The sequence below is a fragment of the Xyrauchen texanus genome, chromosome 1 (assembly GCF_025860055.1).
Source record: "Xyrauchen texanus isolate HMW12.3.18 chromosome 1, RBS_HiC_50CHRs, whole genome shotgun sequence".
Classification (NCBI taxonomy): Eukaryota; Metazoa; Chordata; class Actinopteri; order Cypriniformes; family Catostomidae; genus Xyrauchen; species Xyrauchen texanus.
Genome location: NC_068276.1, coordinates 17,301,665 through 17,373,753, shown reverse-complemented (window position 1 = coordinate 17,373,753; position 72,089 = coordinate 17,301,665). Strand labels below are relative to the sequence as shown.

General features: G+C 39.9%; 3 protein-coding genes across 4 annotated transcripts; 2 read left to right on the top strand and 1 right to left on the bottom strand.

Moving 5' to 3' along the window:
* The first annotated feature begins 35,754 nt into the window (after positions 1-35,754).
* LOC127643752 (zinc finger protein 638-like) lies at positions 35,755-54,246 on the top strand. Its single transcript, XM_052126654.1, has 26 exons — positions 35,755-35,869; positions 38,727-40,412; positions 41,305-41,366; positions 41,481-41,519; positions 43,749-44,143; positions 44,262-44,500; positions 44,636-44,788; positions 44,950-45,048; positions 45,140-45,195; positions 45,305-45,501; positions 45,582-45,613; positions 46,027-46,161; positions 46,282-46,413; positions 46,655-46,696; positions 46,852-46,974; positions 47,183-47,299; positions 47,415-47,440; positions 47,540-47,757; positions 47,893-49,199; positions 49,322-49,381; positions 49,478-50,404; positions 50,576-50,876; positions 51,009-51,323; positions 51,502-51,624; positions 51,909-52,030; positions 53,023-54,246. Exons 2-26 carry the CDS (start codon positions 39,099-39,101, stop codon positions 53,101-53,103), a joined length of 6,615 nt encoding a protein of 2,204 aa, XP_051982614.1. The 5' UTR covers positions 35,755-35,869; positions 38,727-39,098; the 3' UTR covers positions 53,104-54,246.
* A 2,085-nt stretch (positions 54,247-56,331) lies between these two features.
* On the bottom strand, positions 56,332-58,028 carry LOC127643933 (uncharacterized). The gene is made up of 4 exons (XM_052126921.1): positions 57,861-58,028; positions 57,390-57,490; positions 57,124-57,297; positions 56,332-56,971 (listed from the first exon to the last, which is right to left on the bottom strand). Exons 1-4 carry the CDS (start codon positions 57,937-57,939, stop codon positions 56,519-56,521), a joined length of 807 nt encoding a protein of 268 aa, XP_051982881.1. The 5' UTR covers positions 57,940-58,028; the 3' UTR covers positions 56,332-56,518.
* Positions 58,029-59,540: 1,512 nt separating this feature from the next.
* Positions 59,541-65,904, top strand: si:ch211-212k18.13 (ubiquitin carboxyl-terminal hydrolase 47). 2 transcript variants are annotated; one of them, XR_007970595.1, is made up of 11 exons: positions 59,541-59,662; positions 59,944-60,051; positions 60,208-60,338; positions 60,460-60,530; positions 60,710-60,835; positions 60,966-61,061; positions 62,605-62,733; positions 63,000-63,128; positions 63,327-63,378; positions 64,184-64,218; positions 64,335-64,431. XR_007970595.1 is itself a non-coding variant. In XM_052126773.1 (11 exons), exons 1-11 carry the CDS (start codon positions 59,613-59,615, stop codon positions 64,937-64,939), a joined length of 1,503 nt encoding a protein of 500 aa, XP_051982733.1. In that variant the 5' UTR covers positions 59,541-59,612; the 3' UTR covers positions 64,940-65,904. The 2 variants fall into 2 exon arrangements, 1 of the variants encoding a protein (XP_051982733.1); XM_052126773.1 differs by having other exon boundaries at positions 63,327-63,349; positions 64,335-65,904.
* Positions 65,905-72,089: the final 6,185 nt, after the last annotated feature.

Genomic DNA, 72,089 nt, shown 5'->3' with positions numbered 1-72,089 from the left:
GTTAAACACACAACTAACATGGCAAGAAACAGTCCAATGTAGAACCATTTAGGCATTTTAGGGTAGGAATCCACAATGAACCATCCAAATATCAGGATTATGAGCCAGACCATGCCAACAAATGGCAGTTTTATTTTAAGGGATTTAATGTATTTTAGGTAGACCAATGGATGGACTACAGCCAGGTAACGCTCCACACAGAAAATGGTATGAAAGAGTGGTCGACCCACTATGAATGTACTGCTCATGTAACTAGAGATAAGAGTAAGAACTTTCTTATTAAGCATTGCACCCAGCACAAAAATAATGATGCAAGAGTTACCAATGACCTCCGCAACACATTGGTTAAAAATTACAAAGTCTGAGGATGCAGCACCTGTAGTTCTTTTTGCCAGCCATAGAATCCAGCAGTTCAGAGGCAGCATAAGGATGGTGTTCAATAGTACAATGGATGCAGTGAGAAAATTTGATGGATAGGAGTCCATGCATTCATAAAACACATAATCAGAACAGTTGCTTTTAGATTGGGAGGTGCAGCTGGAAAAAAAGCCAATAGTGCTGTTCACTGCCATATTTAGTGAGACTGTTTTCTGAAGTATTCTGCATGGAATAAAGGTAAAACTAATCTTTACATATAGTTTATGTATGAGGAATGATTGCATACTTATTGTGTTTTTAGTCAGTCAAAAATAGACACACAACAAAACACTGTACATTTGCTTGGTACATAAACAAAACAAAAAACATAAAATTTTATTGAAGACATTTAAATTTTCAAATGAGAAAAAAAAAATCGACCAATACTCACACATGAATAGTTGCACACGTATCCGAACAGCCTGAAGTGTGTTGAGAGGATTTTGTCTCTATACCGCATATGTCGTTGTGACAGCCACTCCCTTTATTCATAGTGAGAGGAGTGATCCTGAATGGTAATTGTATTAGACAATGTGTGATTTTCAGGCTATCACAAATAAACATTTCACATATAGAATAGCAACAAACAAATAGTTGGGCAGTAAAAAAAGAAATTGGGTGGTTTGAATTAATTGGCCTATATCTATATGCAGATTTATGTTTATCATTACCTATTTCTGTGATTACAGTATTGGCAATATTTGCAACTTATGTGTTACGATCCCTGGTTTTCTGCCCCGTGTTTTCCGTGTCACCCGTCACGATGTTTCCCGGTCCTCATCATTGTGTCATTGTTCGCACCTGTTTGTCGTTTGTTATCATCATGTCTCTGTGCATTTAAACCCCGCTGTTCCTCCATTCCCTTGTCATTCGTTGTTCTAACTGTTTTGATGTTTTGCCCATGTACCGATGTCTACTCTGTCTCCTGTCCCAGCCGTGTTCATCCTGCCGTGTTTTCCTAGTTCATGTGCCCCTTGAATGTTATGGATGTTTCTCTTGTGTGTAATGTTTCGCTGTTCATGTTTATGCCGTGTTTCCCCAGTCCGTGTCCCTTCGAGGTTTTCCTGTTTTAGTTTCAGTTCTCCCATCGTGGATGTTTCTTTTGTTCCTGTTTGCATGTTTTCACTCTGTTCTCAAATAAACCCGCATTTAGATCCCACTCCCTGTCTGCCCGCATCTGCATTATAACAGAACGAACGACCACAATGGATCTAGCGGTTCAACAGGCGAACTTTAAACTCCTCTGCCTCAAACAAGAGGAGCGTCCGGTTGAAGACCATATCCGCGATTTCCTCGAGCTGGCGAGTGTCGCGGACTTCCCAGACTCCTCCCTGGTGGTCTTTTTCCAGGGCAACCTGACCAGTTCGCTCAAGGAGCAGTTACCACCGGCGACGCGCAGCTGGACGCTCCGCGATTTCGTGGAGGAGACTCTGCTGGCATGCGGCTCGCCGTTCACTATGGGCATTGTTGAGGAGGACCCTGCCTCTCCACCCACAGTGGTGACCCTCCAGTCGTCCATGGCTCATCCTTTCACACCTGCCAGCAAGCCAACCCCCGCGCCTGCCTTGGTCAACGAGCCAGTGCTGCCAACTTCGTCCACCCGGAGAAGGAGGAGAAGAAAGGCTTCCGCTCCCCAGCCAACGCCAGCCACGGTCAGCGAGCCTGAGCCCACGCCAGCCACGGTCAGCGAGCCTGAGCCCACGCCAGCCACGGTGTGAATGCCTGGCCCTAACTTCAGGCATTCGCTGGTGACAGAGAGCTCCTGCATGTCCCCAACCCTCTTGATAGAAGTGAGCGCCACCAGGAGGGCCGTCTTCAGAGACAAAGTGCTGAGATCAGCCTGCTCCAGGGTCTCAAAGGGGGCTCTCTGTAAGGCAAGTAGGACCACAGAGAGTGAGCATACACCACCCTGGAGGTTTATGTATGCCACGGTCGGTATGTTGTCCATTCGGACCAGCATGTGCTTGCCCTGAAACAACGGCCGAAGCCTCCGCAGGGCGGTTGATGTGCCATTGCAGGCGGGGCCCTGTCAAGAGACCCGATACTGTCCGCCCGTTGCAGACGATGCCCCAGCCCAGCTTTGTTTACTTCAAAGCAGGAAAAAAATCAAATGCATTTGTTGCTTTGTTGGAGCTATAGCAATGGCTATAATTTATATTAACATGAATATTGATAGTAATAAAAGTATGTCATTATGTATAAAAATGTGTTATGATGTTTAAATAATGTTTATTTTGCACTCCCTTGTTTTGGTTGCTTTACTTGTAAAACATTAAAGTTTTTATTTTACACATTTCAATTTCATAACATAATTCCATCAAATTGAATTTATTAATTGAATAACTAAAAAACTACATTTATTGAATTTAGTTAAATATTACACAATTAATTTAGCTGGAATTTTATGTAAATAAAACTTGTATCTTAAAAATAGGATAAAATATTTGTGGAGTGTATCGATGTTACTGTTTGATTTAAATATATGCTATTCGTGTGGTTTTCAATAACAAACATGGAGTAAAAAATCATAAATAACATGCTTCATTTCTTGTATAATGGCCAAACACACGCAGCTCATTTGCATTTAAAGAGACAGGAAAACTGCGTGTTTTTGATTTCACCCAAATAGAGGCATTTACAACATGGTATAACGTCTCGGGTTACATATGTAACCCTTGTTCCCTGAAAAAAGCGGAACGAGATGCTGCGCTGCTAAGCGCTACGGGGAACAACCCTAGTTGTGACCGAGCTGAATAATGTGTGCAACATGTCAATGAACATTGACCGGAATTTATAGCCTCGGCTGATGTAATCATTAGATACACCTGCGGCCAGGCTATAAATGGATATGTCACCAGGTGTCGTCAGATATTCTTTTTGAAGAGCAGTCCTGGGACGTCCAAGTGCGGCAAAGCAGCGCAGCATCTCGTTCTGCTTTTTTCAGGGAACAAGGGTTACACATGTAACCCGAGACGTTCCCTTTACAAAAAGCTTCACTATGATGGTGCGCTGCTAAGCGCTACGGGGAACGCAATACCCACGCCGCCGCACTAGGGGCTGTCCGGACCCCTACGGTTGTGCAGTGTACTCACAAAAACGCGAGAGGTCTCAGACATGAGCTTGAGATGTCGACTCAAGGGCATAAGAGCCTGGAGTAGCATAAACATCTAAACCATAAAATTTGGATAAATGTGTGCGGAGAGGACCAGCCTGCCACATCACAAACTTGTTCAGGCATGGGCTGAGATGTCGACTCAAGGACATAAGAGCCCGGAGTAGCAAAGCAACTAACCCATAAAGTTCGATGAATGTGTGCGAAGAGAACCGTATCGCAACACAAACTTGTCATAAAAACTGATAAATGTGAGCGTAGAGGACCAGCCTGCCGCATCACAAACTTGTTCAGGCATGAGCTGAGATGTCGACTCAAGGACATAAGAGTTCGGAATAGCAAAGCATCTAACCCATAAAGTTCGATGAATGTGTGCAAAGAGAACCCCATCGCAACACAAACTTGTCATAAAAACCGATGAATGTGAGCAGAGAGGACCAGCCTGCCGCATCACACACTTGTTCAGGCATGAGCTGAGATGTTGACTCAAGGGCATAAGAGCCCGGAGTGCAGAACATCCAAACTAAAAAAAGTCCAATGAATGTGTGCGGAGAGGACAACCTGCTGCATCACAAACTTGCTGCAGAGGGAGACCTCTAGCCAAGGTTTTAGAGGAGAGCCTTCTGGTATAGACCCTGGCAGTGGTGAGGCAAGTGCCCGCTGACAGTTCTTTCTACAGAAAATCCAGAACTGAAGCAAACTGGTTCTGTAATAAGAACTTTAGTAGAAGGAAACGCATGCAGGCGCATTTGTGCTATGTATGCGTTACTACAATCAGAGGGGGGGGGGACTAGGCGACTCGGGGAGAAGTAGAGGAGACATTGCGCTATCAACAGAGGCGAAGAGGTCCTCTTCTGCCCTGTAAAATCTACCCAGATCAGTTCCAAGTGGAGGGAGCCCTAGCACTTGCAATGGTCTCGATAACCTCAAGAGAAAACCCTGTGAACCTCATTTGGTACCCTTAGGGGCCAGACATGAAAGGTTTCACAATTCGGGCCAAGGAAGAGAAGGTCCTCACTGTTCGGAATCGCCCAAGGCGAGCCGTCGAGGAGAGGAATTAACTCCGAGAAACATATCCGTTCGGCCAGCGCAGCGCCATTAATAGGAGGCAAGACCCTTGCTGGTGAACATTGCCAAGACTCCCGGGAGCAGAGAAACCGGGGAAATAAACGCATACAGACGCATTCTGGGTCATGTATGTGTCTTAACGTCCAGACCCAAGGGGGCTGGGTGATTTCAGGGTGAAGTAGAGGAGACATTGCGCTATTCATAGAGGCGAAGAGGTCCTTTTCTGCCCTAAGATCTCACCCAAACTTGTTCCAAGTGAAAAAATCCCGGCATTTAAAAAAGGTCTCGATAACCTCAGGAGAGAGCCCTGTGTCCCTCAGTTGGTACCCTTAGGGGCCAAAGCATGAAAGATTCCACAATTCGGGGCAGGGATGAAATATTACCCTGTGCCTGAGATAGAAGATCCTTCCTGTTCGGAATCGCCAAAGGCGAGCCGTCGAGGGAAGAGATTAGCTCCGAGAACCAAGCCCTGTTCGGCCAGCGCGGTGCTATCAGTAAGAGGCAAAAACCCTTGCTGGCGAACTCTGGGCAACTACTACCTTAGGGTGGAGTTCTTAACTCCCCCGTTGTTATTTTCTGTCTGGACCGTAAATCTGCTCCCATATACGGGCATCCAGTGTGACAGGAGCTTGCCCTGGGCCCTAAGGAGAATCTGACCTGTCAGAAATAAAGCTGACAAGAACGTGGGTCTCCTTGATGATTTATGTAAGACGCTACCGCTGTATTGTCCACCCGCACCAAGACATAGCAGCCTCAGGAGGAGGTATTTCAGGGACAGAAATACAGCCATCAACCTGAGACATTGACTGTGACAACCGAGCTGACGACCCTCCTATCCCCTTAAGCTGGACTACCACTTAAGGCCGCTACCCTGCCCATCAGGGAGGCATCTGTCGTTAGCCTGCGACAACAAGACGCACCTAGAGTGGGACCCAAGGCAGAAAACCTGGGTCTGAACCACATAGAAAGGGAACGAAGCCTGAGGCGCATAACCCTTTTTAGCCTAGGGGTTTTGGCCCTTGGAAGAAATCCCCTGGCTTTTGGCCACAACAAAAACGGTCTCATGAGCAGAAGGTCCAGAGGGATCACCGTGGACGCGGTCACCCTGAGACCTGGAAATCGTTGATACTGATAACAGTGCAACCTTGACCTAGCCTGACTTTGCTCAGGGTGATCTGAATGGACTCAATCCTAGCGGGAGACAGTTGTGCCCGCATTGTGATTGAACTCCATACGATGCCCCGATAGACAGTGTTCTGAGTGGGAGAGAGGAAGCTTTACTTGGCGTTGAGCCTCAACCCCAGAGAAACAGATGAGCTAAGACGATGTCCCTGTGCTGAACTGCCAGTTCCTGGAACTGCGCTAGGATCAGCCAGTCGTCTACATAATTCAGAATGCAGATGCCCCGGAGTCACCAGGAGCCAGCGCTACATCATGCATTGTGAATGTGCGGGTAAAAAGGGCTAGGCCGAGTGAAAGAACCTGACCCTGGAAGACTTCGCCCCCGGAAGTGAACCTCAGGAACTTTCCATATTGTGGCAGAACATCTAAATGAAGTATAGAAGTGCGTCATAAGATCGATGGTGACCAACCAAATGAGTTGTAGGGCTTGAGACACGACCGTCTTGACAGGCTTCATCTTGGACTTGAACACCCACGGGCAGATCAAGCTTTAAGATCTAAGCCAGACGCCACCCCTCACCCTCCATGGGAAATGGGAAGTATTTAGTGTAATAACCTAACTCTCTCTCTGGAAGGGGAACACATACCATGGCCCCATTAACCAGGAGATTGAGTTTGTTTGTTTTTTACATAAAAAAGAAATCCGGTTTACGGTAGTGAGAACACGCCGTTGAAACACGGAAAAGCGGCGAGTGAATTAAATCCTGACGCCCTTATAAGACCCACAGAAAAGAATATATCTGGCAGAAGTTTCCACGCTGCCAGGATCTCTGAGATGGGTATTACATTTTAACACTTCCTGTTGAGGGGTTGTCGAGTGTTTCGCGTCCTGAATAAAATGCAGGAACAGCGAAAACACCCAATTTTGATGGAAGCCTCTGCAACCCGAAACACCAAGAGGTGGCGGGAATGGAGGGGCTTCAAGGGGGTACCGGGAGGGGTGAAGTGAAACACGCGCCCCCTCCCGAGGGGAGCTACCCCCTAATCTAGGCGCAAGACCGTCAGGGTTTTCTCTTACTAGAAATTATAGTCCTGAGGTCTTGCTTCGGTGGCTGGCGAGGGTGGCGAGACTGTCCCCAATCCCTGGGAGGAGGAGCACGACTCGCCACGCTTTCCTTTTGAAGAGGCATCACCGAATACCCCCGTGCCTCAGCACCCACGATAGTCGAATATAATGACGTCGAGGGTATGTGAACACGGGAAGAAAATATATATATTTTTTTTTAATTTTAGGGGTTCCTCCATGAGCGAAAAAGCTCTTCATGGAGGTTATCAATGACGGGAAGGGACTCATGAGGTGTTCCCTTTCTTAGACTGGAAGATAAAATCTATCCCCTAATTTGGAGGGTTTGGGGTCTCTTTTTCGCGTGGCCAGTCCAATCTGGCAACCGCACGAGTAACAACATCGAGCAATTCCTCCGTCGATTTTTTATCGTGGACGGAAAGCTCGGAGGCGGGAAGAGAATCGCGATCCGCCTCATGATCCGAAGAAGAGTCGGAACGCGCTTCGAGATCATGTGAAGGACCAGCTGGGTTTGGGGAGAGAGTGAGAGAAAGGGATCCGTCTCTTGCTCCTCAGCCAAAACCATGGAAGAGCCCCACGAACAATCTTCTTCTTTTTTTTTCGTGAGTGCTGACTCCCGGAAGCAAGCGAGGCGAGCTTGAAGCACTTTGCCTGTTAAAGCAAATCGCAGTGCTCGCACCCGCCCTGCTGCAACGCGGGGGCAGCGTGCTCTTCCCCCAAACAAACAGAGCAAAAACGTATGCAGTGTTTATGGCTTTCAGTCATTCTCTCTTTTTTTCTTTTCTTTTTTAGAAATATATATATACTGTATAATATTTTCTAAACAGAAGAGAAAAGAGAAAGGTTCACTGGACACTGCCTAACTGATTCTAACTCCTAACAGAGGAAAAAAAGTTTTGACAGGGTTTGTAAAACACACAGAAACAGAATCGCTCTGAAAAAAGAGTTTCTGACGACACCTGGTGACGTATCCATTTATAGCCTGGCCGCAGGTGCATCTAATTATTACATCAGCCGAGGCTATAAATTCCGGTCAATGTTCATTGACGTGTTGCACACATTATTCAGCTCGGTCACAACTAGGGTTGTTCCCCGTTGCGCTTAGCAGCACAGCGTCATAGTGAAGCTTTTTGTAAAGGGAACAAATGATCCGTGGGGTATTTTGAGCTGAAACTTCACAGACACATCCTGGGGACCCCTGAGACTTATTTTACATCTTGTAAAAAGGTGTAAATAAAAAAACAGCTAGAAGGGAGACGGTGCTGATGAAACTAGGGGAGCATTTAAGATGATTTTATTGGATGAAGAGGCCATCACTCAAAGAGATAAGGGGGAACAGAAACTAAATATAAAAAAAGCATGATTCTGAAGTGTAAATTCAGATGCTCCATGGAACACCTAAAATTTGTTACTCTGTAATAAAAGTTTATTTTTGGAATCTTTGCACCACCGAGAAATCTTTGACTCAACTGTGCTTCGATGGCTGTTTTAGGGAATCTGCCATAACATAAACCATTAATACAGTAAATGGTTCATGGATAACTCAAAATACAGGACATGGTTGACCAGCTTGTATAATTGTACCTTTTATGAAGATTGCTAAATAAGTTTGTTAATCCACCTTACATTAAGATTTACAGATATTGTTACTTCGTTCATGAATTACCAATATAATGAAAATAATTTTATTGGAAATAAAGAATATAGATATACTTTTGATAAGTGAGAGAAATTTAAAGTTACAAGTATTCATTATTGCTGTGGATGAGCATGAAGACATGAAAAGTGTTTGGCTGAGGCATTCCAACTTCGATATGTAGGTTACCACTCTAGTGGCATTCTTTTTTCACCAACTTGACAAGCAAAGTGAAATGAGTCAAGAAGACATTAGAGTAATGAATACAAACACAACACTTTACATCCCTCTAATAATCAATTTTTATCACATAAAGGTTGTTTTGAAATTGTTTCATCAATTTTCACAGATATATATATATATATATATATATATATATATATATATATATATATATATATATTTCTTATGCACAAAACTCCACTTGAAGGGATATTGTTCATATTTTTTTAATACATTGCAACTTGCCAACCTTGGACAAGTACAAAGCAGGTTGTATTGCACTACTTGGTCTCAGAAACCACATGCTAATGCCTCCCAACAGACAGTATGTGTCATATGGAAGGTATGTCTTGATTATTGAAACTACCAACAGTGGGAAATAGGACACAAGTAACTGGACTAGAATGCTTGTTATGACCCAAAACACCCTCTTTTTGTGACTGTGGATCCCTTCCTTCTCTTTTTCACCTGGACTGGGTTTCAACAAAGCCTTCAGCACTCCCAGACTACATGCAGTAATGCACAACAGACAGACTGTGAGAAAGACACCATAGACCTCAATTGTGTTTACTGGATACCTGGAAATGACATATCCTCCAAAAGCCCAGGTTACCAGCCAGGCCACTGCAACACATATGCATCTATGCCTCGAAGTGTTGAACTTGTGAAATCCCACAGGATGGACCACAGCAATGTACCGCTCCACACAAATGAAGCAGTTCATCATGGGTCGTCCAATCAAGTATTTTGCAAGCATGAACACAGCAATATGCATGATGCCACAACTGTTAAAACCCATTGCCAAACTACACAGTAAAAACCCAAAGAATGAGACAATTTCCATTACAGATAAGTTCATTGTTAAGATGTCAGAAGCTGCAATGCCTTTTCCATTAACCAACTCTCTAAAGCACAGGCAAAGGGTCCAAATATGTAGAGGTACAAAGAGTGTCAAGTCCAGAATTAAAGAGCTCAGCGTTACGATAATCCCGGGGTAGGAGTCAGTGCACTCATAAAGAATACAAAGATGAGATGTTTGGTTGACAGAGACAGTGGAATTCATGTTTCTCTCCAAGCTGTTCAAAGATATCTAAAAACATAAAGAGGAATGATACTATAAATGACAATTTCACATTTTGGAACAAAAAAAACATTTATTTTTTAAGATAAAAGCAACAGACTGAAACATAAAAATATAAAGCTTTAAGGAAATGTAGGGATTGCAATAATGATGAAGATGATAAATGACTTTGGACCTTGTCAATGACTACATTAGAGTATACACAACATGATAACGCATAATAGTTGCTCACTAACCTGGTGCTGCTTTAAACATTTACAAAAGTCTTGAGAAATATCTGCCGTGCCTCATCCCAGCAAAATTTGCTCCAATCTCCGGCAATATGTTTCTGTGGCACCTATGAAGTCTGATGCAGTTTTATACCTGAACGTATTCAAATGCATACTTGCATCGCTTTGACATCAGGTGGCCAGTCCATCACAGGGAAAACACCAATTCACCTAAAGCCAGAACCACAGTAGGCTATTTTTCCTGTGATTTTCAGATGTAATCTTAATTTACATAATCACCGTCTGCAGGAGTTGGTTGTTAATCATTTGACCATTGGGAATCCCTGCTGAGTTCATGGCTTCCAAAAATATAAAAGCACATGAGGCTTGCTTTGAAAATTTAGTTCTGTTGCTGAGGCGGGCTCTTGTGTTCTCATCAAGTGACCAATGAGCTTCTTCTTTTACTGGATTAATAATGCTTCATCAAACGTTCTTAATCTTAAACATCTCAAAGTCATCTACTTAATGTCTTATTTACATTCAAGAGGAAACGTCTTATAGACTTATTGCAGATGAGCATACAACCTAAAATATACATCTTCCAGATGCAAGCACACACATTAAATAGATGTCTGGGTGATGCATGCTTTCAGGGTACAAGGCTACATTTGGAAGATGAATTTTTTAGGATGTTTGCTCATCTGCAGTATGTCTATGAGACATTTCCTCTCAGATGTCAATGAGACATTCAGCAGATATTTTTGAAACTTTTATGATTTAAAATGTTTGTACATCTGATCTTTTTAAGATATTTAGAAGATGTTAATTAGATTGTGATGCTTTCCAGATGAAAAGATCTAAAACAGACATCTCGGGGATGTAAGTGTACTATCTGGGTACAGCTCCAACATGTTTCTTATTTCTCAATTTTCTCTGCAGAATCTATGATGCACTACATCTATATTTATATAATAAAGAAATGTAAAGACATATTTCAATAAGTGTCTTTTGTCACATTGCAATATCAGATGTTTTTCACTCTGTAACAAGGTTCGTTGTTCATTGTCGGGCAGCTAAAATAGGACGCAGGAGCTGTCCAGTCAGATTCAGAAAACAGCAACAAAGTTTTACATACAACAAAGAATGGCTTTTCAGCATACACAAATAAAGTTCCGCTTTTCAGCAATAATTCGACGCATTCTCTCACGTGCCCTTTTCACTCTCTCTGTGGACCGAGCCATTATATTTACTAGCAATTAATCTCAGGTGAAACTCCTTCCTCTCTCCCCAGCTCAACCACGCCCTTGTCTCCACACACTCATTCAAGTAAAACAATTTTTTTAATTGTTTTTTTGTTTTTACTTGAGAAGTAAAATTGCAATAATGTATTACTAGGCCTTGTTTTCTGAGAATGTTTCTTGAACACCTTGTTTGAAGATATGTTTGTCTTGTTCCATTATTTCACTTGCTTTGAGGATTTATTTCACTTGTTGTATTCCCCTTTTGCAGACAAACTAGCATGTATCCATCTTGAAAATTTTGTTTCGGAACCTCCGTAGTAGCGATCATTTATAGATATCTATGGTGTTGATGTCAAAGTGTACAGGTTGTAGAGTTGCCAAAAGCTATCCAGAGTATTTTAAAATGTTCAGGGGATGTCATAACAACTGGAAGCAGACCGGGAAGATTTTAAAACAAGAGTACTTCATTCATAAATGCACAAGATCCTGTGCTCATTAAACTCAAAGGGACAACAAAAAGTCATTTAAAAACCTCTGTATGACACCTCTGACCATCTTCTCGTGTCATTCACCCATTATTTTTTTTTATAATTTTGTATTTATTTATAAAAAATTATTCTCCCCACTTTGGAATGCCCAATTCCCAATGTGCTCTAGGTCCTTGTGGTGGCATAATGACTTGCCTCAATCCGGGTGGCGGAGGCCGAATCTTAGTTCCCCGTGTCTGAGACAGTCAATTTGCCGTTACGGTATCCATGCACAACTCATCACGTGTCCCACCGAGAGTGAGAACCACATTATAGCTACCACGATGAGGTTACCCCATGTGACTCTACCCTCCCTAGCAACCAGGCCAATTTGGTTGCTTAGGAGACCTGGCTGGAGTCACTCAGCATGCCCTAGATTCGAACTCGTGATTCTAGGGGTGGTAGTCAGCGTATTTACTAGCTGAGATACCCAGGCCCCCCACCCATTTTGTTATCGTTAAGGTAAGCAGATTTTTGTGTGTTGAACTGGGATGGGGGGAGGGGTGTAGCTCTATTTATACACATATACATGTTTGTAATATATATATATATATATATATATATATATATATATATATATATATATATATATATTAATCAATTGACAGCCCTAATATATATATATATATATATATATATATATATATATATATATATATATATATATATATATATATATATATGTATATATATATATATATATATAAGGGCTGTCAATTGATTAAAATGTTTAATCTAATTAATTACATGGTGTCCCAATTAATTAATCACGATTAATCACATTTAATTGCATATACAAATATTTGCTGAGAAAGCCCCTCATATAACAATAATTCAATATATGATGAAATAATTATGCATAGTTATCTTTAAATATTTAAAAATGATATATATATATATATATATATATATATATATATATATATATATATATATATATATATATATATATAATTGTTAAATATTTATATATATAAAATATATTCAGATAATTAAAATGCATTACATTCTTGTGGATGAAGAGTTAATTATTAAGCCAATACAAAAAGCGGCTTTAGAATACAATGTATTGTTTACTACCATATTATTGATCATAAGCCAATCATTGGCATACAGTTCACAGTAATCCATTTCACAAGTGAATTTGTCAATCAGTTCAAGATTTATTATGAGGGCTTGTTTAAGGACCCGTCAATGTTCACCTGCATCAGACATGCTTGTGTCACGTCTCGGGTGTGTTATGTCATAAACATAACTTTTTTAGGTCACTGTGTCGAGTTAAATATAGTTTAATACTTAGAGCACATCTTGAGATCCCTTAGTTCGGATTTGCGCTCCATCAAGTGTTTTGAATGCAAGAACGTAACGCATGTTTCTGTTGTTGCTGCTGAAGGTTGTTTTCTGCACTGTATAAACTGCGTGTTGCCACACAGTTGAAGTTTGACTTACTGCTCTCTGGAGTAAACAGGTGGTACTACAAGCTTGCATTTCTCGGGAATTTTCCTTATTACGGTCTGGGGGCATGCGATTAATTGCGTAATTTTTTTGAACGTTTTATTTTTTTATCAAATTAATCACACTGAATTAACGCGTTAAATCGACAGCCCTAATATATATATATATATATATATATATATATATAGCCATTTTGACCTAATATTGACCTTAAGACATGCCAGTCTATTGCATATTGTGGCAACTCAAAAACAAACACAAAGACAATGTTAAGCTTCATTTAATGAACCAAATATCTTTCAGCTGTGTTTGATATAATGGAAAGTGATTTTCTAGTTCCAAATTAGCAATTTAGCATGATTATTCAAGGATAAGTTGTTGGAGTGATGGAAATAGGGCAAGTCTAGATTTGATTAAAAAAAAAATTACTTTAAATCAGTAATGTCCTGACTATACTTTGCAATCAGTTGCATGCCAATTTGGTGAATTAAAATACAGATTTCCTTCCGAAACAGCAAAATCGGTACATTATTACAAACTTTTGGCCAACATTATACAGTACATCCAGAAAGTATTCACAGCGCGTCACTTTTTCCACATTTCGATATGTTACAGCCTTATTCCAAAATGTATTAAATTAATTATTTTCCTCAATTCTACAAACAATACCTCATAATGACAATGTGAAAGAAGTTTGTTTGAAATCTTTGCAAATTTATTAAAAATAAAAAACAAAAATCACATTTGCACACTTTGCTCAATACTTTGTTGAAGCACCTTTGTCACCAATTACAGCCTCAAGTCTTTTTGAGTATGATGCTACAAGCTTGGCACACCTATTTTTGGGCAGTTTCTCCCATTCTTCTTTGCAGGACCTCTCAAGCTCCATCAGGTTGGATGGGGAGCGTCGGTGCACAGCCATTTTCAGATCTCTCCAGAGATGTTCAATTGGGTTCAAGTCTGGGCTCTGGCTGGGCCACTCAAGGACATTCACAGAGTTGTCCTGTAGCCACTCCTTTCTTATCTTGGCTGTGTGCTTAAGGTCGATGTCCTGTTGGAAGATGAACCTTCAACCCAGTATGAGGTCCAGAGCGCTCTGGAGCAGGTTTTCATCAAGGATGTCTCTGTACATTTCTGCATTCATCTTTCCCTCGATCCTGACTAGTCTCCCAGTTCCTGCCGCTGAAAAATATCCCTGCTGCCGCTGCTGCCACCACCATGCTTCACTGTAGGGATGGTATTGGCCAGGTGATGCGCAGTGCCTGGTTTCCTCCAGACATGATGCTTGCCATTCAGGAAAATAATTCATCAGACCAGAGAATTTTGTTTCTCAGAGTCTTTCAGGTGACTTTTTGGCAAACTCAAGGTGGGCTGTCATGTGCCTTTTACTGAGGACTGGCTTCCGCCTGGCCACTCTTCCACACAGGCCTGATTGGTGCAGAGATAGTTGTTCTTCTAGAAGGTTCTCCTCTCTCCACAGAGAAACGCTGGAGCTCTGTCAGAGTGACCATCGGGTTCTTGGTCACCTCCCTGACTAAGGCCCTTCTCCCCCGATCGCTCAGTTTGGCCGGGCGGCCAGCTCAGGGAAGAGTCCTGGTGGTTCCAAATTTCTTCCATTTACAGATGATGGAGGCCACTGTGCTCATTGGGACCTTCAATGCTGCAGAAGTTTTTCTGTACCCTTCCCCAGATCTGTGCCTCAATACAATCCTGTCTCGGAGGTCTACAGACGACTTGGACTTTATGGCTTGGTTTGTGCTCTGACATGCACTGTTAACTGTGGGACCTTATATAGACAGGTGTGTGCCTTTCCAAATCATGTCCAATCAACTGAATTTACCACAGATGGACTCCAGTCAAGTTGTAGAAACATCTCAAGGATGATCAGTGGAAACAGGATACACCTGAGCTCAATTTTGAGTGGCAAAGGCTGTGAATACTTCTGTAGGCCTACATGTGATTTTTTTTATTTTTTTTATTTTTTTTATTTTTAATACATTTGCAAAGATTTCAATCAAACTTCTTTCATTTATTTGATAATTTGCTTCACACTGCTGTCCAGTTGGTGGCGGTAAATGCACCTTTTAGCTGGTTTGCCAACCGCCATAAAACTCCGAAAGAAGAAGAAGAAGAAACTTCTTTCACATTGTCATTATGGGGTATTGTTTGTAGAATTTTGAGGAAAATAATGAATTTAATCCATTTTGGAATAAGGCTGTAACAAAACAAAATGTGGAAAAAGTGAAGCGCTTCCGGATGCACTGTATATATATCTTTTTTTGTTCTTTTTCCATATAATTTTTGGTATGCATGAGGTGATTTTACTGTGGTAGAATACTGATAGACTGTACAAATGGCTTGGTGAGCTGGAAACTCACACGACTCCAATAACATGCTATGCAAACAGTGAACATAATAGTCTTTCTGCAGTGGAATGACTCCATTATGAGCTTTAGTATGCTGATTTGCTTTAAATTTCAAAACAACCTGCTAGTTCTTGCTGACATGGTGGACATAGATATAGATTGCTGCTTCTGTTTATGTTCTTATACTGTGAACAGACAAGCCATTCCTAGAGTATGTTCCTAACCCGAACACCAACTATATGCGCTTCAGAGATTAAAAAAAGAATTGAAAGTCCTTGTGAAAATTGTAGTGAAAGTACACTAAACTTCTCTTGATTTTTATTTTGCATATTTTCTTATTTTATAACTTTTAATTTTACTTCTGCTTCAATAATAATAACAAAAATCACAATAATAATAATAAACTACTAATCAACCCTAATTTTCATACTATTAGGGTCATTCATTTATTGTAATACAGTCATTGCTGAATGTAAAACCAGGGCAGACAAAGAATATCTTAATGATTTTATCAAATAAATCCATTATGGAAGAGTCAAAAAAGGAGTCAATATGCTTTATTTTTTGTGCCCCGTAACAACAAATGTTTGAATTTTGTCACTGCCAACAAATGGTTGATTGCCTTTGGCTTCAGAATTAAATATAAAAAGCATGAGATGAACTGCTACATCACAACACTCCAGGATCTCATGTTGCTCTATGAACTGTAATTTGAATAGAGGGGATACATTACCAATACCTTATTATTTTTACCATGGGAAAATAGCCCTGTTATATAAATAACATAATGTGTTGACAGGGCCTCATTTACATATGAAAATGTCCAGTGTGTGTGATGATGTGTACAAATCATACAAATTTTAACAATTTATGCAAAGAAAGTGTAGGATGAGTTTTTTGAAAAATCAAGCCATGTTTCTTGATAAAGCTTATTTAAAAACAACAGAAGTTGACAACATGCAAAATTGAGAGGTGCACTAAGAACAAGAGAAAACAAAGTGGAAAATAGACTAGAGTAAATAGATCAAAGATAAAAAAGACCATTAAAATTGTGGTTCTTATCCAGGGGACCAATGCCCACTAGGGGGCCTCAGTAAACTTCAAAAGTTGTCATGAGATTACTTATATTTTTAAATAAAATACATTGAAATAATCGAACCTAATTAAAATACTAAAAGCAGCTTAATATCAAGATACAACATGTAAACTAATATTATTCCTAATACTATTCCTTTTAACTTTAGTGTAGAGGTGTGCATGTCCAAGACATTGGGGGTCCATTGAGTCAAAAAGGTTGAGAACAACTGCATTAAAGGAATCAAAATATCTTTAATACCACACAATTGCATACCAAAATGGAAAAATTACTTTAGCCTTAAACAAAAGCAAAACTGAAAGTATGGAAGGGGGGTCTGACACACAAGACACATAGGATGCTGCATCTCTTGAGCCCCCAAAGTCTGCTGAATTCATCCAGGATTGTGCATTCCGGGTCTGTTTAAAATAATACATTCAGCCTTCTGCAATACTGGCTGCACATTCAAAATACAAAAATGAATGAACTGGATAATACAACTCCAAGACTTGTACTATGATCTGTCGTGTATGAAAATGTCAAAATAATCTAAAGTATGATGGATTTTCTCTAAGGTAATGAGGCCTTTCCTGTGTTTTATTCTGATATAAATATAGTTAGCCTCAGATGCACAGGTAAATGTCTAAACCTGCTGGGCATTACTGCCTGCCACACCTCTTCAGGTGCCTTCAGTTGTGCAGCTAAAGGGGTCATAATCTGGGAGCCACCTGGATGTTTCACCCCTTTAATCCCAGAACACCTCCTGATGGTGGGGCAGTGGTCAAGGACGTTTCCCTGCCACCCCCTGTAGCTGGGCAACAGATCCTCTCAATTGTCTCTCATTCTTGCTCTCCAGTCAAGACGTTCCTCCTTTTCTGTCAAGACATACCATACAACCAGGGTTCAATATACTTTTCAAACACCCCCAGTGGGCTAAACTGGAACTAGAGTTGAACACATGTGCACCATTGTGCGAAGTACTGCACGAGCGCAAAACATGAGCAAACATTTATGGATGAAACATTTTAGTGCTTAGATTTCAGTAATATACACTCACCGAGCACTTTATTTGGAACGCCTTTACAACTACTTATTCATGCGATTATTTAATCAGTCATGGCAGTGTGGCAGCAGTGCAATACATAAGTCATGCAAATACAGGTCAGAAGCTTCAGTTAATATTCACATCAACCATCAGAATGGGAAAAAATGTGATCTCAGTGATTTCGTGGCATGATTGCTGGTGCCAGACGGGTGTGAGTATTTCTGTATCTGCTGATCTCCTGGGATTTTCACGCACAACAGTATCTAGAGCAGAGCCGGCCCAAGGCATAAGCAAACTAAGCGGCTGCTTAGGGCCCCGGTGGCCACCAGGGGGCCCCCAAGAGCACATATTGTTTTTTTTTTTTTTTTTTTGTTTTTTTTGACTATACTGTCAATGGACAATGGTAATTATACAAAAACACAATATTAAATGCAATATTATGTTAACGGGCTGCAGGATACAAGCACATTCAGACAGCAAAACAGCAATGTCACAAAAAAGGACATATCCTCTGGTGCAAAGAAAAGGAAAAAGAAGAAAACAGAGGCAGAGAAAAAACAACGATAAAGGTATGTTAAGTAGCTAGGCTAAGTTATGAGCTAAGTTAACATAGCCTATGTAGCATATCTTCTTTTTTAGGAAAGTTTGATTAATCATCCGTAAATAGCCTTGACATCTTAATATATTATTAGTACAACATATTACTTTTAGTTTTAGATTAAAGTTTTTGTCTTCTGTGTAAAAATAACTTTCCTGGGTATATATTTTTGTAATAAAAATAAGCTTCTGTTCCATAAACTTTGTACTGATAACAACTTAACATTATTTACATTAGTCTACCATTTTGGGGTCTTTGCTATTATATTCCAATATCATTATGCCTCAGTTAGCTAATTATAGATTAAGAGTTGTTGTTTTAGGAGTACAGATGGCTTGCTGCTGTGTATAATAATTTGTGTTGAGAAAATAACATATTTTGTCAAATATTCTGTCAAATATGTACTCTTATGAAACTTCCCTAGGAGCACTGTTGAAATATTTTGGACGTGGGGCCCAACCAACACCACCTGCCCCAAGTTCCAGTGCTACAGCTAATGATGATTTTTCAACAATCCCAGATCATTATATTTATATGGATAAACCATGCCTTTGTTTTTGACAGACAGTTGCATTACCTTCTAATATGACATCTAACATGGCTAGCTTTTATTGTTATTTTCATCTTTCATCAGGTCCATCCTCTGCATGCGAGGAGCACTTCCCAGCACGTGCATCCACTGATGTGGTCATCTATCCTGTCTGACTCAGAAAGGACTGATCTGGTAAGCAGAGGGCCACTGCCTATAAAGGAAAACTTCACATTCCCTGAAAAACCTGATGGCCGAAGCTTCCACTACACCCACAGAATGTTCATTAATAGGGAAAATATGTAAGTGGAGCTGCTCACTTATTCAAAAAGAAATGATACTGTCTACAGCTTCTGCTGCAAATTGTTCTCTAGGAAGTACACAAAACTGGTAACAGAGGATCAACAGGATTGGGTAAATATAGGTGTGCTACTGTTACATTTAAACTGTAGAAGGGTAAAATCATGCCAGGCAGACATTGGTATGTTGTAAGCAACACAGCTACAACTAATAAAATTGAGTCTTACCGTTCTGAGGGGTGTGTTAGATTTTATAGTGTGCGAATAATCAAGCATTGACAATATTCAATCATATTGGCGGCACCGAGGGGCCCCCAAATCAAATTCTGCTTAGGGCCCCATAAAGGCTTGGGCCAGCCCTGATCTAGAGTTAACTCAGGATGGTGCCAAAAACAAAAAACATCCAGTGAGTGGCAGTTCACTCATTTAAATAATTGCCAACCAGGGGAGGGAGAAGTGCGCATTAGTGTCTGCTGCAAACATGCCACAAATTCTCCACTCATTCATTTTTACATGCAAAAGAGCTTTGCAGCAAACTTATAATTGTCACCAAAGGTTTTCTGCAGGTTCACCACCACTGTTGAAAAGCTGCAAATGTTCGCTTGTGGTGAGCATGAAATCCGACCCAATTGACCAATGAACCAATCAATATCCCCATAAAAGCCAAAATAAACTGGATGTCTATGGTGTGATTGCTCAGCTATGTTAGAGTGCCACCTACATTTCAGATTTATTGTGATGGAAGGTGATAGAAAAACTCATACTTGCTGCCATCTAGTGAAATTTTTGCAGGAAGCAAACAGAACCTGAATTACAGGTTCAAAATTATAATTTAAGACAAAAACAATTTGCAATTAGTCTACTGTATAAGTGTTTAAGGTATGCTTTTAAATTTGGGTGTGATAATTGCAAGCGCAGCCAAAAGTTTTATAGGTGAAAAGGATATTGAAGATCTTTGAAAGGAAGCCTAAATGTCTCACATGGTTTTGCTTAGCAGGTGAGTTTTTGTTGTTTCAATGCTGGATTTTTTGCCAGGTGCTGGATTTTTTGTTTTTTCGAGGAAGTAGAACTCTGCCTTATCTAACCTGGCAGGACATTTTTATGAAATAAACTTACTCACCTCAGAGGTCTACTTAACATATTTATTGAAATGCCAACATGAGAGTGTGCCAACACATGGGGTCAGCAGTTAACTATGAGAGCGAGACAAACAGAGAGAGAGAGAGAGAGAGAGAGAGAGAGAGAGAGAGAGAGAGAGAGAGAAGAAGAAGAATGGGGGCAGGAGATGTAAAAGGAAGCATAGGATATAGAGGGAAGAATGTCTCTAAATTGCCCTTTGCTTCTAAAGAAGGGGAGGAAGAAATATGTCTTTCTCTCTTTCTCCTGGTGTCCAACTGACCCCTCTTTCTCTAGTTCTCTACCCTCCCAACAGATGTCCGGCATGTGACACTTTGGCCCAGCTACATCAGCTGAGTGGCAGAGGCTGTGTGCCTTGGGCACCTTTTGCAATCCAAGCTTGAGCTTCAGTCACTGTCCCCAAAGACACATGGAAAAGATTACAATATGGATTCAAGATTTTTTGTTTTGATGATTTCATTTCTAATCGAGTGTTTGCAATATTTGAAATCAATGCCAACTTGAGTCTGAAGGCAAAGCCAACTTGAATCTTTCAAAATTAGTTGGCGAAGAAAGAAAAGATTTTACAATGTATGTCAAATGAAGAACCTTCCACCTGGAGGTTTTGGGCAAATTATTACATTTTTTATACATTTTGTGACTAATTTCTCTGAAAGCTTATGTATTACCCCCTCACCAGATAATTTTATCAACCCATGAACAATACCCTGTTTACAAATCCAGGTAAGGATCAGCCCATTCCAATCCCATTGTTGATTTCTCATCAATGACCCATTCAACTTTTCTCAAGTCAACACATTTTTTATTCTTCTAAAAGCATTTTTTTCATGAATCTTTGTCTCTGCATTTCTGGAGTTGGTATACCTGTGCATGTGTGGAATTCAAAGTCTCTTTTGGGACTTACAGCAGGTGTAAGTGCTACAGAAGCATATTAAGCCTTCATTTAGCTTTTATGGGGCCAAAAGACATGATAAAGAGAAATAAGAACATACATTCCCAAAATGGCACATCACAAGCAACAATGTCCATAAACAAGCCAACAATCTGGCTGTCCTTCACCGACTAGATGCTCCAAATAGGAAAAAACTATATTTTATTTTGAATCTAGATATGTTTTGATTAACTTTACATTAGCAGCTGACCAGGTTTAATGTTTAAGCATTATTTAATGGTGAACAAAATTACCCTCTTTGGGGCATTGTGGTATAAATAATTTGGAATTTAGGATTTGATTATCCTCATCTGTTTGAATATCATCTGTGTTTGTATTTGTCTCTTTGTTTCGTTGTTTAATTTACTAGCAAGTTTGATTAGGAGATTTGTGTGCAGATTAAATGTGCTGGATGTGTCTCACTCTTGTGCATGTTTTTTTTTTGTGGCTATGTCTTATCCTAATGTTGATTGTTGATGATGAATAATTAGATTTTACAGCATCATGCATATTAGAGTCCATATATTTATTGACTTGTATTATTTACCTAGTTATAGAATCTGAATTAACTTAAATTTGAATATGATATGTTTTTTTACAATGCCAACAAAAGGTCATTACAAAAAAAATTTTTACTGTTATATTCGATCAGGAAATTTTCTCACAGCATTTATAGTCTGGTCTGGCATATCGGGTTTCATTCCTTTTGTGTGAGCATTCCATCGTAACAATAGTCTTTTTTTTATAATCCACGTTGAATTAATCTATAATAGTCCACAGAATGTAGCAATTGCATAAAACTAAAAGGTCATGGGGTGGATTTTCTAGTGCCTGCAGGGATCAATATCTGCTGTGTCTGCAGTTTGGTATGCAAAGGAATGTCATTATCATGTCTAAAACACTCTGTTTTGGTCTTGACCTCGGTAACTCTAACATAGGCTATTAGTTTAGACAAGCCTGGCATCACACCCACACTTCACTTAATTTATGTTTATTGCTAAAATGCTGGAAATTAGTTCCCGGTCTATCACTCACTTTGAAGTTGTGTCGAAGAAGCGACACTGGGTGTCTCTCTTGAGTGCAGAATATGCCTCTGATCTATGAAAAAAGGCCAGTGGGAATTAGGAAGACAGTATTTGCATACCCCACCCCAGACATACAGGTATAAAAGCGGGCAAATACATCGAGTTCATTCAGAAATCTTTGTGTTGCAGTCAGCTGTGAGTTACACACCTGTTCCTGTTTTCCTCTGACGCTCGCCTGTTGGATTCGACGGCGCATTACAGCGGCTTTCTCCTTCTCTGCATGGCAGTGCAGTTTGCCCCTGGGTGCTTCGACAGCGTAAGAAACTTAAAGAGTTATAAAAGAGTGATTTTCTCTAAAAGAGTTATTTCCTCTAAAAGAGCAAATACGCAGCTGGCGTTGAACGTCTTTTTCAGGACACGTCTTTATAAAGATGCCCTTCCGCCCCTGCGTAGTTCCTGGATGCGGTAGAGTGCTTGCCCGGGCCGCCGCCAGCGTGGGGCTGGGCTGGAACCCTCCATCCTCCCCACAGCCATCGCGGTTGGATGACTGGTTCCTAGGGGCTCCGCGCCGCTCACAGCCAACCCCCCCCACCCAGTCCCGTTTTTCCCGGAGGTGCATTATGAGCTGACGTCTGCATGGAGGGAATCGCTCACTACACGTCACAAAGCCATTCGCTCATCCGCTCTCGCTACCCTCGACGGCGGAGCGGCCCACAGGTACACAGCGTTTCCTCAGGTGGATAGGGCTGTTGCGCTTCACCTATGCCCAGAAAACCCTACCACCTGGCAGGGTCACCCTGTACTCCCCTCCAAGGCCTGTAGGACAACATATTCACTGATGGCCAAAGCCTACAGTGCCGCCGGACACGCCGCTTCTGCCTTGCATGCCATGGCCCTCCTGCAAGTCCACCAGGCCAAGGCACTTAAAGATCTGCACGGGGGTAGCCCTGATCCCGACGTGTTGCAGGAGCAGCGCTCAGCGACCGACCTTGCCCATAGAGCCATGAAGGTCACAGCGCAGTCACTCAGGCAGGCGATGGCCACTCTCGTGGTCCAGGACGTCATCTGTGGCTGAACTTGGTCGAGATGCGTGAGGCCGACAAAGTGCGCTTCCTCAATGCCCCTGTCTCCCAGTTTGGCCTCTTCGGTGACACCGTCGATGACTTCACCCAGCAGTTCTCTGCAGTGAGGAAACAGACTATTTCACATATTCTGCCCCGCCGCAAGTTCCAAGAAGCCGGCATTCGCATACTCAGGTAGACCTGTTTGCCTCCCAAGAGACCTCCCATTGCCTGCTCTGGTATGACTGAACAGAGGATCCCCTCAGGGCAGATGTGCTGGTACACAGCTGGCCCTCGGGGCTGCGCAAGTACGCATTTCCCCCAGTGAGCCTTCTTGCACAGGTGCTGTGCAAGGTCAGGGAGGACGAAGAGCAAGTCACCCTAGTGGCTCCTTACTGACACACCCGGGCCTGGTTCTTGCAAATTCCTCTGAGGAAGGACCTTCTTTGTCACGGACGAGGCATGCTCTGGCACCCGCATCCAGACCTCTGGAACCTCCACGTCTGGCCCCTGGATGGGATGCGGAAGATCTAGCTGGTCTACCACCTGCTGTCATAGACACGATCAGCCAAGCCAGAGCCCCCTCTACCAGGCAACTTTACGCCCTGAAGTGACGCTTGTTCACGAATTGGTGTTCTTCCCGGGCTGAAGACCCACAGAGGTACACAGTTAGGTCAGTGCTCCTATTCCTGCAGGAGAGGTTGGAGGGGAGGCTGTCCTATCGCGGTCCCTATGTTGCTGCTATCGCGGCCCGCCACGAGGCAGTAGACGGCAAGTCTTTGGGTAAGCACGACTTGATCATCAGGTTCCTATGAGGCGCCCGGAGGTTAAATCCTTCCCGGCCAAGCCTGTTCCCCTCCTGGGATCTCTCAGTGGTCCTCACAGGCCTTCAGAGACCCCCCTTCGAGCCACTAGAATCAGTTGGACTCAGGGCCCTCTCTCTAAATACGGCCCTGCTGATCGCGCTCGCCTCCATCAAGAGGGTTGGGGACCTGCAAGCGTTCTCTGTTAGCGACGCCTGCCTGGAGTTCGGTCCGGCAGACACCCATGTGATCCTAAGACCGCGACCTGGCTATGTGCCCAAGTTTCCTACTATGCCATTCAGAGACCAGGTGGTGAACCTGCAAAAGCTGCCCCGGGAGGAGCACCTTCGTTGCTGTGTCCGGTGCATGCTTTGCGTACCTACTTGGACCGCACGCAGAGCTTTAAAAGTGTTTCCCGACAGCTCCTTGGGACTAAAAAATGGGTTGTATTTTCATGGATTTGAGTGTTCTGCATCATTCGATACAACCGGTCCCTAATAACGTCATGCTGGAGCTGCTGGCCATCAATTACTCTCACTTGGTCAAAGGTGTGCCAAAGGGTTATCTCACACGACTGCTCTAGAGGGAAATCCCTCTCTGGGAACTCCCTAAGGACGGGAATGCCGGAGGATTCCCCTTGTCATTCTGATGCTGAGCAGTCATGGACGGCCCAGCTCTGCCTCCCCAGCCATCGAGTCACACGAAACACACCTAGATTTTGGTTTTCAGGACTCATCCACACATAGTGCTTTTAATAATCTCTTAAACCCCAGCAAATTGGTTCCCAGAATCAGTGGATGGATGAGGTGGTAATTAACCACTGCCTCCACTCTATGCTTTACTCCCCAAAATGTAATAATGAAATTGAAATTGAATAATGGTAGCCACTACCGGATATTTGTAAACATCTCCATGCACACATCTCACCATCACCTTGTGGTCTGTACCCAAGCCCCATCATGAACCAATCCTCACACAAAACTAAATTTGACAGAATATTTTTATTCTAAAATAATAGTATGCTGAAATATATCCACAATCAAAATAAATAAGTAAAAAAAATAAAAAACAGCTGATTCCTGTTTTAGCTGAAGACCTACCCTGGTGATTTGTCTTCTATGCTATTACCATCTCTACAAATGAACATTTTTGTAATGGTTCCTTTTGTAAGCATGGATTATAAGTAGGTTTTAGAGAAAGAAGATTTGGCAGGAGAAGGAGAGGAGTGCAAATGTGTGGTAGAAGACCAATGAGTTAGACCAGTGGTTCTCAACCTTTTTTGAACAAATGCCCCCCTGACCTCTTCATGATCCTCAATATGAAACAGAAGTTTCATATTGTATTTAAACTACAAGTAAAAGTCTCAAGTTGAGTAATATTGTGCAAAAACACATGGATTGTTTGAAAGGTATTGCAAATGTATTTAGAAATTCAAACAAATTCAGGCTCACACACAAATTTTTTTAAGATGTACCAATCACGTGATCAATAACGTTACTAACCTAAATGGCCAATGAAAAAGCAGCGGTCGTTCGCGCACTCAATTAGGCAATATATACTAGGCTTCAAATTTGAATAGCCTACAAACGGTCATTTGATTTCAAATGACGAACAAAGACCGACAACAGCTCGGCCACCTGAACTGAACCGAAGAAAAAACGACGTCAAAAACAGCCACTTTTTTTTAATCACTTACGGTCATTAGTGTGAGCCCTGAGCACTAATTATGCGCCTAATTATGTATTCCGCGTTATGTACAGAAAAAGCCGGTGAAAGCGCGCCTCTATTTTGCGCTGAAAATTCTCCGCCTCTTAAAAGCATGTGTAACTTAGGAAGCGGCTCTCCTGGCATATCCTCCTGGTGAAGTGGCAGCAGTAATCCGAGCAAGACGAAGACATAGGATAAGGAGAAGAGCTGAAAAGATTTTTGCGCAGGCCGCCTGTTAAGTACCTCTGAGTAACGCCCCCCATTTGTGCCTGAGCGCCCCCCTCTCTGCTGCCTCGTTCACACCGCCCCCAACACTGTCCAAACGCCCCCTAGGGGGCGGTACCGCCCCCATTGAGAAACGCTGAGTTAGACCAAGAACTGTAGATGCAGATGAGATAAGGGCTACTATTATGGTTCATTTGATAAAACCATGGTCTATCTTTGAGAGAGGCTGGCCTAAGAGTGCAGCCAAATCTCCCACGCTCAACAGTGGCATCCATAGTGTGCATATTTCAACAAATAATCAGTTAAGGTATGCATTCTGTATGTGAACAGTGGACTAACATTACAGTGGCCAGTATGATGTACTGTAAATTGAGATTGCAGAACTACTTACATGTATTATTCTGACTGTGACCTTTTTTGTGCCACGCACATACTGTATGTGAAAATACAGTTAAGCACACTGAAGAAAATTGCAGCATTTGAGATAAATTCCATACTGTTAGTGTATAAAGGAGTACAATACGCCAAAATTAAACATCGTGAGGGAAAAGGGATTTGAGAGAGAGAGAGAGCGAGAGAGAGAGAGAGAATGGCATGCAGCTGCTCTGTGTTTATGTTTGTGTGTTTTTGGTTCAGTTTATTATTAAAACTATTATTTATATTGTCAAGCTGGTTCTCGCCTCCTCCTTTCCCTTAACCCGCTTTATACTGGTGCCGAAACCCGGGAAGGAGGAGGGATGCCGTCGCGGAGTCCTCGACACTGCCATCAACCCAGGGGAGTGCCGCTGCCATTTGCCGGGGTACGGAGTAGCCCGACCATCCCGACACAGAGAACGGCCACCGTCCACGAGGCAAGTGGGGACTGGACTCCCCGACCGCCTGGAGTGATGGAGCCGCTGCCAGGGGCGGAGGAGTGCCCTGCTGTACCCCAGAAACGCGGAGGGGTCGAGAGGACCGGCGTCCACGAGGGGAGGAGGGAAACGAGAGAGAGAGAGAGAGAGAGAGAGATTTAAAAACTGCCATCTCCTGGACATAAAGAATGAAAATGACCCCTTAATTCCTGTTTTCAGTAAAATGCATGAGACTTTTTTCATGCAATTAATTTTTTTCTACTGTGTTTGGGTCCATATCACACAGGTTCCGATTTGATTGGTTTCCCTGAATGCATCTTGTGTGCGATGACTTTTGGTTCATTTGGTCACCTCTGAAACGCAATTTCACCATCCGCAGAAACCGTGTCCTTATCGGACAAATTTCAACAGTAAGATTTTACTTCTTAAAACACGAGGTATGTTACCGTGGTGCAACTCAGATGTTTTATGTTTTTTGTTTTTATTTGCTTCCTGCTCAGCTTCTGTTCGGACGCTCTTGCTTACTGCTCCGCGCTTTGCTCTATCGCTTTTATATTTTCATATTTTATCTCCTTTTGTCAACTAATTTTAACTTAAACAAATCAGCACAGTGCTCAAAAGCTTGGACTACTACTACAAAAAAAAAAAAGCAGAATTCTTTTATCCGACCAGCCTCCCACTGAAAGTTTTCATTCCAGGGAAGGGAAAACACAACTGCCTACATTCAAAAGGATAAGAGAAAATGCCTCTTCTGGAATCTACTTGCTGCACTAACTGCCACAGACTTTTACAAAGGATTGCAGTTCATGAAACAAAGTTATTTAGAGGACCACCATACCAGACGGAACACACAACAGAGCTTCATCATACAGCCGGTGAGTCCCATGAATCTAGTGCTCCTCGACAGGCCATACTGAGTGTAGAGAAACAAGCCGATCGACTTACAAATCGATGGCAAAAACAGGGAGCGAGACCAAAAGGCACTGGAGACATCAGATTGTCACGAGCATCTCATATTGCCGCAGTAGCATCCTCTACCCCAGATGCGGCTCTGACAAGGATTGCAAACACTGGTTTCCTACAACCGCCTATACATCTTGAGAACAGATTTGAAGTATTAATGAATGAGGAATCCCCAAACGTGATGAATGTGATCGAACACAGACTGAATCAGCCAGTAGCTAACACTGATGTGAACTGGCACTCAAGGTCAAGCAGACAGCGGCATTCAGCTCAGAGCGCAGGACTCTGATAGTGGGTGACTCCATAATCAGAAACATTAGCAGCAGGGATACAACTACATGCTGCTTTCCACAAGCAACAACCTCGGATGTAAACAGGGAACTTCAGAACATTCTGATGAAACATAAGACTGCAAATCGACTCATCATTCATGTGGGGAAGAATGATATTCATAAAGAGCAGTCAGAACTCCTTAAACAAGGATTTCAATGAACTTTTTGAAACACTTAAAAGACTGAAAGTTCAAACATTCATCAGTGGACCACTTCCAGCAAGAGGAACAAACAGGTTTTCACGGTTGCTTGGGCTAAATACATGGCTGCAAAAAACCTGCAATATAAAAGGAGTTAACTTCATTGATAACTTCAATCTTTTCTGGAGTCAGAGGCAACTGTTTCGACAGGATGGCCACCACCCAAACAAACTTGGTTCAAGAGTGCTAAAGGACTATATCTACTTCTCCCACAATCATCCTTCTTAATCCACTCAATCTGAATGGCACACACACACCTGGACACAGTATGAATGACCACAGGACTTCACTTCAGCACCTGAATGGACATGCAGTTGACAAATCACACAAGGACAATGATAACACCACTCAGCAACAACAATTTCTGCTCATGGACACAATCTCATCTGAGCCCTGCCCACAAAGTTCACCACAGACAGACTGTGACATATTAGAACTGCTCCAAGATTCAGCACCCAAGGACGACTTTCTGAAAAATACCCAGGGAAACCAGAACCGCATATTACAGCCTCCAATAACACCAGAGCAACAGCCCCTCTCACCAGACACGTTATCCCTCTCTCCAGCATCTCCACATCTGTGCTTCTCAGAGAAAATGGAAGAACTGGTGTATGCTGGAACCAAACTATCCCACTCTTTTGCTGCAAGCCCCCAGATATCGAGCAAAAAACATCAGGCCCCTCAAGCACCTGTGGGCCCAGCTCGCCCTCTCCCTCCTCCTGTGAGAGCTCTTCGACCTCTGCCACAACGCCAGGGCTCACACCCTCCTCCAGCTGCTCGAGGTGAACCAAAAACAACTGATACCAGCTCTCAGTGATATGTGTTGGGTCCCCGCTATGATAACAGTAACTTTCTCAAATGTTTACAAAACAAGCGGGAACCCAGTGTGCCTGTATCTTTCTCTATTGCTGTTCTATTACATCATAGAAAGTCTAAGGCCTTCAAAAGCCGTACAGCAAACCCATCTAATCTGGTGCCTATTACACGCCAAACTAAGATCGCTGTGGGGACAAAAACTGTTAAGTTAGCACTTTTAAACATCTGCTCACTTAAAAATAAATCACTTCTAGTCAACGACTTAATAAGCACATACAACCTGGATTTTATGTTTCTAAATGAAACTTGGCTAGAAGACGGCTGTAGTTCAACAGTCCTTAATGAAACATCCCCTCCTAACTTTACATTTTTGAGTGTCTGCAGAGAAGGTAGGAGAGGTGGGGGTTGAGCTGCTCTCTTTAAAGATGTCTATCAATGTAAGCAAATATCATTTGGGAATTACCCGTCTTTCGAATATCTGGGTAGTGTGTTAAAAGGTGACTTTTGACTTATCATTATTTACAGGCCTCCAAAATACTCTCCAGCCTTCGCTGAGGACTTTACAGAACTGTTATCAACAATTACCTCAGAGTTTGACTGTTTTGCCATTGCTGGAGACTTTAACATTCACATAGATAATGCAGAAACCAATATGACAAAAGAAATCAAAACTGTTTTAAAAACTTTTGATCTGATTCAGCATGTACATGGACCCACACACAATCATGGACACACTCTAGATTTACTTATCAGGAAGGGTCTAAACATTTCATCGATTGTTATTAAAGATGTAGCACTGTCTGATCATTTCTGTAATTTCTTTGATATATTGATCTCTCCTGCCATTGAAGCTAGATCTGTGTCTGTCAAGAAGAGATGCCTAAATGAGAACACAAGTGTACTATTTATGAAGGCTATATCTTTAACACCAAGTATATCTGCTGACTCTGTTGATTTTCTCCTTGATTCGTTTAACTCAAAAGTTAAAAGTGTAATTGATGATATTGCTCCTGTGAAAGTCAGGAAGAAGAGTGGCAGACAAAAAGCACCTTGGAGAAACTCAACAGCAGTGCAAAATATGAAAAGACAATGCAGAAAAGCAGAGCGCATGTGTGGAAGACAAAACTTGTAGTCCATTATAACATCTACAAAGACAGCATCCATGCTTTTAATATGGAACTAGGCAAAGCTAGACAGACTTTCTTCTCGAATATTATAAACAGCAACTTAAACAACACACGCACTCTTTTTGCGACTGTAGAGAGACTGACAAACCCCCAAGCCAGATTCCCAGTGAAATGCTCTCAGACAGCAAGTGCAGTGAGTTTGCTTCTTTCTTCTCTGAAAAAATCAATAATATCAGAAAGGTGATCAGCACATCCTTGAGTTGTGCTGGGGTCAGACAAATCAAACCACAACCTGAGAAAGTAGTTACTATGTCTGATTTCAAAGAAATTGATGGCAAAATTTTGGAAGAAACCGTACAGCACCTTAAAACATCAACCTGCGCCCTTGATGCACTTCCCACATCTTTTTTCAAAAGTGTGTTCAACTGTTTAGAAGCAGATCTCCTAGAAGTGATAAACTCCTCACTTCTCTCTGGGAGTTTTCCAAACTCCCTGAAAACTGCAGTTGTCAAGCCCCTCTTGAAAAAGAGCAATCTGGATAAGACTATATTAAGCAACTATAGACCGATCTCAAATCTTCCTTTCATAGGCAAGATCATTGAAAAAGTTGTCTTCAATCAGCTGAACAAATTCTTGAACTCAAATGGATACTTTGACAATTTTCAATCTGGTTTCCGATCGCATCACAGCACAGAGACAGCGCTTATAAAGATAATAAACGATATTCGCTTAAATACTGATACAGGAAAATTATCAGTACTGGTACTACTTGACCTCAGTGCTGCATTTGACACTGTCGATCACAACATACTTCTTGACAGGCTGGAAAACTGGGTGGGGCTTTCTGGGATGGTCCTAAAATGGTTCAGGTCATACTTAGAAGGGAGAGGTTATTATGTGAGTATAGGAGACCATAGGTCTGAGTGGACGTCCATGACATGCGGAGTCCCTCAAGGCTCAATTCTTGCGCCACTCCTGTTCAACCTGTATATGCTCCCAATGAGCCAAATAATGAGAAAGAACCAAATTGCTTACCACAGCTATGCAGACGACACACAGATCTACTTAGCCCTATCACCTAACGATTGCAGCCCCATTGACTCCCTGTGCCAATGCATTGATGAAGTTAACAGTTGGATGCGCCAAAACTTTCTTCAGTTAAACAAAGACAAACTGAAGTCATTGTCTTTGGAAACAAAGATGAAGTTCTCAAGGTGAATGCATACCTTGACGCTAGGGGTCAAACAACTAAAAATCAAGTCAGGAATCTTGGTGTGTCTCTACAGTCAGACCTTAGTTTCAGTAGTCATGTCAAAGCAATAACTAAATCAGCATACTATCATCTGAAAAATATTGCAAGAATTAGATGCTTTGTTTCCAGTCAAGACCTAGAGAAACTTGTGCATGCTTTCATCACCAGCAGGGTGGATTATTGTAATGGACTCCTCACTGGCCTTCCCAAAAGACCATAAGACAGTTGCAGCTCATACAGAACGCTGCTGCCAGGATTCTGAGCAGAACCAGAAAATATGAACATGTCACACCAGTCCTCAGGTCTTTACACTGGCTCCCAGTTACATTTAGGATTGATTTTAAAATATTATTACTGGTATATAAATCACTCAATGGGCTAGGACCTCAATATATTGCAGATATGCTCACTGAATATAAACCCAACAGATCACTCAGATCATTAGGATCACATCAGCTAGAAATACCAAGGGTTCACTCTAAGCAAGGAGAGTCTGCTTTTAGCTATTATGCCAGCCGCAGCTGGAACCAGCTTCCAGAAGAGATCAGATGTGCTCCTACAGTAGTCACATCCAGACTCAAAACACATCTGTTAGCTGTGCATTTACTGAATGAGCACTGTGCCACTGTGTGTCCGACTGTTTGTACTGTATTTTATTTTATTCTAAACTGTTTCAATTATTCTTATTTTTTTATTCTTATTTTAATCTCGTCTATGTAAAGCACTTTGAATTACCATTGTGTATGAAATGTGCTATATAAATAAACTTGCCTTGCCTTGCCTTGCCTTGCCTTATGAGTCATCTTGGTGTGAATATAATGTTGTGTTGGTCGTTTAAAATGAGTAAAATGACACCACTTTAGACATTAATGTTTTATAATATGAGCACATAAATCTCATATTAAGTTCATTGTACTTGCCTTACATTGTCAAACAAAAGCAAAGTGCAAAGTTGAGACCTCTCTACACCAAATAACTTTCGACGAGAAGCGTTAATTCATATATTTTATATACTTTTATGTACAGATATATTACTATTATTATTAAAACAATTTTAAATATGACACAAAAGGCAATGTTTGCAAAAAAAAAAAAACTATTACAAAGTATATTTATGTGCAACAACAAATTAACAGCAATAAATAAGAGATTCCTGTTGTTAGAACTGCTGGGCTGCATCATCATGGTAACGTTTCAGGTGAAGAAAAGTGGAAGTGACATACAGTATGTCTTTCATTACTCCCTTCATCAAGGGTGTTCCTAATGGCCATACATGATATGCGAGTTGATATGCGAGTTGCCTTGCTCCCTCCAGAGTTCCCACTTCAAGGGCTGCTCACTACATGTTTGTATTTATGGGTAGTTGTATAGTGAGCTCACTTCTGTTTGAAATTCTTAGTTTTAAGAAACCAACTTCAGGCAAGTCAAATTGGCATAATTTTCACTTGTCATCTGATAATAGCAATGTGGCAGGGTGGAGTGTGGGGCCGGGCCGTGATTCTGCACACCCGACCCCTAATTAGGCTAATTGAGACATTAACTAGTCAAAAAAAAAAAAAAAAAATAGGCTTATAATAATACAATTAAAAACTAATAACAAATGTATTTTCTCTCTTCATTTATTGCCATCTGGAGCCATATAGTCTGTCAAGGCTTAAATAGGACTGCAATGGTCTGGTACCTTTGTTTGTTTGTATGCATGGGTAGTGGTACCTAGTCGGCCCTACCACTTATCCGAATACAAGAAACAGGTAGTACAGGAAGAATTAAAGTCCATGCTCAATACGGGAGTAATAGAAGAATCTTACAGTGATTGGGCCAGCCCGGTGGTTCTGGTATCTAAGAGCGATGGCTCAGTCCGATTCTGTGTGGATTATAGAAAAGTCAATGTGGTTTCAATTTGATGCGTATCCAATGCCTCGTATTGAAAAACTGTTTGATCAGTTGGACACGGCTAGCTTTTAATCGACACTGGACTTATCATTGGGTTATTGGCAGATCCCCTTGTTGATGTCTTGTGAGAAAACGGCCTTCTCCACACCATGTGGGTTACACAATTTGTGACCCTTCCATTTGGTTTGTTTGGGGCCCCGGCTACGTTTCAGCATCTGATGGACAAAGTCCTCAAACCACACACTGTATGCCGCTGCTTATTTGGATGATATCATTATTTACAGTAATGATTGGCAGCATCTGGGGGCTGTTCTGAGGTCGCTGCGACAAGCGGGGCTCACAGCAAACCAGAAGAAGTGCGCAATTGGACGGGTGTAGGTGAGTTATCTGATGTTCCACTTGGGGCATTGGCGACCCCAAATTGATAAAAACCGCAGCAATTGTGATATGTCTGAATCCTAAGACCAAAAAGGAGGTGAGACAGTTCTTGGGGCTGGCTGGCTATTATCGCAGGTTTGTGCCTAATTATTCAGACGTCACCAGCCCGCTGACTGATCTCACTAAAAAGGGAGCTACAGGCCCGGTCCAGTGGACGGAGCCATGCCAACGGGCATTCGCACAGGTAAAAGCTGCACTTTGTGGCGGGCCGCTTCGGCATTCCCCTGGTTTCCCTCTCCCTTTTATTTTGCAGACGGACGCATCGGACAGGGGGCTGGGTGCTGTTGTGTTCCAAGTGGTGAAGGGGGAGGAGCGCCCTGTGCTGTACATTAGTGAAAAGCTCTCTTTGAGAGAGACAAAGTACAGCACCATAGGGAAGGAGTGTTTGACCATCAAGTGGGTGGTCTTCACTCTCCACTACTATTTGTTGGGATGAGCATTCACCCTCTGTTCGGACCACACCCCGCTCTAATGGCTCCACTGCATGAAAGATGCCAACGCCCATATCACCTGTTGGTATCTGGCACTCCAGCCATTTAATTCGAGGTGGTCCACAGATCGGGAGAGCAGATAGCTCTCACGAACTTCCTCTCCAGGAAAGGGGGGAGTGGGCAATCTGGACGGTTCCCCCGGCCTGAGTCGGGCGGTGGGAGTATTTGGAGGTGAGGGCGTGGTCGAGCACCAGTCTGGGGAGAGAGAAAGCGGTAATGACATCCACTTGAGATGAATTGTGACTAATTACCATTTCTATGTTCGCAGCGAGAGTTTGGGGAGATAAAAGATGGCCCAGTCCAGAGAGTGTGTTACCACATACAGCAGAGACTGTGAAGCTGTGTATGCTGAAAAGCGTGATTATTGAATGCTGAAAAGCTATTTTGAGTTTGTCTAATTAAAGACCTACCTTTTGAGTTAAAGTCCCAAGTTTCCCTTTTCCTCCTTTCCCACCCATGAACCCCTTCACAGACATTAAAACTGTTTTCCTGTTGTGATATCAAAAACTTAAATTATACATTTGCTTCTTTTCTGAAGAGATGATGGATGAAGGCTGAATGTGTTACAGTATAAAGAAATAAAAGCTACGAAGCACATTTCTGTAAATTAAAAATTTAAGAGGCCTATTAATTTCATTGACTACAAAATATGATTATGATTAAGAACCTGCCCAAATATGGCATTGTATCATATGGTTATTAAAAAACTTGCAGCGATCTGTTTTTAGGCAGGTAGTTGGAAGTAAACGAGATATCCTCACGTTTGACAAATGAATTACAGTATGATGCACACAGACGTTATGCACACCCAAAACGGGGTTTAGTCAGAATAAGAAGATGAAATATGAATTATTAGTTTACTTCATTGCTGTTTTTGTCTAGCTGGCAGGGCAGAAAAGGGATTTGTGAGAGTTCTGGTCTGTTCACTCATAGTGGTTGTTGTAATGTTGTGTGGTGTTTGGAGTGAATGGAAGTTGTTTATGTTGAAATGCTCCCTCACCTGACTTTATCAAGCCCGCTTCTGTGGTGCACTTCAGTGGTCGAGTTCATGCGGATATGAAATGCTGCACAACGTATAGTGCACATTCAAGCCATATTTCATTTCAGATGACTATGCACTGTTCTGCAGTCCACCTATTTACCTGTCATTTCTTGACATTGAAATGCATACAGAGTTTATTTATATATATATATATATATATATATATATATATATATATATATATATATATATATTCTGTCCTGAGGGGCTTGGAGCAACCGATGGAGGAGCTGAACACGCAGCGCCAGCGGCGGTGGCTTGATCCCTGATAGTCTTTGATCAGTAGATGGCGGTAATGCACTCAGCTCTCAGTTTGCGATTAAAAAAAGGAAAGAAGAAGAAGAAGAAGATTAGTTTTCCTGAATGCATCGTGTGTGCGATGACTCTTGGTTCATTTGGTCACGTCTGAGACGCAAATTCACCGTCCGCAGAAACAGTGTCCCGATCGGACGAATTTCAACAGTAAGATTGTACTTCATAAAACACGAGGTATGTTACCGTGGTGCAACTCAAATGTTTTAGGAGTCCTCCTGGTGTAAACAATGTTTTTTGATGATCGTCTAAAACTAGTTTTTCCTCTGTAAAATGACGGATGTCGACTGCGCGAAGCTGGGCCTGAGGCCTGCAAACATCGGGATATTTTTCAAGACCGATCTTGAAATAGTTTATACACTATTTAGACTATATATGTCCGCGTTTACATGTCTTTATAAAAATATTGTTTTCATTTTGTATTAGAGACATGAACTCGTCAACAACAGCACGATAGACAGACTGAAACACCTCCGTTAAAATCAGCGATACTGGATTCATGAGCTTCATTAAATGTAATGAGAGGTTGTAGTTTGTCGTGTGTTTGTGTTGCAGACGGTCATTGAACGGAAACGCTCTTATTTCTCGAGCAGTGTAGATGGGCTGTGACGCATCGCGATACATCTATAAATGTGTATTTGTTGTTAGTCTCACGATATCAAACGACTCGTGCTGTACAAGTACAGAACATGTGCTCAAGTCGTGATATAATATGGGTCTAATATCACCATGTTTGTCTTAATGTTTGTATGACTCTTGAAAGAGCGGCTCCATCTAGCCTTCATAAACAGTGGCTGTGATTTAATACATGTGAAGGCGAGAGCTCGTATCAGAAATGGCGTATCCGACATGTGAGTCGGCCGATCACTGTTGTTCAGTGGACATTTTGCGTGCAGTCGCTGGATGGCGCCGCAGGTCTGAGCCAATGAATGTTCCCACTGTTACTATTCCTGCAACCATCACGGCATTCACTAAAGTACAGGGGTTTCAGTACAGCGACGCACAAGGGGCGTGGCCATGACATAAAACAAAGTTAGGCTACTATTCCTGCAACCATCACATGCATGTCGTGAGCCTGACCTGCTTGTACACGTACAAAATACTTTTTGTATTTTTATTTTTGTACTCCCCGATACCTGTTTTGTTTTTTTTTTTTTTTTTTAACTCAATATCAGCAGTTTATTTAAATGTTATAATCAAAACTGTGTTTAAATACACTTAATTATAACAAATCAAATGAAATAAAATAAAAAATTCAACATAATATTGCATTGTTTTTAATATCATACGAAGTATTTATATACAGAACCTCACAACACAATCCTAAATGCAACATTGGAGTTACTTTTGTCAACAACAAAAACGTTCTGCATAATAGAGCATCACAGATGTGAGAATTATTATTATTAGTAGTAGTAGTAGTATAAAAGTTAATATTACGTAAGTATACAGTATTGATCTATTTGTCATACTTTTTTCATTTAAATTTAGCTTTTATTTTTAAGTGTTTCTGTGTCCTTAGACCAAGGTGCTCTGCCGTAATGACTGCAGATTCCCAATCCCGGTCGCCACATGACCCAAAGTGATTATTAAACCACAAAAGGCTACTATATAAATAAATATGTAGTCTGTATATGACATGTGCTAAAAAGTGAAATGGCTCTCTGCCTGCTGTCATATAATACAGAGCATGCGATGCTCATAAATATTTTCCATGTGTGAGTTGATGATCTCTAAAGGTATGAGCAGTTTGTGTCTTTATGCTTGCACAACACCGGGTCTACACAGTCACAAGCACTCACATTTAAAACGCTGCACGTGCAAACAATCTATTTATCTCATTAAATAACACCTATTGCTGTTAAATAATCTCACTAGGACATGTGATTTTAATCTGTGTTCTGAATGTTTACATAATGACATTCGTACATCAGATGGTCTAGACTTTGGTATTGGAGCATTTTTACCAATACGAGTACGTGGGCGTGCTATCGGACCCGATACCAATATCAGTATAGGTGCATCCCTAGCTTCAACTCAACATTAAGTCAAAATGTACCTAATTTATGTTCTTAATACATGTTTCTTGACTTATTGTGCATGATTCACAAGTGTACTGTTATTATTCAAAAGGGGACAAAAATGTTTATTCATTATCTTTAGTGAAAATGTAATAACAGCTGATGTCACCCAGGCTGCTGGGGCATGAAAATGTTAACCAATAGCTGTTAAGGCATTTTGTGAGCCTTTTTGCCAATGGTTTTAGTTAGTTATGTAATGAAAATTACATTAGATTTGAAAAAGCGTCACCATTTAGATGTCAAAATGTTCTTAATGGTGAACTTCACCTTCATTTCTACAGTATGTCCCGGTCAAAAAAAGACTCTAAAGTGAGTGTCAGCACTGTTTCATGCAGTGAGTAGTCTTTCCCCACCAACTGCAAACTGTCTTTCAGGTCAGCCTCCATTCTGTTATTGAACACCTACTTTTCACAATCCAGTAAATTATCAATGCATAAAATCATGTCCCGGCCTACCGTCACATTACAGAGACTAAAATGAATAGCAAATGTTAACGTTTCATTTTATGTTAGCTTTTACACTGGTTTAGATTGTGTATTCTGCTGGCAAATTCTTATGGATGAGGTAATGTAGTGAGGTGGATTGCAGGTCTTCAGCGATCCACCTTAAGATAATCTGTGTTGATAATGATGGACAAAATTGACAGTCCAGACTGCTGTTTTATATAATATATATAAATATATATATAAATAAGTCAGCTTTGATCTAAAAAGTCAAAGTATTACTCAGGGGTTATTAATAAATCATGATTGCCTTACGTGTATGAATTAACAGTCTGCCCTTTCATTTTGTCCCTCCTTGCTCTCATTACATTCAGGCTAAACGTGTCTTACCACAGTCTTGCAAAACAAGAAAATCACTATAACAAATGAAAGTTATCTAAAGGTAGTCCTAAACTGTAATATTATTTTCCTTTGTCTTGTCCTTTTTGCTTGCTGTTTTTTCCTCCTCAGTGAAGACATGGAAAGCTGTTTAAATCCTCTGAAGCTCAGGAGTATTTTGAAGCTGCTGATTTGAGGGTGCTTTACTGAAGGAGAAAGTGATCGCTGCACTTTTGCCATTTTTGTAACAACCTGAAGACACCAAGCCAATAATCCTTTCTGTGTTTTCCCCCTAATTTTTTCAGCTTTGCATTGTTCTTGGAAAGTTGTGTGCCCCCTATTGCAAATTCCCTCAGCCATTTTGGGAGTCTGCCACTCTTAGGCCCTGGCTCCCTTCAGTTGGCACAGATAAAGACTCAGTTGGCACTCCACCAGCTGAATGCAATTGCTGGCAGAAGCGTGGCTTCACCTGCCTTGACCTTGCTCAACTTTCTTAAGGTCACCATGTCCCATCCATTATATAATCCCCGTGGGGGGACATTCCCTAATAGTCAGAGGCCCATTGTACATGGCCAGTTTGGGTCACAGTCTGGACTGGAACTGGGGGCAGCCCGTCTTGGCCCAGGTTCCATGTCCACTTCTCGTGGGGGATTGATGGTTAACCAGCAGATGCCCTTTGCGTTGGGACAACGTCAGTCACAGATTTCCCAAGACCTTGAAGCCACCATAGACCGGAACCTTCGGGGAGCCCGCGAGGAAGTTCGCCGCCTTACTCAAATACTACAGCAACCCAAAACAGCAGACCCCCGCTTGAGAAAGGACACAAGGGATGAAGGGCTTTCCTCAGGAGGGACTGGTTACCCAGGGACTGGTGGCTCTTTGAGATCCGATAAGGCTGACTGGTCTCTGTATCCCAACAAGCCCTTTGCCTCTTCTAGCTTGGATCGTTCTTCCAGTTCCACACAGGTGTTCCAGTCTTCGGGTTTTAGTAGCAGTGGAGCATCCAGCAGTTTGGACAGCCAACCTCTGCCAGAACAACGACCTTCACGCTACACCCCAGAAAGTGCCAGCAGCATCCTGGCCAGCTTTGGACTCTCAAATGAGGACCTAGAGCTTCTAAGCCACTATCCAGATGATCAACTGACACCTGACAACCTCCCAGTTATTTTGCGTGACATCCGTATGCGCAAAGCGAATAGAAGCATCACTGATATTGATGCAAGACCTGAACTCATGGCCTCGGACCCGCGGCACGGCAAAGTAATTGACTATGGACATTTTAGTAAATTTGGCTATCCTGAGGAGAACGCAGATGGCTATGCAAGTGAACACCTACCTAAAGAGTCACCAAAGTATGGGAGGGATGTTTCTGGACCCCCCTTTAGTGGGATGGACATAAAACGTCCTCAGCCCTGCCAAGCAGCTTCAGGTCCTGCACAAGTTCTAAATCTTCAGAAACCTCCACCAGTGGATCCAAGACCCAGCAAGATGTTCACAGCAAGACCATCTGCTTCCCAGTCTATTCTGCCATCTTCCAGTCGACCTCCTTCTCAGATGCCGCCGCCTCAGATGCCGTCACTTTTACAGATGCCACCTCCTTCACAGTTGATGCCTCAGCTTGGTGTTCTTCCTCTGACCATCAGTCATATGTCCGCAAGTCCAAGCTCTAAATGGATCCCGTTCCTTTCATCTCCAATCAGTGCACCTGTTGCAAAGAGACTTCCTACCCCCACCATGATGAATGATTACTCATCAGCTACTCCAAGAATCTTTCCTCATACATGCTCTCTATGTATCATTGAATGTGTCCAGATTAAGGTGAGTATTTTCTCAACCCAAGTAGTGCCTCATTTGTCATGTTTTGCATTTATTTTGTTGTATGTAAAGGGTCACATGGGTTGTTTTATTCATCTAAATGTGTGTTGCTATAATTTTAACACATTGTATTAAATTTAACAATTAAATAAAATATCAGAAACCTGTAATGAAATGTTAATGTATGTTAACTCGCTCATTAATTGTGGTTGGTAAAAAAAAAATAATAATAAAAAAATATATATATATATGCAATGATATAGTAGAGTAGGGAAACTAAGGCTGGATTTTTAAAATCATAATTAGTAGTTCAACTACTCTAAGCCAATCCAGTTTTGGCATCCTTGGAAGGAGACCTGCAAGTCTGTTTATTGGAAAACTGCAGATGCCTGATGAAAAACATGTAATTTTGCTGAAACCTAATATCAGCTCCTTGAAAGCTACAATTCCTATTGTGGAGGCAGTTAAGAAGACCTGATGACTTCTTACAATGCTGAAGATGAGAGGCAGAAAACTACCATCTTTGTAATCCTGAAGACACACTTTGGACTTTTTTCATGCTGGAAGTAGTTTTCACAAACAACATGGACTTAAATATTTATTTTCTAGTAAAGAGGGCATAGTGGGTTTTAACAAGTCATAAGTGTCACTAATTTTGATATGTTTTAGGTCCTTTTTTTAAAAAAAAGAATTGGTAATATCTATAAACAGATTTATGTTGATGGCTTGTGCATCTGCAGGTGCACTGTGTGTAATCCACCTCCTGAAATCAAATGATAAAATTAAAGCAGCAGTTCTCAGTGTCAACAGACATGTAGGATTTCTGAGCAAAAGACACTTGAGGAAAAAATGCACCATTAATTTGTTAATTGTAGCATGTTTGTTTCGTTTGCAGGACTGGATTGAACATCAGAACACAAATCTTCACATTGAGCGTTGTAGACTTCTTAGGAAACAGTGAGTGTTTAATGATTGTCTGCCAGAGTTCATTTGTGCTGTTGAAATCCATGATTTCATAAGGAGGTCTCCTTTAGCAATGAATGAAAAGCTGTATTTGTGTTGTTTTCATAGATACCCTGACTGGAATGTTGAGGCTGTCTCAGTTTCAAGGTAAGACTCTACTGTCTCTCATTTTGGACACATAGGGCTGGTTTCACAGATAAATTGTAAGCCTTTGCTAAGAATTGGTGGATTTAGGTGTGGGCAGCACAAACTTGCTGAAGGGGGGGTCTGTGCTGCCCCCAGCAAGATGCCACCCCGGGCTACTGCCCATGTTGCTCATACCTAAAGTCGCCCTGTGTGCCATACAAGCTAGAACCGCTACTGTTGCTAAGGTACAGTTAATGGGGGATTTTCATGTAAATCTCAGGGTTCCCATGCATCTTGCAAAATGTTGAATTTTGCAATGCAGTTTTACAGTCATAGAACAATACCTACACTGGTGGCCAAAAGTTTGGAATAATGTACATATTTTGCTGTTTCGGAAGGAAATCGGTACTTTAATTCACCAAATTGGCATTAATCTGATCACAAAGTATAGTCAGGACACTACTGATGTAAAAAAAGCACCATCGCTATTTGAGAAGTCATTTTTGATCAAATCTAAACAGGCCCCATTTCCAGCAGCCATCACTCCAACACCTTATCCTTGAGTGATCATGCTGAATTGCGAATTTGGTTCTGGAAAATCAAGTATATCAAATTTTTTTTAGTTGCCACAGTATGCAATAGACTGTCAAGTCTTAAAGTGCACCTATTATTGTTTTGAAACGTGCCTAATTTTGTTTTAAAGGTCTCATAAAATAGATTTACACGTGTCCAAGTTCAAAAAACACTTTAATTTGCTCATTTAAAGGGCAGCATTACCTTTTTTTTCCCAGTGTCAAAAACGACTCGTTCAATGATCCGTTCTAAAGGATTCATTCTAAACTCCTCCTTTCAGAGAGACTCTGCTCTGATTGGTCAGATATCCCAGTTTGTTGTGATTGGTCTACCGCTGTGTAGTCTAGTGTTTGAGGGTGGGGTCAAAGCGGTTCGGAAGCAGCCAATGAAGACCAGAGGTGTGTTTTGGTTACCAAATTTTGTAGTTTAGTAACAGGAATTAAGTCTGTTCTTTCTTTTGGGAGTCAATAACTCCATTTGTCACGCACTTTGATTTTTGAAACGTTGCCGATTATTTATTTATTTATTTATTTTTTTTTTACATTCACAAACAGCTATATAACACACTACATGAAAGGTAATATTTGAAAAAACATAATAGGTGCTCTTTAAGGTCAATATTAGATTAAAAAATGGCAAAAAAGAAATTGACTCGTCAGTCAATCTTTGTTTTGAGAAATGAAGGATATACAATCCTTGAAGTTGCCAAAAATACAAAGGTGTACACTACAGTCTTCAAAGTCAAAGGACAACTAGTTCTGACAAGGACAGAAAGAGATGTGGAAGGCCAGATGTACAACTAAACAAGAGAAGTACATCAGAGTCTCTAGTTTGAGAATTAGACACCTCACATTGAATTCTACCCGCTCAACACCAGTTTCATGTACAACAGTAAAGAGAAGACTCATGTGTGCAGGACTTATGCGAAGAATTCAAAAGAAAAAGCCACTTTCGAAACCAAAAAAGAAAAGGTTAGAGTGGGCAAAGAAACACAGACATTGGACAACAGATAATTGGAAAAGAGTGTTATGGATCTTAACCCCATTGAGCATTTGTGGGATCAGCTGGACTGTAAGGTGATTAAGAAGTGCCCATCAAAACAGCCACATCTATGGCAAGTGCTACAGGAAGTGTGGGGTGAAATGTCGCCTGAGTATCTGGACAAACTGACAGCTGGAATGCCAAGGATCTGTAAAGCTGTCATTGCTTAACGTGGAGGATTTTTTTGATGAGAACTCTTTGAAGTAGTTACATTTTTTCCAAATTGTAAATGTTATTAATGTCCTGGTATACCAGATTACCAATCCAGCCCTGAATGTTAAACAACTGTCATGAACAAATCCCTGTAACATACATTTTCATCATCTGCTGTCATCTCTGCTTTGCGGACGGAATCTAGTCATAAAATTTACATTAGCTATAAAGCGCATGGAAATTACATATTTTGACGCCAAAAAATAATCCCATTTAAATGGACGTGTGGGTTTTTGCTTAAATATTACACTTGTTTGGCACAAAATGTCCTGTGAAAATGTGTCTTGAAAAGAGTGGGAACCCAGAAATAGGACAGGCAAGTATAATTACATTATCAAGAAATAGGCTTCTATACTTGATCTCTTTTTCTAGTTCTGAAAAAGCATTTGAATGTATTTTTTACAATTTGTTAATCATCCACAGACCTGACACACAGCAGTCCGAGCACAGCAACTTGAAGCGTCACACCCGTTCTCACTCATACTCCAGATCCCCCAGCCCGAAGAGGCACCATGATTCATCAAGCCGTTGTATACGGTCACGCTCTCAATCCCGTTCACGATCGCGGAGCCCTCGAAGGAACCGCCGCAATAGAAGTCACAGCCGGTCTCGGTCCCCCTACAGGAGGACTCAAGGGAGCCCTTACAGACGGAGGTCCCGTAGTCCGCCAGCCCATCGGTCAAGATCTCCAGGTTACAGTAGTCATTACAGTAGCAGTAAGCGTTCTCCTGCACGTCGATCAAGCCCCCGTCGGAGCAGCCCCTCCCAGCAGAGATCTAGTAGTAGTGAACGACTGGCCAAAAAAATCATGTCATCCGGTAGGATCAATTATTGTAATGCACTTTTTACAATGTATGAAAGCACATTTTCATAGGCCTTTTTTTTTTTTCTTTCAAATCGCTTAAAATACTAATGCATCAAGTTAATTTCCCACAGCTGAGCTTTCCTCAATCGCAGATAGTAGTACTTTGAAGGCAGTAGTGGAATCCTTGGCACCAGCCCTACTTGCAGAACTAGCTAAGAAGAGAAGCAGCTCGACTGCTTCCTTGTCAAAGGGAAGTAGCAGCAGTTGGAGACGGTCTTCCTCTCCTTCTAAGAGAAGTGAACTCTCCAGGTCAAGCAGACACTCCACCTCAAGCAGACACTCCACTTCAAAGACTACCAGCTCATTAAAGGTATAGCCTCATACAGAAGTTACAGGAAGATGTAAATGTGCTTGTTTCTCCATTTATTTTGGGCATTTCCATTAGGTGTGTCCGTGCTTATAATTGTGTACAAAATCGGATTTATATCAGTTTTTGTTTGTACAGGATGCAAAGCCTAAAAGCAAGGATGCCCCAGGCACTACCTGTTTACTGAGACTCTTGGGAATTCCTCAAGGCACTACCAGCAAAGAACTGACAGATGCCATTAAACCCTTTGGCAAGATTTATACTGCCATCCTCCTCAAAGCCATTAATGAGGTAGGAATACTCTGTTTATCTTGTTTTTTGTTTTGTTTTTAACTGGGCTTTCATGAGAGAAATACTTAAATGCCCTTATACATAAAAATGCAATGTGGAAATCTGGTTGTTGTGGCTAGTGCAAAGGTTTTCCTTTTTGGTTCATTCACTCCATCTTTCAGGCCTCAGTGTGTATGGAAAGAGAGGAGGATGCCAAAGCTTTGCTCAACTGTAAGAATCTGACAATTCATGGGCAGGTCATTAAGATCCTCATGGAGAAGGTATATATGCAGTTGTTAAGTCCATAAACAGTCTTGGAAATGTGAACCATACGAAGTCCTCAAATTAAATCCAATCTGTGTACAATTTTAGGATGCAAGAGATGCTGACAGAAAAAAATCTATGAAGACAGAAAAAACTGTTATGAAGTAGGTTGCCATCAATGCAGTAGTTATGCAGTGAATTGCTGTTTCTACTTAAGTACATAACATATTTTCTTGAAAAAAGTCCTGTTAATGTTTTTGTGTTTTTACATAGAAAAGAGGTGACTACAACAAAGCCAACCCAGTCAGTATATGTAAAAAGTATCAACGCGTTCAAGGCACCATTGTCAACTAAAGCAAAATATTTGACAAGTGTCAGGACATTTCCGGTGATCAAGGCACCCCAAAAACTACGTGACCCCAGAAAGACCGTACAGACCGTTAAAGCTAAACCCCCTGCTAAGGGTTCAGGTAAGCAACATCAACTTCCGTATTTTCTAATATGGTCATGTAGGACTCTCTGTGTAACATTTGTTTGTGTTATTTGGCAGAGAGACCAGTTACCAAGAAGATTGTAAAGAAGGTATGTTATTTTGTGTTCTCCCTCTAAGCCATTTTTTCCACAAATGGAAACCTGTGTTAATTTACTCTCTTATACCATCCATGCCGTGCAAATAGTAATATTTCTCTTGGTGCCTCTTTGAGTAAATATTTTTTTATCTAATCTATGATTTTATACATGTATATATTACTGCACTCATCACCGGGACAGTTACGCTGCGCAACCTAGGCCAAGCGCAATTCTCAAAAGAGCTCTAGGGTTAGAGCAGTATAGTTATCTTAGTTGCTCTCCATTTCACTACTTTTTTCTGGTAATAAACATGCCACATTTACATTTGCAGCAACCATCAGACTACATGCATTGGAGTTTATTGATAGTACTTGTTCATTAGAAACTAAAACAAATGAACAACTACCTTCTGTCTTTGACTTCAGGCAATCCCCTGGAGAAAAAATATTGTTGAGATTTCTGGTCTTCCAGAAGAAGGGGTTACTGAGGATGAACTCACAAAATTTGCTAAACCCTATGGCATCATCTCAACTCCTGTCATAGCAATCACTCAGAAAAGGGTAATTACAATAAACAATTATATACAAATTAATTTATTATGGCAGATGACGAAATAACTTGCACTCACATATGTCCAAGAATCTCTTTTGAATTAGTTTTGATGTTTTTGTGTCTTTCAGGCCTTCCTGCAAATGCTTAACACAGAGACAGCTGAAGCCATGGTGAAGGCCTGCTCTGAAACCCCAGCTAAAATTCAGGAGAAACCGATAACCGTCAAGATGATGATGCAACCTATCGACCTGTACTACGCAGTGAGTATGCACTCCATATGTGTCTTAAGTTCACTAGAGGAAAAATAGATTTCATCAAAGTATTGTCTAGTTGGCTTGACCGTAAATAGCTGTAAAAATATAAAATCAGTTATTAGGTCTTAACCTGAGCTTATAAACACATTAAATGCTCTCTCTTTTGTCTGTCAGACAGAGTGCATTATATTCATGCACATTTCATGCAGTACTGATCTTTATTGGTTTGTCACTTTTCTCTCCAAAGGAGTCACTTTTCAGAGTACTGGTGGGCATGGAGAAGTCCCCTGTAAGTAAATCACCAAATGTTTATGCTGGATAAAATTGACTGTATGTCCTCTTGGTTTAATATCATTCAAAATTAAATCATTTAAACTGAAATAACCTGTATCATACATCAGACTTATTCTATAGTGTTTTTCCCCCCCGACTACTGATGAGTAGACATTGCCAGAACGTCTACTCATTGTTAAAAATGTGCCAAAAACACTTGATGCAGTCAAGGAAGTAGAGACCCTGATTCAGCGCCATGGTACCTACAAGAAGCATTTGCCTTTAAATGGCAGGGTAAGAAATTCAAATTCCACTCTTGTATCATTTACACAACCTTACATGTCTTGTATACTATCTCTAGAGGGAACAGAAAGCACAGTGGTTTCAGTGTAATGTTATATCTGCTTGAGAAAAGGTTAAAGGATCAAGTTTTCTAACAAGATCTTAAATTTGAGATCTTTGCTTATCTCTGTATTAATATTCTTTATCTTTTCAATCAAAGGTGATTTTTGAAATGGAGAGTGCTGCTAATGCCAGGAAAGCCTACATTCAGCTCCTCAAGATTCGTTCTATGGTCCAGAACAATTTGCTTGCATTTCAACTAGCCAAACCAATCAAGGTAGCTGAGCAGTTACTGTCAGTCATGTGCTGCCCACCTCAACACATTTGCAGATGTTGATGTGTGGCTAAGGTGGTGATTTAATAAATTGACCAGGATGTTATTTTTGTAACAGGTGATGAAGAAGCCACAAGCAAAAGGGTAAGAGGAATTTCATTTTACTCTATGGGTTTTTTTTTTTTTTTTACAAGGTGTTCTGGAAATATGGAGAAAAAATGACATGTTTAACTCTCTTCTTAGAGCTAAACCTCCCGGTAAGTCGGCAGCTACAGATGGGAAACCTAATACCATCAAAGCACAAAAGCCAGCAGCAACTACTGCATCTAGAACTGATGGTGCTGCTACTTCAGAAGCAACTCCCACTGTTGGCACAGTTAGTGCCCAGGACAACATGACTGCAATTCCACATGTCACTACAGACAAAGTTGCCCCAACTGACACTGATATTATGACAGAAGGTGAGGAAATTATTGCTAAAAGCACAAGTCATAGTGAAGTTAAGTTAGAAGCTGACAGTGTCACAGCTGCAAATGGTAATGTTGAAATCACTGCAGCTCCCAATGACATGACGGTTGATATATCTTCTAATGCAGAAACATCTACTTCTGAGATTAAAGAAATGGATACCCACAATGATGCCCAAACTGATAATGAAACTGTGATGATGACCCCAGATACTGACTCTGTGAAAGCAAAGATTGAAGTTGGACCCTCCATTATTTCTTCAGAATTTGCAGTTGCAGATGAGTCTGAGAAGGCAGAGCTGGAATTGGCATCATTGGGTCTCTTAGAAGAACCAGCTGTTTTAGTGGAACCAGTAAATGTAAAGCATGAATTGGATACCCCAGTTTCCACCACAGAATCTGCTGTTTCAATTGGTACAGCTGATCAGAATAAGGTTTCACCTGTGGACAATCAGAATATTCCAAAGGATGAAGATGTTTCCAAAGAATTGGTTCTTACATCTGTCAAAGTTAATGCAATTGACAAAGAAAAGTTGGCAATAGACCAACAACCATCAAGTGATGTTGAGTTGAAGTCAGAAATGGAGGTTGTTGTTTCAACTGCTAGCAGTGGAGAAACTCCAATGGAGGCCATGGAGACTCAGAGTCAAGAAGAACTTACCAAGCGCACTGATGTTATTGAGCGCAGTTGTGCATCACAGGAGATTGAGAATGAGAACCAAATGAATGACCTTAAACCAATTAAACCTTTTGAAACCAATAATTACGCTCAACAAATAGATGACCATAAACCTCAACTTGGTGATCAAATCCAACCTGGTGAGAAGATTGTCCAGGCAACTGCCACATCTGACGCTATTCCAAGCTCAGATCCTGCCTCTGGCCTGCCTTCCACTTCTGATCAAACTGTCAGTGAATCAGCTGTTAAAGTTATACCAGCTTTAAACAGTCCGCAAACTTTGCCTCTGCCCTTTGATGATATGACACTGGACTTTCCTCCGGTTACACATGAGATTTTAAAGGCACTTGAATTAGCTGTTCATCAGTGTCGCATGCAGTCTTCATTAAAATATGTTGAACAGGATGCCGAAAAAAAGGCTGAAGCAGAGAAAACAACCAACAAGGTTCCATCAAGCTCCAAGAAGCCACCCTCATCAGATAAAGCGGATAAAGCTGTGAAGAAAGCCACCCAATCTGATAGAAAAAATTTGCTGTCTGAGAAAGAGAAAAAGCCTCAGAACTCCAGAACTAGAAGCAGGAAAATGGACACATTGTCCCCAGAGGAGGCGGCATCTTCTAAGCACAGGAGCAGGGGGAATTCTGAAGATTCCCCTTCAAGGCATTCCACACCGCCATCAGGGTCATCCTCCCGGAAGAGCAGGCGTAAATCTAGCCCCCCATCAAAGAGATCAAGGGGGCATGTTGATGATCGCAGGGTGAGAAAGACCAAATATATCAATTAATGGAGAAGTTTCTTGTTTCTTTTTTCTAAACTGGTGGAAAGATCGCTTTCACATTTGAAAGTTTTGACCTAATTTGTATTATGTGCTTTTCATAGAGTCATAGTAAGAGCTCACAGCCCTCAAGAAGTCACACAAAAACAAGTAAAATCGAAAAGGTAAGCATCAACAGACATGTAAGTCATTGGTTTGTCTCTAGTCTCAGTCTTATTACTGAAGATATCTGTCTCTAACTAAGTATTTGTGCTTTCCAGGCAAAAGAGGAAGAGACTAAATGGTCTGAGGAACCATTTCCCTTTAACATTGATGAGTTTGTGACGGTCGACGAAGTAGGGGATGATACAGAGGAAACTGTGACCTTAAGCTCTGAGTCTTTAGCCAAGGACGAGAAAGTCCAGGATGATCCCAGTGCTCTCTCCACCATCTCTTCTAATGCAAAGTCTACTCCAGCTAATGAACCAAAACAAAAGTCAAGGTCTAGATCTACAACTTACAAGACTAGATCTTCTGAGACCAAGGACCCTAAAGTTATTGACACTGCAGGTAAAATTGAAACAAAGTCTGAAGAAACCATGCCAGTTGCTGAGGTTGTAGAATCTCAAAAGCAGAAAGAGAACGAGCCTCAGGAAGAGAGCATGGATAACCAACTGGAACCTGTTGCAGTGAAACGTGCTGTTGAGAGTACAGAGCTTTATACTCCTCTAGGATCTTCAGCTCCTGCAGAGGAGAACCCCAGTTTTCCGACACAGACCTTTTTTTCCACGAAAGAAAGCACTGGCATTGAAACAACCCAGCCTGTTTCTTCCTCCCCTGTCCAGAAGGAAGACTGTCAAACAACTTCTACAAAAAAGTTAGGGAAATCAGAAAATGGCAATGCCGAGCAGTCTGAAACTTCTGCTCCAGACATGGAAGATAAAGATGAGGCAACTGTGATGTCTGACCTTCCCTCCCATGATGCTATGGTGACTCTTGATGAGGTCAGTGAGGGTGAGGAAGATTTTCCTGAAGCAGCAGATGAGGAACAGCATTCAATGGCTGAAGAAGTCCCTGAGACACTTTTGACTGTTGATGAAGTTGTAGATGAGGAAACTGGAGGTGAAGAATACCAGTTGGAAAAAGAACTTCAAGACCTGGTCACACTTGATGAGATTGTTGAAGGGCATGATTCGTTTAACAATGAGGTCAGTTTTCCCACTTAACTGGACCCCTTTTGCAAAGGCAACACTTAAACATTATACAAAGCTTTTTCAAAAACATGATTGTGACTATAATGTAATTAGAACCATGGTTTGGTTTTGACTTGGGGTTAATCTGTTCATGTTTTTGCCATGGACTTTGTTTTATCTATTCAGACACTTGTAACCCTGGATGAGGCCAAGGGTGATGATGATGAGATTGAGGAAGTGGAGCAGAGTGAGCCCAAGCCTACCAGTCCCAACTTCAAAACACCACCCAGGCCAGAGGAGCCTGAGCAATCACCAAGCCAAGAGGAAGATGCCTGTGATTTGGAAGATTTTTGTTCGATGAATTTTGTAACCGTGGATGAAGTAGGGGAGGAGGAAGAGGAACAGCCACCAAGTGAAGAGGTCAAGGTACAGGAGGTAGTAAAAAAGACAGCTGCAAGGGCCAAAAAGAGAGCTCGCCAGACTCCAGGTGAGTAAAGAGGGAAAATAAATATTTTCTGGTTGCACCCAGATTAATATGTAATAGATGTACTTTTCAGGGGAAAGTGGCCTCAGTAAGTATTATATGGTGTAGTCAATTGTCTGTTTTGTCGCTCTGTAGTGAGAAGATCCACAAGGGGTAAAAGAGATGCAGCAAAGAATGACAAAGAGTCAGATGAGCCTGAGACGAGTGCAGAGGGTGAACCAGCACCAACTGCCTCCAAACCTGAGAGTCCTCCTTCAGCTCCAGACCCTGTAGAGCTTGATGAGCCAGACTCCCAAAAGGCTGAAACCGTGAGAGTTCCAGATTCATCTAGCACAGAGATTGTCTCTTCCGGGTCAGATGAGAGGAATGGAGACAAAGTTGATGACTATTCGGAGTCAGAAAGAGCTGTTGTTGAAATGCCTGTTGCTGACAAAAAAACAACAATCAAAGGTACGCCAGACTGGCATGTTTCTGGCCCTTGCATGTAGACCTTATTCATTCTGCATAGTACATGGGAATCTCATTAATTCTCAAAACTATTATTATTAAGAACTATTATTTTATGTGTCCTATTTGTTGATACCATTGTGTTTTCTTACCTGAACTGTGAAATTGTTTACATTTTCAGAAGAGTCTAAACAAAGACGTGAGACTGAGATGAGGGAGGAACCCGAAGCCAAGAAAGTCTGTTCTCAATTTCCTGTGATTGAAGATTTCACCTTGCCCCCATATAGTCCAGACAACCCCATTGGTAAGAGATGCACTAGAAGTAACAAACAGTTGTCTTGCATCAGCACTAATGCCTTTTTGCAACTAAAAATACTTCTCTCTGTCTTCTGAATTTAATGTAGTCAGCCCACATAAGAAATGCTTGCATAATGGAAAAGCATGCTTTTTCCTTTTGAAAAGTTTCACTAGTTTGGTTAATTTGCGCTGTGATTTTTATTTATTGATTTTAGACAGATTTGTGTCAGTCAGTAAATAGTATTGATAACAGCATATGTCTTATTTTTGTTTTATCTATGTCCTTCATAGGGGCTGACTTTGTGGTGCCTAAAACGGGTTTCTTCTGCAGACTTTGCTCTCTATTCTATGAAAATGAGGAAACTGCAAAGAAAAGTCACTGTAGTAGCCTACGGCATTACCAGAACATGGAGGTACATATTACAATTTAACAGTTAAAATGAATTGCACTTTATTTGAGTAAAGTATGTTAGTGTTTCTCTATGAAGTAGATTAGGTGTTCAGTCTTGTACAGTTATGACTATAACAGGGTTCCTGTGGATACTTAAACAGGCCTTAAATTTGGAGGCAGAAATACAGGAATCGTGATATGACCTAATGTAATTATCAAACTTTAAAGAATATGATTTAATTAAATAAATGCATGCGCTGTGTCTTTCAAAGTGAAAACGTGGCAAGCAAGCGGGGGCTCGTAAATGTTTACAGCTGTTGCAGTTAAATAATTCTCTCTATTTTTGACATTTTCACATTCTTAAAATAAAGTAGTGATCCTAACTGAACAAATTTTTTTTTCTACGATTAAATGTCAGGAATTGTGTAAAAAAAATTTTTTTTAAATGTATTTGGCTAAGATGTATACGTGTGAGAGAAATGGTGAATTATTCATATTCTTGTACATGACCGAACACCTGATATATTATAGAGAGACATTTAAAGGAGTGTTCATGATTCAACACAAGACAAGATCTATCGTCAGCTTTTTTTGCATCTTGATTGACAAACTATTTCAAATCATCTTTCATCTCTTTTTAGTTGCATGTACAGTAAGGCACTTGGAATGAAAGTGCGAAGGGCCAATTATAAAAAATTTTTAGCTTTACTCCCAGTGTTACCTTGATTTGTGCAAGAAACAAAATTGACGAGTGGAAATTATTTTTGTTGCAACAAAAACTTTATCCAATAGATGTCGATTGAGCCTTGTATTGAACCAGAAACATTGCTGTATATACCATGTAATTTTTATTTATTTCCTTTCATTATTGTTATGAATAAAAAAAATTATTGTGTCTGTGTACACATGAACATGGTCGGATATTGAGTTCAACAGTTGATTTTAATATTGACTGTAAGCAGAAATTGCTAAATTGGAGTATAGTTGTAACTGACATCCTTTTACTTTCTCTAGAAATATAAGAGGCTCAAGTCTCAGCAGCAGCGTGGCAAATCAACACTGACAACGTCCAGTCAAAGTTCTGCATCCGAGTAGCCTATCTGAATGTTTTTTGTATTAATGTTAATGGATGGGTCCAATTATTCAGTTGTAAAGTTTTATTAATTTTTCTTGTTTTGAATGAAATACAAAAAGTCTCTTGCTAAATAAAGACAATGTAGAACATGTACTCCGTTCACAATGCCTCTGTATGACATATGATACCTATTGTGTCTCTAAACAGTATATGCATTTAATGTCTGCAGAGAATGGACACTCTTCTGGAACCTTTTTTTTTTTAAGCCAATCTCTTGAGCCATAAATACCTTAAATTTCTCTGGAGCCACAGAAGAATATTGACCTGACAACACTGATTGGCTGATGGTATCACTTGAACCTGCACTGTCAAGCCCTTTACTAGCGTCTATCGTGCTGATACATGAGCTGTGACATTAAAGTTGTACGTTTAAAGGATAGTAAAAATGTACATTTGTTTGTGTTTCTGTGAGAGCGGAAGGGCTTGCACCCCCTAACCAGTCATTTTAAGGGTGATGCGCAGTGTTAGCTGTATGTGCGATGATGAACAATATAGAGATATAGAAAGTATTTTGAATTTACGGAGTGAAAAAAGTAAACTTTTTGGTGAAATCAGTAAAGTAATGTGATTACAAATTTTAGAGAAGTAATTTGTAGTCGATAACTTGGTAATTTACCCAAAACTGTTGATAACAGAGGACGGTATGTACTTGGCTCTGCCAGTAATGCTGCTTTTTGTCCTTTAAGGAGCTTGACAACCCTAGTTACTAATCATATCATGAGTGTTGAGTTTTTATTTTTGGGTGAACTATCCCAAATTAGCTTCTCTGCCCACTTGTATTGATCTCTTGTTATATCAGAACACATCCAAGTATGGAGAACACATCTAAGTGAGAGATACTGAAGATGCAGAGAAATGTTTGTGTTTATTGTAAATTCATTATAACCTATTCTTATCGCAAACGTCTTAAAAGCTTAGCGTAGCACATTGTAATCAAGTTAAATGAAATTCTAGTCATGTGTTGATTATACAAATATGGAGGAATTATATAGATTAATGCTCTTTAAACGTATACAAAAACGTTTAATGTGTATACTGTCTATCCTAAAGAAAATTGCCCATTTAGTTACTACTAGGGTCTCCTGAGGGATTTGGATGCTTGTGAGAAGATTCAAAAGTTGTTCTTTTGTTTTATTGAATCATGTTCTTTGTTACAATATGTTTGGAAATAAAACAATTGCAAAATCAATGTTTAATTAACAAGAAAATACAAACAGATGAATGTTGAAGACTTGCAGCATTAGGTTGCAACTCTTGGATTTCAAGGCATCACCTGTCCTGCAGAGGGCGCAATCCTCACAAGTTAAACAATACAATTTGTTAACACATAAAGGGCTCCTACAATATGAGCTGGAGCTAAACAAAACACTAAATACAGTAGCCACATAAACTACCACAGCACTTCCCAAAACACCTGTCTATCCCTATTCACTGCTAAATATTGCTGATCCATGAGAGCATTGCGTTCAAAGTCTAAAGTTTGTTATTGATGTAATTTGATCTAATATTTAATCATTTAAAATATGTTACAAATGTATGTAGCTAATGAGAATTCCTGAAATTATCACATTTATTTAGACAAAATACTTATCATTGTCAGTTTTGTTCAAAGTGATTAAATCTCAAGTTTTTCAATAAGTGACAGTATTTGGGGTAAAAGCTTATTTTCGTCTTGTTGTTCCAGACTAGGTTGCTTGTTTCTCTTGCGAGACACTGCTACTGGTATTTCACTCAACCATTAGCACAGAATACTGTAATTTTAAAAAGAACTTTATTAACCGTTCTTTTTTTTTTTCTAACTTATTTTATTTTGTTTTTAACTTTACTAGATCATTGTAAATGGCCCTGCTGTGTGACAAATTAATTTTTAAAAGTACAATAATTTCACTTAGTCTCTAAATACATATTTTATAAAAAATCTCCATACTTGGTGATTGTGAATTAGCCAAATGTGGTTTAAAATATTTAAAAATTAAGTATCAGACACCACAGGACATGTCAAGTGTTTCGTGTCAACTGCCCCAGGGGACATTGTGCTCACCTTTGTATAGGCCTATCAGTATTTAGTCTCAATCAGGCAAAAGTTAGACATATCGAAATATCAAACAAGAGTGGGATAGATCTGCATGATATGCCCGAGCACACTATTTTCAATGTTTCCCTCTGTTAGACAGCAGTGAATGTCATGTTTCTGTACCACATAAGTTGTAATTCATAATTGTGTTATGTTGTGTCAGTAGATATGGGTGTGATCTCCAGTTGCTGCTTCTCTTTTAAGCAGTCGTGGTTATGATGGGAAGGAGCACAGTAATGTCACATTGAGACACAGAATCATTCCCGTAGCAGCCAAACAGAAACCAAAACTAGCTAAAGTAGATTAAGCCGACTTCCTTAATATTTTAGATATGTGCCAGTTTTAATTAGTTTTGTTTGCACCATATCTAATATCTGTGTGCTGACAAATCCATTTGCGTTAGCAGAAACAACTTTTTGTTTACATTTTTTGTTTCTGTTGCATGTTTTCATTATAATTCCAACATTTGTTATTTGATTAGAATAACTGGGTAATTATCCTGTCATATTAGATCCAGGTTAAAAGTTTGATGACAAGAATTCCAAAGACATTCCAAAGAAAGAATGAATGACACACCTTTGTTGTTTTGAGAAACAACTATTTCAATGACATTTGGGGTTCTATACTTTTTGTGTTCGAGTATCAAGATGCACCATGTACTTTAGTTTTAAACAAAGAATAATATTTATATTTCTCCGCTAACCTTTCTCAGCAGCACCAACGGGAACCAAACCAATCACATTTATATTTTGCTTTGTCTAACTTTTATAACATCTGTTATTAAGTTTTACTAGCACCATGTCTGATCTGTTCTGACAAACCAGTTCAAGATTGCATAAACTATTGGGAATTCAAGGGAAATTACATTTCAAATGTATCATGTATCATGTGACAACAGCAAATGTTTACCTGTCATGCATTTGTCTAAGAAATGTCTACCTGTTTCCAAAGCTCATTTAGCTCAGGAGTTATGCCACACCTTTGAACAGCAAAGGACGTTTCTTAGAAACCATGTGACATTTCACAATTTGATCACATCTTCACATACTCTTTCTGCCGCAGTCGTTATCAAATATATACTTTAGTTGATAAGAATTGTTCAATGACCATTTTATTTAGAGGATAAGACATCATTATGAGATAGTGGACAGCAAGGGTACAGAGTTATAGACACTAAGCCTTAACCTTGATTCCTGTTATGAAGTATCAAAGCTTATATGATAAAGAAGGAATATTGTTAATTTGCATATAGCCTAATCACATATTCTTTAAAAAATATAATTTTCTCTTTGTTAAAGGATTTAGTTTCTATTCCAGGATGGAATAGAAGTCTGCCGTGGTGCAACACCACCTGAACAGGCAATAAAGTGCCTGCTTGTTTGTAAGCATACTTGAGTGAGTTTCAGGCAGACAAAGCAGAATTCAACCCTGCAACGATTACATGTGATATTCTTGCAACCCGTTGTGTCATGCTCCACAAGATTTCCACAAGTGGGGCAAGCACGCAAGGAGGGACAGCTCACATTGTTAACAGCAGGAAGTGTTACATTATGACATTTCGACAACTTTTCGACGTCAGGATTGGTGCAGCCGGCGTTGTCACAGTGGTCAGAACGAGGGCCTGGACCTTTCCACTTGCTCATACACTGCCAGCAGAACTGAAGTGTCTGGCCACTCTCAGCCGTGCAGATTGTACAAATGACACAGAGGTTGGTAAGGTCAGATCTCTCGATAAACGTCTGACAGCCAGGACACTGGAGGTAAACAGATAGCAAAGTTACCATTAATTCATAACATTTTAAAATAAGTTTTATATATATATATATATATATATATATATATATATATATATATATATATATATATATATATATATATCTCTTATGCAATGAAGCAAGGCACACACTGTTTTGTGTTCACAGTACTCAGCCGCAGCCAGGGCAGCCATTGTCTCTTCAAAATGGCTTTGCTCCTCTTGTGTCAATACAGCCAACCTCCGCACCTCCACATAGGGCCATTCGGCATTGCACTTCTGTGTTGTTCCATCCTTAAGTGCGGGGCACATGAACTTGTGCTGCCCCTGAGAATGAAGGAGAAAAGACACATTTGCTGCTGTAATGGCTCTGATTCACATTATTGTATGTGCATGTTAACCTGCTGTGATTATTTTACCTGATCAAGGAGGCTACGACACCACCCGGTCAGTGACTCTGGAGAGACAGCATGGCCACATGACATCTCAGCTCGAAGAATATTTGGGTCATCATCCAGGGCTGAAAGTACATCACTTGATTGATCATGAAAAATGGTCATGCCTTCTTGAAAATTCAACAAAATAATTCTGCATAATCTGATTATAATAAAAAATGTACATTCTCTTTAGGTTCTAATTTTTATAACCATCATGTAACATTATCTAATCGGTTTTTCTTTCTTTAGGTTTTATTTTATAAACATAGACTACACTTCCCAGAACGTTGATTTGAGTTTTAAGTGGAACAACATAAAATCAACCTTTACAGAACGTACTTTAAATATTTCTTATTATTTATTTTTTTAGGTTTTATTCTATACATTATTCAATTATGATATCAAATGTTTTATTTTATAGACGCGATGCTGCTTAATTAACAGAAAGCATACTTATATCATCTTGGCGCGAGACAAACTTCAGTGTGGTGTCTCGCGGATCGTAGAGCTTGTCTTCCTGCTGTTCCGTCATTGCTGTTTCTCTATCTCCAGTCGGTTTTAAAATGAGCCGGATGATAGCTGTGTTTCGCTTTCTTTTAAGTATGTCACGTGTCTTCTCGATTGCAACATGGGGTAATCACAGACCATGTCTGAAAATAAAAAAACTATTATGTAAATAAACAAGTGTATGGTAGGCCTACTTTTTGTGGGCTATTATATGTGATAAAGGAAAAAAAAATATGTACAGTATATACATATATACAAGAAAGTGGTGTAATACTCAAAAAGCAAAGACATTAGTTAAGTATTTATAATTACATCTCATTAAAAGAAAAATATTTTTATCCTTCTGCCCACGTCACTATACAGTGAAAGTCAGAAGTTTACACACACACTTAGGTTGAAGTTATTAAAACTCTTTTTTTTTTTTTTTTTAACCGCTCCAAAGTAAAATATTAAGGCTAATCTTCGAAGGAGGGCGTTGCACTTCGCAAACTAAATAAAAGAAACTGAAACCTAACTTTATAATATCGCGGGGCTTTTGCAGTAGCCTATAGCCAAACAAATTGTTCAAACCGTTCTCTTAAAATGGGAAAGATTTACCAGATCATGGTGGTTGGAATAAAAGGAGAGAAAAAAACTATTGATGTTGCCAATTCTGAGGAAGAGTTCAACAAAATGACTGTTTTGGAATTCAAAAGGAAAGTTGCAGATAGATTGCCGGGTCAAGCAGGTGAGGGTGAACTTTGAGCGTCTCAAACACACGCACTTAAATATATTGCGTGCTCTGGTTGTAATTAGTTTTTGTTTTTATTTTTTAGAAAAAGGCTATTGTTTTAACCTTTGATTGGTTTAACACTAGGGGATGATCCATCGTCTCTGAGACTGCTCTACACTGATAAACAGCTAGATGACAGTGACACGTTTTCATCCCAACAAATTAAAGACCGCTCCACTCTCTTCCTGGTCTTGCGCCTTCCCGGAGGATCACAAACATCATGCTGATGCTGTCTGTCGGAACCAAGTCCACTTCCAGCATCTCGTCGACAAAAACATTTTAACCAGATATGTTTCTATAATATTATTATTATTTACAATACTATTGTAATAAATACATTCATGATTTTATTGAAAGCTCTTCGCTGGAGACATTGAGGCATGACCTTCTGTAAAGCTGCATTGACTCTTGTGTTATGTGAACTGTGAAAAGCGCTATACAAATAAAAATGTCTGGCATTGACATGGAAATGGGGACACTGGGGAATAAACTGATAACTTTGTCACGAAAAGTCTCTCTCGTTTTCTTGCAGCCTTTTATGAACTAAAATGCAGAATACAATATATATATGACTATCAACCAGAAAACATTAGGTTACACCAACAGTGTGGCTTCAGTCGTAGTCCTGGCTGAAAGAAAGAAAGAAAGCCAATCTTAATTATTTGATATGAAGAATTGTTGTTGCATAATATAGTTGTCCCATAACTTATAGGCTTTTTGTTATCAAATTGTCAATGTACAAAATGTGAAATAATACAAACAAAATGGTCAATTTCTTAAAGATCTGTGTAATTTCCTGTAGGCTACACTTGACAGTTTCCCTCGTGACATCAACAAAATACACTAAATCGAAAGTAAAAGCTATAACTTGCCAGGGGAAAGTTGGAAATGCTATGTAGGACAAATTTATAGCTTAGTAGAGTATCATGAGGAGTCCTGTGCTGCATCGTTCACTTGAATCTGGTTTTTCCGACAGGTGGGTTGACTAAATAAAACATCACCACCACTCATAAAACGTTTTAAGTAGGCCTATTTTGACATGTTTGTGCTTATTGCGTGATGTGGCCGATATTCAGGCCTTATCAGTTATTCTATTTCTAACTTTGGTGAAACTTTTTGTTCCTTTCAGAGAGATTACCGTCAGAAAAACACGAACAGCATATTAAATGTTTAACGTGCCCCGCGGTTTTGTTTAGTATATGTATTTATATAACGAACTGTCTTTCTACGTGTGACGTAAGTTATTTACGCTTTCAGGACCGAAGTCCAATTTAATGGCCTGAAAAACCAAGGTGCCACCTGCTACTTGAACGCAGTATTGCAATGTCTTTTCATGACCCAAGAATTCAGACATGAAGTGGAGAGGTAATCATCATCATCATCATCAACAACAACAACATTATTATTAATATTATCAGCCTATTATTATTATTATGGCTCCTGCTGCTGTACTTGCCTTCCTTTATTTAGCTCTCCTTCTTTAATGGACAACTTTAATGACATTTTGACTGATCACTTTAGTTATGAGCCAGACCCAGCAGAAGACTGTGGTGAGGACAATCTTTTGCTACAACTTCAGAAGCTGTTTAGACAGCTCTCTGAAAATGTTGCCACGAGTGAAGGAATAACCCGATGTCTCGGTATAAGAAATGGTGGGTCCTTTATTTTATTTATTATTATTTTTATACTTATTTCAACAAATTTGATTTTAAAGTATGATGAACTATCCAAGGAGGGAACTCAATGATAACTGAATGTTTTTTGCTAATCAAGTTTATGAGCAACAAGATGCAGTGGAGTATTATCGGAAACTGTTAAAGACAGTGGGGACACCTGCCTCAAAGGTAGGCTATTTGTCACATAACATTTAGTCATTTTCTACAATTTACATTATACAGAGTCTCTGATATCATGATTGATCTGTTACAAACATACAAAAATGTAATAAGTAGGCCTGTTATAGGCTATAAGCCCATAGCCTAATTACCAGCATTTTAAACACTGCACATTGTATTTGTTCCAGGTCTTTGAAGGGAAAATGAGCAACATAACTAAATGTTGTATATGTGGCAATGAAAACAAGGAAACCAACCCCTTCATCTCAGTACTTCTGTCCATCGATGTTGGAAACAATGAGAAGTATAATGTGGTAGGAATAGCTAATTGTGTCAAACAGACCATATACAAAACTAAATATATGTTTTGCTAAGTATGCTAATACATGTATTTTGTTGCTAGCCACCCCTAAAACTGCATGGTCTGTTTTTCTGACCCTATAGGAAAAAGGTTTGGAGATCTTCTTCAAACATTCTAAACTAGAGGAGGATGACTGGATGTATTGTGATGAATGTGACCAAAAAACAGAAACACACACTGTGAGTAATTGATCAATATCACATCCACCACCCCCACAGACAGTCTATGATTACTAAACAGATGTATCATCTGAATTATAATGACATACTTACAGTTGAAGTCAGAAGTTTACAAACTCTGTGGTTGAAGTCATTAAAACACATTTTTAACCACTCCACATGCAGATTTAATATTAGCAAACTATAGTTTTGGCAAGTCGTTTTGACGTCTATTTTGCGCCCGACACAAGTCATTTTTCCAACAATTGTTTACAGACAGATTATTTAATTTTTAATTGACTATATCTCAATTCCAGTGTGTCAGAAGTTTACATACACTAAGTTAACTGTACCTTTAAGCAGCTTGGAAAATTCCAGAAAACGTGTCAAGCCTGATTGGAGGTGTACTTGTGGATGTATTTTAAGGCATACCTTTAAACTCAGTGCCTCTGTGCTTAACTTCATGGGAAAATCAAAAGAAATCAGCCAAGTCCTCCAAAAAATTGTGGACTTCCACAATCTGGTTCATTCTTGGGAGCAATTTCCAAATGCCTGAAGGTAATGTTCATCTGTAAAAACAATAGTACGCAAATATAAACACCATGGGACCACGCAGCCATCATACCATTCAGGATGGAGACACATTGTGTCTCCTAGAGATGAATGTAGTTTGGTGCAAAAAGTGTAAATCAATCCCAGAACAACAGCAAAGGACCTTGTGAAGATGTTGGAGGAAACAGGTAGACAAGTATCTATATCCACAGTAAAACGAGTCATATATCGTCATAACCTGAAACTCTGCTCAGTAAGGAAGAAGCCACTGCTCCAAAACCGCCATAAAAAAGCCAGACTACAGTTTGCAAGTGCACATGGGGACAAAGATATTTATTTTTGGAGAAATGTCCTCTGGTCTAATAAAACAAAAATGTAACTGTTTGGCCATAATGACCATCATTATGCTGCTGGAGGGACTGGTGCACTTCATAAAAATAGATGGCATCATGAGGAAGGATTATGTGAATATATTGAAGCAACATCTCAAGACATCATCCAGGAAGTTAAAGCTCAGTCGCAAATGGGTCTTCAAAATACCTCCAAAGATGTGGAAAAATGGCTTAAAGACAGCAAAGTCAAGGTATTGGAGTGGCCATCACAAAGCCCTGACCTCAGTCTGATAAATTGTTTGGGGCAGAACTGAAAAAGCGTGTGTGAGCAAGGAGGCCTACAAACCTGACTCAGTTACACCAGTTCTGTCTGGAGGAATGGAACAAAATTCCAGCAACTTCTTGTGAGAAATACTAACAACGTGTAGACTTGTAAACTTCTAAGCCACTGGAAATGTGACTATTATTCTTAGACATTTCACATTCTTAAAATTAAGAAGTGATTCTAACTGGACTAAGACAGGGAAAGGTTTCTACGATTAAATGTCAGGAATTGTAAAAAACTGAGTTTAAATGTATTTGGTTAAAATGTAGGCAAACCTTTGACCTCAATTGTATATATGATACATGTGCTATTTTAAATAACACAGCTATTTTGTTTCCATTTGGTTTTATCCTAGTGGAGTGAAATAGATGAGTATCCAACTGTTCTCACTCTGCATCTGAAGCGCTTTGACTTTGATTACATGCAGATGAGATACATGAAAAATGAATGTTCACTGGATGTTCCTCCCAGTCTACACATTAAGGTACCGCTAAAAACTGTAAAAAAAAAAACTTTTTCTACCTGATCTAACACTAAAATCAGTTTTGTTGGTGTACCCTTATGTATTCAGGTTGATTAAGTGACGTTAAATCATATTTTTGACTTAAATAAAACCAGTTAATTTGGATGCTACCAAATGAAGCACATTTTTAGGTTACCTTTATTTTCAGTGGATAAAAGCCCTATTTAAAATCAATAATATAAAATCGCCTCTAATTTTATTGTATTTTTGTACTTTATTTTCTGCAGGATTATAAATACAATCTTTATGCCGTTATTAACCATAGGGGTGGATACAGTGGTGGACACTACGATGCTCTCATCAGACCTTATCAAAATCAGAAATGGTATTGTTTTGATGACAGCACTGTAACAGAGGTACATCTTTTGATTATGACATGTTTTTGACTTGAATCAAACCAGTTCATTTAGATCTTACCACATTAAGAATATTTTTAGGTTAACATTTTTTCATTGTGTCCAGATGATACATTTAAATTCTAGTTGCATCTTGATTTAAATGGAAATCAGCATATAATTAAAATTTATATGAATTGGATGTCAATTTTTTTACAGATGTCAAAATCATCACTGCAAGAGTGAGTGCTGTTTTATCTCTCATGACTCGGTATAGTGTCAGAAAATATTACTCCTATAAAAACCTTAAAGGGATATTTCACCTAAAAATGTAAATTCTCTCACTATTTACTCACCCTCATGCAATCCCAAATATTTATCAATTTCTTTCTTTTACAAAACACAAACAAAGATTTTTAGAAGAATATCTCAGCTCTGTAGGTCCATACAATGCAAGTGAATGGTGACCAGAACTTTGAAGATCCAAGAAGTTCATAAAGGCAGAAAAAATGTAATCCATAAACCTCCAGTGGTTTAATCCATGTATACAGATGCAATGTAATACATTTGGGGTTAAAACAGACCAAAATGTAACTCCTATTTCACTGTACATCTTGCCATTGCAGTCTCTAGGCACAATCATGATTTTAAGCTCGATTACACTTCCTAGTGCTTGACGCATGCGTAGAGCAGTAGATGTGCTGTAGGAAGTGAAATCAAGCTTGAAATCATGATTGCCAAGACTGCTGATTTTGTGAAAAAGGAGTAATATTTTAGCCTGTTCTCACCTAAAATCAATTGGACCACTTCAGAAGACATAGATTTAACTACTGGAGTCTAAGTTTTTGGAATTGGATTATTTTTATGCCTTTATGTTCTTTTTGGTTCTCAAAGATCTGGTCACCATTAATTTGTATTGAATGGACCTACAGAGCTGAAATATTCTTCTAAAAATCTTCATTTGTGTTCTGCTGAAGAAAGTCATACACATCTGGGATGGCGTGAGGGTGAGTAAATGATGAGATAATTGTTATTTTTGGGTGAACTATTCCTTTAATATTTTCTTTCTTTGGCAGCTCAAGACTACCATACATGCTAATGTACAGGAAAGGTAAGTTAAGAAATATTTTCACTCAACATTTTCAGATTTTGCTTTATCAGTCACATTTTTGGAAGAAATAGATAAAAGAAAATACTGTCAATAATGTATATATTAAATTTATTTAGAAGAAACAGGTAAAGAGTTGAGACTTACCAGCATCATTCCGCAACATCTGAGGATCCTTCTGCTAGGGCCATCAAGGTCTGGGAAAAGTACAGTAGGCAACCTCATTCTTGGTGTGAATTACTTTCTTTGCAAGCATGGTTCAAAAACTGTGACCAAAGAGTCCACGAAAAAGACAGTTAAAAATGTCACTGTAGTAGACACTCCAAATCTCTTTTCCCTCACCCAATCAAGCTGGGAGAAGGAATTAAATAGATGCATTGAGTTATCCCACCCTGGCCCCAATGTGATTCTCTGGGTAACAAAAATTTCCAAGTTTAGTGGTCATCAGCAAGGTCTTTTTCATACCATTAAAAAACGACTAGGTTCAGGGACCACAAAACACATGATGGTTGTCTTCACAAATGGCAAAGAGCTTAAAAGGCTCAGGCAACCCATTCACACATTCCTTTCCAATTGTGAAAAGCTAAAAAAAGTGGTTCGTATTTGTCAGGATAGGTACCATGTCATTGACACAAGTGATGTAAATAGCAATCAGATCCCAGAGTTGGTTGACAAACTTGACAAGATGGTGACAGAAAACAATGGTAGCCACTGGAAATTTTGAAGAGGCATTGCACAAAAAAGCAAAGAAAAAAGTCCCCAAGAGGAAGTAGAGAAAGAATAAAATATTAAAGGGATAGTTCACCCAAAAATGAGAATTCACTCATCATTTACTCACCCTCATGCCATCCCTGATTGAAGCTCCAAAAATCAAAGGCAGCATAAAAGTGTTTAAATCCATGTCTTCAGAAGTGATATGATAGGTGTGGGTGAGAAACAGATCAATATTTAAGTCCTTTTTTACTATAAATTTCCACCTTTGACCAGCCCCAACAAGTAGGTGCAGGACAAAATGCAAATTGCCAAAAAAACGAAAGTGATAGTGGAGATTTATAGTAAAAAAAGGACTTAAATATTGATCTGTTTCTCACCTATACCTATCATAGCACTTCAGAAGACATGGATTTAACCACTGGATTTGAATGGATTTCTTTTATGCTGACTTAGTGTGGTTTTTGGACTTTAAAAGTTCTGGTCAACACTCTGAGATATGCTTTAAAAAATCTTTGTGTTCAGCAGATGAAAGAAAGTCATTAACATCTGGGATGGCATGAGTGAGAGTAAATTATGAGAAAATTCTCATTTTTGGGTGAACTATCCCTTTAAGCCTGATTTGCATCTGTAGATAAGAGAACAAATATTTAATGTCTTGCAGACAAAATTAAAGTGTTCAAGTGTAATGTGTACAAACACTGACATACTGTGAGTTATACAGTATAAGAAAGATGAAATAGTTTGAATATTCAGAATCACTAAATGTTTTTAATTTTATTCTGTTATTGGGTTTCAGCTGTTATATTAAGTGTTTAATGATAATATTACAATTGTGCAATTGCCTTTGTTCCATGTTGTGTCACTTACATATTCTTCAACACTACAATTATTCTAATTAGTCAATTATAATAGTTTAATCTAATACATTTTCTTTATTTTCCATTGCAATTTTTGTACATTGTTTTAAGTGTATATTGTCATTTGGGTTCTTCATATAAAAAGTAACATATCACAATCAAAAACTTAATAAAAGCACTTGTTAAAATGTTTTGTAAAAGTTGTAACTGAAAATAAACAACATAAGCATAAAACATCTGTGATGCTTTATCAAGAAACATGAAACAAATCCTTGCCATATGTTTGAAGTTGATGACAGAAGAAACCTTGATGCTTTTTAAATTCTGTCTTTTTCTCCTCCTGAGTCCTCACTACCACTTACTGGCTTGTTCACAAACATGACTGCTGATATTGTTGACATTACCTTACACATTCATGTCTTTCCCATGTTGCCCCATCATCTTGTGTGCATGTGGCAAGTGCCAAATATAATGTTCAATGCAAACTGGCACTCGGGTCTTGGTAACCTGCTATGTATGGATGGGAATTAAGGCAAGAATTACACGTGCAATTATACACTTTTGAGCAGCTGTTGCACATTTTGACTAATGATCAAGCTTCATCATCAAATATAAACATGGAATACACAGGACATTTAATTTGTAACTGTATTGGAATACAGTTACTTATATTTATATTTTAAATACGTAATCCCATTACATGTATTCCGTTACTCCCCAACCCTGTTCATATGGCACTGTCAATCACTGCATAAGAATATATAAGCAGCAGCTTAATCATTCCTGTCACGCTTCTTTCGACATTCTTCCCCCAAATAATTGCCACCTAAATATCTACTATTTCTGCTTTATTAACTAACTCTTTTTATTTAATTATTACAAGAGGGACAAGTCTCATGCTTAAAGGTGCTTTAAGCAACATTTTTGTTAAAGGAGTCATAATCTGATGAATCACATTTTTATAATCTTTCAACATACAAGAGGTCATATTACTAAAAAAACATACGGTAAGTTTCAGAACTCAAAACTTCCTCCTTACTCCAAAGAGTATTTGTTGAAACCAAGCTTCTAAAATGACACATTTTCTACTTCTGCCTAGTAGTGGTGAGCAGTGAGATGGCAAGGAGAGAGCAAGTCAGACAACAGCAGAGAGCCAATCATAATAGCGGGCGTTTCCTGTAAAGTCTTAAAGGAGAAACAGCACCAAAACCAAGCGGTTCTGACAGAGGTTCAGAATGATCATGTTTTATAAATATATGTGCAAATGTTTTTTATTAATATTAAAAGTGACCTTCAAGGAACATTTCGAAATAATAAACAGGCATGTCATGACCACTTTAAATGCCAACCAGAAAATGTCCCTATTCTCAAACCAGTCTCTATAACAGTGCTGTACAATGTTTTTATTTTTTTTACATTAAAACTTTCAAGATTAGATAAACACATGGTAAAAAGAATATATATTTAAAAGAAGAAAAAAAAACAGGTAAAAAAAACTAAAAACAGGTAAAATATCATATAATGTTTAGTTGTTGTGTTTTTGTCACGATTCCCTGGTTGTCTGCCCTGTGTTTTCCGTGACACCATCACCATGTTTCTCTGTCACGATTCCCTGGTTGTCTGCCCCGTGTTTTCCGTGTCACTGTCACCATGTTTCCCGGTCCTCAACACTCTGTCATTGTTAGGACCTGAATGTCGTTTGTGATCATCCTGTGTCTGTGCATTTAAACCCTGCTGTTTCTCCATTCCCCTGTCGATCGTTGATGTTAGTGGATGCTTGTTTTGCCTGTTTTCCCGTTGGATGTCTTCCGTGTTTTTGTTTTGTTTTTTCCCATTGTGGATATTTAATTTGTTCCTGTCTTGTTTGTTGTTTTTTCATCTTTCAATAAAAAACCCACTGCATTTAGATCCCTGCCCCTCGTCTGCCTTCACCTGCTCAGCATTACAGTTTTCAATTTAGCAAAGGGTGAATATATTTTAGAAGCCACTACTTTTTGTTTTTGATAGCATTTTTTAATACTGTCCCAACTTTTAATACTGTCCCAACTTTTTGGGAATTGGGGTTGTATATACGTATATACACATCATTATAAATAATTCTATTTTTTATAATTATAATTTTTGTTTCTTTTCTGAAAGAGAAGTTTCATTTTTTATTTCTTGACAAATGTCATGTTTACAGCTAATCATTTTCCATACCTGTGAAATGTTGTATACTCCACAGCTCTCTGGAAACTACAAGCAAGAGCAGTGAAATACATTATATTCATAATTATTAGTATTTATTTATTACAGTTTCTGTCTAATCAATGGGTGCATGTGAGTGTAGGTGTAATTATTTACTCAATCTCATGTTGGTCCAAACCCATATGCTGTTATATTTGTTATGTGGAACATAAAAGGAGAATTTTAAGGTCTATGCTTTTTTTCTAATTTTTACATTTGCACGCCATATTCTTTCACTATGTCATGCGAAATTTAACAACATCTGCAGTATAGTACTGCCAACTTCTCACAGTGCCTGGAGTAGTAAAGATGCTAGCACAGAAGAGAGTCTGTTTTGTTTTGTAAATTAAGTGCAGTAGTTTTGGCTGATTGAAGAGCAGATGCACTGCAGTGTCTTAATTGTGTTAGCTGGAAGGCCAGCCAACAGAGCATTGCAGTAATCCAGTCTTGAAATTACCAGACCTTGTACAAGGAGCTGTGTAGCATTTTCAGACAGGAACAATCTGATTTTCCTGATGTTGTTTCCTGGGCTGATATGTCAGAGGGTCATCAGGCTGGAAAGACAGGTGAAGCTGCGTATCATCTGCGTAGCAGTGGTAGGAAAAGCCATGTGTCTCAATGACTGGTCCAAGTGATGTTGTGTACATCGAGAAGAGGAGGGGTCCAAGCACTGATTTTTGAGGATATCCAGTGGTCAGCTGGTGTCTTGTACATCTCTCCTCTCTAGGAGAACTTGAAGGTTCTGCCAGTGAGATATGACTCAAACCATCCAAGCGCAGTTCCTGTGATGCCCAGGTCAGAGAGAGTGGACAGGAGGATCTTTTGGTTCACTGTATCAAAGGCAGCAGATAAGTCAAGGAGTCTGAGGAGGGATGATTTCGAGTAAGCTTTCGCCAGTTGCAGGGTTTCAGCTACTGACAAGAGGTCAGTCTCTGTTGAGTGTCCTTTTTTGAAGCCAGACTGATGTCTATTGAGTAGATTGATCTGTGAAAGAAAAGCAGGCAACTGATTGAATATAACCATCGCAAGAGTTTTAGACAGGAAGGGTAGGAGAGAGACCAGTCTGTAGTTGTCGACTTCTGTGGGATTGTGTTGTTTTTTTTAAACAGTGGGGTTACTCAAGCCTGCTAGAATGTATTTGGAAAGCTTCCAGTTGTGAGAGATGCATTGATAATGTGTGGAAGAAAACAGAGGAAAACAGAGGATGGGATGTTGGAGGAGAGTAGCAATTGTCACAAAGATTCAACAATCTGATCAAGTTCCGGCTTGATTTATGGCAGTAATGACATGATATTCAAAAGATGTGTAATTGGGGCCTGGGCAGCTCAGTGGTAAAGATGCTGACTACCACCCCTGAAGTCACTAGTTCGAATCCCAGAGTGAGTGACTCCAGCTGGGTCTCCTAAGCAACCAAATTGGTCTGGTTGCTAGGGAGGGTAGAGTCACACAGGGTAACCTCCTTGTGATCGCTATAATGTTGTTTGCTCTTGGTGGGGCACGTGGTGAAGCCTCCACATGTGCTATATCTCTGCGGTAATGCACTCAACAAGCCATGCGATAAGATGCAAAAAAACAAAACAATAACCTGTGTTATTGCAGAGTGAAGTGAATTCCAGCAAACTGGTTCCCCACCCAGTCAGACAAAAGGTGTGGGTGAAAGTGAAGTCAGTTGAGGGAGTTGCAGTGTTAAAATATTGAGTTTTGACTGACTGGCAAAGGTCGGAATGAAGTCAGCTTTGTTTCTTGCAGTTCCACAGTCCAGCAGAGATGGGGAGGGTCTGTGGAGAGGCAGTGCTTAGTGACCTAAGGTGCTCTGGTGTGCATAGTCTACAGCGTGTGCTTGTAGATTTTCACCTACCTGAGACATCAGTAATGCACTGAAAACACAGCATGAGTAGAATAAAGAATAACTATGAGGGAAAAAGAGTGAAGGGACAAAACTTAGCGTCGTGGACAGGTAGACTCGCAGGTCTTAACCCAAGATAGGTCTTCACATGAAGAGGGCTGCACACAAGGGCTGCTGCTACAGTTCTCTCTCTACTTAAGTACTAATTGATGTACAGCTTAGTACCACAAATTAGCAACTCAAAGTCAAAAAGTGTCAAAAGCCTGAACTGAAGCAGGACAGCCCAAAAAAAAAAAAAAAAAAAAGATTTAGTCATTATGTACTCAATTTCATATCGGTCCAAACCCATATGTTGTTCTGTTGAACATAAAAGATCTTTGCTTTTCAAACAGCCTCCCAATGGCCAAGGCTGGAACTACAGTCACGCACCGTATTCTTTTACTTATGGTCCAAATTTGAATGGATATGGTGTAAAAGACACAGCGCCTACAATTATTGGAAATATTTGAATAATAATTACATTAATGCTAATTAATTAATAAAAACATACCCTAAACCTAAACACTACCTAAACACTTGTAGTATCAAAAGTAGTATCTCACTATCCAGAGATCAAAAGGGATGTGACATCGAAGGAACTGAACGGGCGATTTTTGGGGCATGAACATTTGCGCCATGGTGGCGCTTGTACGAAATTAGGCGCATTGTGAAAAAATAGCTTTTTCCCATGTGATCATGTTGACTATCAAGGCCTATAAACAGGCCCGGTTCCAGATCAGAATCACTGAGGGTGCTCCTGAAAATAGTGGGGGTGCTCTGTATAAAGTGGAGATGTATCGTAATGACAATTTTTTTTTTAAATATATAAAATCATGTTTAAATGCTACAAAACAATGTAAATAACAGTTATTTATGAACAAAACATTTATTGCTTTGGTTTTTTCGTGATCTGTCGCTGAAAATGACAGTAAAATGCTGCGCGTGCAGATTATAACACTGATTTGCACAATCATACACGTTTATAAGTTTTGATGCAGCAATTGTGATCACAAACTGCAGGGATTTTAGTGTGTTTGCAGGTATTCAGGAAAATCTGCATGCCAATTTACAGTATAAGACTTACATATTCAATTGAGCAGAGGTGTGCAATTATTTTGGTACAGGGGGCACATCCACTATTAAGTAGTCATGAAAGAGAGAAGATAAAAAGTTTTACATAATTACATAATCTTTTAATCCCAGAAGTAGAGGTGCACTCATTTTCTGAAGTGTTTTCTGATGGGACCATTCTGCAATTGCTTGAAGTTTTGCTGCTACATTTCTATCACATGTTATTAAAATTGAATTAAGACGGAGTATAATTATTAATTGCTTATTTTACCATACTTCAAATGCAGTCCTAATTTAGTATTCAATTTAACACTCTACATTAGGAGTCCGGTTTAAAAGTATCCTGCTTGTTTGGAGTTTTTTCACACTGCTTTGGCAACAATTAGAAAGCCACTTCAAGTGGTTTCACCGTAATACGGTGGCCGAGAGAGCTCAACGTGCTGCACCCTAAAGAAGACGCATGCAAATAGAAAAAAACGCATGCAAATAAAAAAACACCCGCAAATTAAGAAAACATCTTCATCAGTTTCACAACACACGTGTGCTCCAAATACTCACAACACAACCAAATACAGAAACGCGCTGCAAAAGCTCACAACACAACCAAATACAGAAACGCGCTGCAAAAGCTCACAACACAACCAAATACAGAAACGCGCTGCAAGTAACACAGACCACAACGGAAATGTTTCCGGGGGAACCAAATAAGTGACGAACCCGGCTGGGACGTGCTTATTGCACGTGAGCATCCCTATGCCCTACTCCCTTCGAAGGGCAGACGGCAGAGCTCTTCAAGTGGGACTTTGGAGTGAGCATGGCACTAGTGTGCCATTTATGTAGCCGTTTGGAACGCACTTGAGGAAGGGAGCAATGAAAGACAACTTCCAACGTAATTATTTTCACCTGGGATGTTCCCATGACAACGCAGCACGTTGTCCATCAGCTGAATAGCTGTTCTGAGGACAGAAATATAATGCTGTTAACATAACGGTTGCAAATAAATTTATTTTTACTTTACAAAAAAACTGTTAAAATATGCGTTTTATATATCCGTTATATATCTGTGTGTCAGTGTCTCAACTTTAAAACATTGGACCCTACGTTACCTAGACCTTCTTATG

Coding starts and splice junctions, on each gene's coding strand:
- LOC127643752 (XM_052126654.1), top strand. CDS start 39,099: ATGTCCCATCCATTATATAATCCCCGTGGGGGGACATTCCCTAATAGT. Junction 41,520..43,748: donor GAGGCTGTCTCAGTTTCAAG/GTAAGACTCTAC, acceptor AATCATCCACAG/ACCTGACACACAGCAGTCCG. Junction 46,414..46,654: donor CTATCGACCTGTACTACGCA/GTGAGTATGCAC, acceptor TTCTCTCCAAAG/GAGTCACTTTTCAGAGTACT.
- LOC127643933 (XM_052126921.1), bottom strand. CDS start 57,939: ATGACGGAACAGCAGGAAGACAAGCTCTACGATCCGCGAGACACCACA. Junction 57,491..57,860: donor CTCGCGCCAAGATGATATAA/GTATGCTTTCTG, acceptor ATGTACTTTCAG/CCCTGGATGATGACCCAAAT. Junction 56,972..57,123: donor AGTACTGTGAACACAAAACA/GTGTGTGCCTTG, acceptor GTTTACCTCCAG/TGTCCTGGCTGTCAGACGTT.
- si:ch211-212k18.13 (XM_052126773.1), top strand. CDS start 59,613: ATGAGGAGTCCTGTGCTGCATCGTTCACTTGAATCTGGTTTTTCCGAC. Junction 61,062..62,604: donor AAAAAACAGAAACACACACT/GTGAGTAATTGA, acceptor GTTTTATCCTAG/TGGAGTGAAATAGATGAGTA. Junction 64,219..64,334: donor CATGCTAATGTACAGGAAAG/GTAAGTTAAGAA, acceptor AAATTTATTTAG/AAGAAACAGGTAAAGAGTTG.